General features: G+C 36.4%; 3 protein-coding genes across 9 annotated transcripts in view; 1 reads left to right on the forward strand and 2 right to left on the reverse strand.

Moving 5' to 3' along the window:
- The first annotated feature begins 703 nt into the window (after positions 1–703).
- Positions 704–29387, forward strand: LOC110467201 (ubiquitin carboxyl-terminal hydrolase 15-like). 6 transcript variants are annotated; one of them, XM_021524194.1, is made up of 9 exons: positions 704–783; positions 7338–7822; positions 8154–8252; positions 8662–8898; positions 9930–9952; positions 10338–10507; positions 10886–10920; positions 14004–14305; positions 17090–17900. In XM_021524194.1, the coding sequence occupies exons 2-9, from the start codon at positions 7811–7813 to the stop codon at positions 17178–17180; spliced, it is 969 nt and encodes a 322-aa protein (XP_021379869.1). In that variant the 5' UTR covers positions 704–783; positions 7338–7810; the 3' UTR covers positions 17181–17900. The 6 variants fall into 6 exon arrangements, with proteins under 6 accessions (XP_021379869.1, XP_021379866.1, XP_021379864.1 ...); XM_021524191.1 differs by lacking the exons at positions 10886–10920; positions 14004–14305; positions 17090–17900 and adding exons at positions 27095–27129; positions 27850–29387 and having other exon boundaries at positions 8124–8252; XM_021524189.1 differs by lacking the exons at positions 10886–10920; positions 14004–14305; positions 17090–17900 and adding exons at positions 27095–27129; positions 27850–29387.
- Positions 29388–33093: 3706 nt separating this feature from the next.
- On the reverse strand, positions 33094–52214 carry LOC110467192 (tripartite motif-containing protein 59-like). 2 transcript variants are annotated; one of them, XM_021524175.1, is made up of 11 exons: positions 52132–52214; positions 49993–50494; positions 47004–47102; positions 46166–46396; positions 45216–45238; positions 44456–44637; positions 42458–42528; positions 40599–40811; positions 36329–36400; positions 34195–34211; positions 33094–34154 (listed from the first exon to the last, which is right to left on the reverse strand). In XM_021524175.1, the coding sequence occupies exons 2-11, from the start codon at positions 50476–50478 to the stop codon at positions 34103–34105; spliced, it is 1446 nt and encodes a 481-aa protein (XP_021379850.1). In that variant the 5' UTR covers positions 50479–50494; positions 52132–52214; the 3' UTR covers positions 33094–34102. The 2 variants fall into 2 exon arrangements, with proteins under 2 accessions (XP_021379850.1, XP_021379851.1); XM_021524176.1 differs by having other exon boundaries at positions 33094–34211.
- Positions 52215–62627: 10413 nt separating this feature from the next.
- Positions 62628–72089, reverse strand: part of LOC110467210 (39S ribosomal protein L19, mitochondrial-like) — a 10422-nt gene continuing 960 nt past the window's right edge. Inside the window, exons 2-6 of the mRNA XM_021524217.1 lie at positions 70494–70644; positions 68832–68959; positions 68204–68338; positions 67560–67747; positions 62628–62916 (exon numbers count right to left, since the gene is read on the reverse strand). Coding sequence (XP_021379892.1) covers positions 62686–62916; positions 67560–67747; positions 68204–68338; positions 68832–68959; positions 70494–70644 — 833 coding nt within the window. The 3' untranslated portion in view covers positions 62628–62685. The remainder of the gene's footprint in view (positions 62917–67559; positions 67748–68203; positions 68339–68831; positions 68960–70493; positions 70645–72089) is intronic.

The following is a 72089-nucleotide window of genomic DNA, read 5'->3' on the forward strand; positions in this document are numbered from 1 at the left end:
TACATATTTGAAACACATTATTGAGTGTAACTAAATACATGTACTGTATCAATTGCTTGTCTTGCCACTTTACATCCAATGTTCGAACCTGTAGTGAAAAAGGGCTGCAGTGAACGTTGTTGACTTGCATTATGACCAATACGACAACTGTTGCCCACCCTCGCCGGACCACTTTGAATTATTTGTTGTCTTTCATGGTATATAACTGAACTGAAATTGGAAAACATAATTAAACTGAAATTTGAACGTCGATGTTTGGCTGGCAGAGATTTAACAAATAAGCATATTTTTTAAGCAACTTCTGTCATTACGAAACATTCCAATACCTCGAGAGCCCCTGCTATCAGCTGTTCAGCCATATCTTTCTCTGTATTCTGTGTTGTTTTTTATACAGCTTCGTTGACAAAATGTGCGATTTCCCGCTAGGCCTATTTCAAAATGTTTATATGTGCTACAAGTGACTTCCGGTTGCCAAATATCTGATAAACTCGATAAAGGCTCAAAAAAACTGGAAGGTATGGTTTTTTTTATAATTGATAAAGGGTTTGAATAATCGATTTTGGAAGGACTGGTTGATCATTTTGATTAGAAGCTACTAGGAACATACGAAAACAAAATCAAAACAAAAATAAGTTGTAACAAAACTGCATTCTTTCCGCCTGGGCCTACTTTCGCTTTCCCTGTTTCCAGTTTCCTGTAAGTCCACGGGCTTAGATAAGTACTTCCGTACCAAGGACAGGTGCCCTAGGCCTATGAACATGCACTCACAAGAACTACCGAGAGGTTCGTCCTAAATAGCTACTGATTTGAATGATTTTACCTGTTATACTGCTTTAATTATCGTTAATTGACGTTTATATGCAGATTTGTATAACAAGGCGTTCGGACAACACTTGGTCTAGGAGTGTATCTGAAAGAATTCTAGACATTTTGATCCCTTCTTCACACACACACACACACACATTAATATATCCCGCCCGCTACATACATTTATATATACATGTATGATAATTTTTGTTCGATATGATATGGAAAAAAATGAAAAAGATTGGAAAAAATGGGCAAAATTTACCGAAATGTAATTTTATAGCCTAGCTCTTTTTGGTTCCGGGTTGTTTCGCCCCAAATCCCGTTCGCCTTAGATTGTTTCGCCCTAGGTTGTTTCGCCCTAAAACAAACTTTTTAGGGCGAAACATTGTTTTGTATTTTCTTTTCATTTGTATTTGTTTTAAGTCACAAATTAAGTCTTCTTAGTCTTCCATATATTTAAAATCAGTTTTATTAAAAAGATGTGTTTGTGTTGAAATAGATAAGAATAGTGAAATGAAACAAAAACGGTGTAATTTTAATTACATTGCGGGGTATACAACAATATTATTTTTCCATGTTAACATATTTAGTCTAGTGTACACATAATCGTCGCCGTGTGACAATGTTTTCTTTACTTGATTTCTAGATCTGTGCACATCTGTGTTGTTTTTTGCTAATTGGAGATCATTTTGAGATGTTTTGATAGTACCGACCAATACAAATTTATATTTCAATTTCAATTCAATTTATTACCAAATGCACATCGCATATAGGCGTACAGAAATGTACATATTGATAAATACTTTACAAATATCTTGTACTTTGGCGGAGAACATATGCAATATATTCAATTCCATACATAATAATTACAAATTCATGAAATAATCATAAGTTGGGGAAAACTTTAAGCCTTTCCTAAGGTAACTTAGCGGACTCTTATGAAGCATAATTTTGTTGTTTATGAAATATTACAAATAAATCTTTAAGCTAACCAAATTTCTAGGAAACAACAAAACTTCATATCCATATTTGAGTAGATAATTTTGAGTAGGTAACTTGTCATAAATAGGGCATTTCTCAATACTGTGTTATAATTCAACATTACGTTATGTCCATATCTTATCTATATATAAGTATTGCACTTAGAGAAAGTATTAATTTATTTTCATTCTTATACGCAATTTGTACCTAATCTATGTCCATTTCGTATACGTATCTATGTACTTAGAGAAATTAATTTAGTTTCATTATATGTCCATACCTAATTTATATATTATAAGTATTGTACTTAGAGAAATTAATTTAGTTTCATTATATGTCCATATAATTAAGGTAATGATATGAAAATGATCATATGCAGTATATATATTCCTGATATTAGTATGTCCGGTGTCGGCTTCGGTGATGAATATACAGGTTCGTTCTTCATCTTCCGGCACGTCATTTTATCTTGACTCAAGAGAAAGATAAGTTTTTAAAGTTTTAACATGATATTTATGACTTACGAATTTATTTATTTTTTAGGGCGAACGGGATTTGGGGCGAAACAACCCGTTCTCTTCAATGCTGTTATATTTACTGCCTCAATCTTGCCAGAGACGTATAGTACTAATAAATTGAACTTTAGATATGAAATAGTGCCATAGTCCGTATTATTCTGACGTTTTATTGACTTTTTTTATATCGGTCTGGCGTCGATAACAGTAAAACACACCCCTTTTTTTATATCGGTAGCTGGCGTCGATTAACGTCAGAACTGTGTGTGAAAGTGACAATTTGTTTCTAAAATATCAGTTTGAAGAGCGACACAATTGCGCGGGTCGCTTATTTCCCGCGTAATTGTGTCGCTCTTCAAACTGATATTTTAGAAACAAATTGTCACTGTCACACACAGTTCTGACGTTAATCGACGCCAGCTACCGATATAAAAAAAAGTCGACAAAACGTCAGAATAATACGGACTATGGCGTAGCATACATGTATACTTGTATGCTTAAATAAGGATGTAATCTTCAGAGGTTTCAATCACGTTCAAGTCTCGTGTTGATCTGGTGTAACGAGTTTCACCTTTTTTGACACTCGATTTCTCTTAAGTTGTCATTTTGTCGCCATTTTTAATTGTAGCAGGTTCAATTTTACTGTACAACTTTATAATGTTTAATATGATAAAAATAATATGCAACAAACTGGAAAATTATACATTATTGATATTTTTTTTTACATATTTAGTGTCACTGAAGCACTTTTGATTTTTGACCCCGAAAAAGGTAAAAAATCACACGAATGATAATGGGACAAAAAAAGAAGCACACTTACCACCCATTTTTGTGGATGTTTTAGAAAGAGAAACACGTTTTCTTTTAATTCAATAGATATTAAAAAAAAAAAAAAAAAAATTGCAGATCTTTTTATATCAAGCGTTTAATCTGCAAAAAATGGTAAAAAAATGTGTTTTTTTCATTCATTCTTTCTGAGTTAAAAGAATAAGATTAACAAATTTTACTACCATAATTTAAAAGAAAATAATATTGTCATCAATTCTACAAACATTCATACATATCTGATAACACGCTTGGAAGAAATTGTATGAATTTGTTCTGCAAATGGTCAAAACCCAAAAAATCATCTAAAATCACATGTTGTGTTAAATTGGTATCTTTGACAGATCATAGCACAAAAACGACCACACGGACATTTTTTATTTTTGCATTTTCTACTATGCCATTGGCTCCTTTTTCCAAAATCCATATAAGAAAAAAAGTTTAATAAAGGGATTTTTTGACTTCTCAGAGGTGTACATCCTTAAGCATACACTAAAAAAAATTATTTTCATTGACTTCTTTTTTTATGATTAATATTGACTGTCCGTATCAATCATAAAAATGGAAAGAAATAGAAAAAAATCTTGAAAATTTTAGTCCGACGGAACATATTAATATATCGTGTTGCCTTAGATAATCGTTTAATGTTCAACAAGCCTCCTAAAAGATGTAATAGTCACCCTAAATTTCAACCCCTGGTAAGTCATATTCAGAGACCCTTATTAAAAATAGTAATATATATATATGTAATTTTAGATATATTGGACTTTTACACAAGCTACTTAAAACATACAGCACCAGGTTAACGGAGTCAATAATAAAGCATCAAGGCTGATGTCTTCATAAAAATGGCTCACTCGACTTATAACATGTCAATCTCTGAAATGACATATTATTCAAAGTTCATTTATATACCTAGGACATGCAGACCTTAATTTCTCTTTAACTAGGTGTGGAGAGGCTTACCGGCCTCAAAAGTACATGAGTATTGCTATGGAAATGTTTTTATAAAAAATAGACATGTTATAACCATTATAGCACTTTTCAGCTTCAATATTTATAACATGCCTAGCGCATTTATAACATCACAGAATGTTATTAAATGGCACATCATCCAAAGTTCATTTATCTATTAAAGATACTTAGCCATTGTTTTCTTATTTATAATCTGTTAAAATATATTATTAGGGGATTTTACTATGATTTAAGTGGTTTCGCATGGCAACATCTATCATTATTTGAGGTAGGAATTGCTATCAACAGCTAGGAGAGAGAAGAGAAATAAAGCGCCGCGTGACCTAGGCATATAAATAAACTTTAGTTTGTGGGTCATTTCTTAGCACTCAGTTGGGTCGCAAAAGAGATTGACATGTTATAAATCCGCTGAGCTATTTTTATAATGATATCAGCTTTAATGCCTTATTTTTGACTATGTTAACATGGCTATGTATTTTTTAATAGCCAAGGCAAGGGTAGAGCCAACGCCGTGGTTTTCTTAATGGTGGAATAAGTTGGTCCTTTGCTCCTCGTCTGGATACCCGAAGTATGCAGGGGATTGAGTAAAAGTGAGAACATCATAAAATAGATTCAATCACAACAGGCGAAGGAGCAATACGTTATTCTTGTAGTTTATTAGAAGTGTCGACGGGTTTTTAATAGCCAATATACAAGTTCTATATATTCAAATTACATAATATAAGTTCCCATTTTTAATTGAGGTCATTGAATATGACTTATCAGCTAGGGGGTTGGAATTTTAGGTGACTACAGCATCTATTGAGGGCTTGTTGAACCTTAAGGGCCTTTCAGTCTTATCATTAGCAATTTAGTGAAACTTTTACTTGGTAATAATCAGATTAAAACATGTTCTCAGAACACGTGTGATTGCTTCTAGGGCCTGGTGGATTTTTTTTGTGTTTGAAAAATCTGAATACAATTTTTAAGTTACAAAAAAAAAATGACTGGCAGGTGGTCGTATTGAATTTGGAAGTAAACGTTTTTTAACCCTAGTGCTCAAAAAGTATTGGAGGGATCTTTCTCAAATTAACTTTTGAGGTTGAACAAAAGACTTATTAAGATTGCAGACAGGCAAACTGATCAAACAGATAAGAGAAAAGAAGAGAAAAGATTGCACTGACATAGAACTAACGAAGATGGTACAATGGTGGGCACCAAGATCCCTCTGGGATCTCTTGTTAATGTATAAAAACAACTAATGGGAAGTAAACTGAAATGCGTGTACCCTCTGTTAACAACTGGAAGACCTTGACTTGATGTATGAGTTCAGCATCACAGGAGTGGTCATAATAAACTTTTTTATTTATAAGACTTTGACCCAAATCCATCAACAGCTACACAAATTCTACCCCCAAAAACAGGCAATATTCTGTTACATGCATATCTCGGCTAACACTGAGTGCCTTAAGTGGAGTAATTAGTGCCCAGCAAGATACTATTTGTTCTGCTATGTTTTATTGGTGATATATTTAACACTTGTCCTTGGTTTAAATGGATTAACACTTTTGAGACCCAGTCCGCAGTTGTTTATTATGATCCATATGTTGAACTGGTTGGACCAGAGTTGTTCGTTCATGAAATAAGGTCTAACCTAACAATCTTATGCTGCTTTCAGGCGAGCCTTGACAAAGCCGTACAAGGCCTGCATAAACATTTGCAGGTCTGCTAGGATTTATACCAAAAAATGTTACATTTAAAAACAGACAAATCGATTGAACTAGATATGCAAAAGGGGGCCCTCAACATGTTGGCATAGCAGCATAACATATATACAGATATAGAAGGGTTGATACAAGAGCTTTAAACATAAATAAGTTCTAATGTATAAGATAATAAACCGCTTTACACCTGACTATCTTTATAATATTATTGTACCTTTTATTAATAATGCTAATTACCCATATGGATTAAGACATACTAGATTCTTTAATGTACCTTAAGCTCGGAACTCATATCTACAACACTAGTTTCTTTCCCGATACAATGAACTTATGGAACTTATTAGATTCTTCTATAACATCTGCTAATTCCCTTACTTCGTTCAAATATAGACTAAATAACTATTTTAATAATCAAGTAGATAATATTTCCCTGATCTTTAAACAGTGCAATCCTAGGAATCTTAATATAATACTTTGTCAAATCAGGCACAAAGCAAGTGACTTAAACTTCGATAAATTTACTGACCACCTTATTCAAGATGGCAGTTGTTCTTGTGGAGCACCCCGTGAAGATGCTGATAATTTTTTCTTTTTATGTCCAAATTATTCTGATTTCAGACGTGATTTTTATGAAGTATATAATGTAGTAGGATGTATTAGTCTCAAATTACTTACATCAGGAGATAATGAGCTATCACCAGAAACTAATACTTATATATTATCTAAAGTTGAGAAATTAATTAATTTAACTAATAGATTCATTTAACTCGAATATGATTAGTATATTTTTATTTAATACTTCCCGTTATATCAATCTGCTCCGAGTGTGTGCGTGTGTGTGCGTGTGGGTATAGAAGTATGTATGTTGCCAGTGGCGCAGTACTTGTACTATAACATCGAAAGTGACCTAGACATCTACGCATCTGGTAGAAGAGTGAGCCTTGATATTAGTGTGTGTAGTTCAATGTATATACATATTTTCCATATATTTGTCCATCTCCTTCAATAATCTCAATAAGTAATTAATTATCGATAATTTTGCAAATATACCTTATTATTCTTGTAAATGTATATATGTTGTACCGGTTCAGGAAAAGACTTATATAGGCACTGCCTGTTGTCTAATCCTTTTGTTAACACAATAAGATTTGTTGAAACAATACAAGAGCTTTCCATACCTCAGACCTTACCAAATCTTTAACAAATGGTCTTGATGGTCTGTTATACCCGGTTGATTTGATAAATGTAGAAAATATATGAATATTGTTATCCTGCGATTGAATGAATTGTTAAATATCCCTGTCTCCATTATCACTACAAAATAATAACAATGAGTGCATTGGAGTTTTTACATTTACATGATTTGCAATCTATGACCATACAGATAGAAAGTTGTTTAACATGATAGATCATTTAAGATTAACTTGGGAAGAAAACTGGAATATCAGGAATTAAATTTCCAGAAATAATCAATCTAATGTAAATATTCTAGTTTCCTGAATTTCATACATCTTGTATTTTGGTTCAGATTGATGGGGGAAGGCCTGTGTGATAGAGGAAATGGCAGACATGGGACTAGAAGAGGAACTATCCTGTCCTATCTGTCTGGAGTTGTACCAGGATCCAGTTAGTTTACCCTGTCAGCACAACTTCTGTCGGGAGTGTCTAAACATCCACATACAGCAACACATAGACACCTCCACAGCGAAGGGGACACAGTTCCACTGCCCCTCGTGTAGATGTGCCTTCAAACTAAAGGATCAACTCATTTCTAGACTACCAAAGAATCTTGTTTTAGCAAATATAATTAGTAGGTTTCAATCCCGCAAGCCTGAAACTACAGAAACAGAAGCTGGATCAAGACATGAAAATCAAGGTGTAGTGTGCCAGGTACATAGGAAATCCCTGAGTGTGTTTTGTAACACCTGTGACCGAGCGTTATGAACCAAATGCCTCGTTGATCACCAAGGCCATCACACCCAGGATTTAGAGGATAAAGTAATGTCTTGTAAGGTAAATCAATTCTCAAATGACATTGTATTGAATGTTCAAATGAAATGGAAGTTTTGACAACAAAAATTGAAACATCTTTTCTGGTGTAAATGTTTACCTGATCTTTACTTAGGAACTAATATCTTGTAAGCCTCGTTAATAAATATGATGGGAGTTAGCTGCCTGCAGCTTTTAGCATTCAGGTTATCCACTGAACATTTTTGTGTTAGTTTTGCTCAGTTTAATGTTAAAACATTTTCCTTCTTTAATAAATAGAGCTTTAATGTCAGTGATTTAAAGCACACACTTTGTATTCAACAAGCTATATCTAGGATTGATATCATTCTTCTAGGATGAAGTGAAGCAGTCAGTCTTGCCAAAGATAACTAAACTGAAGAATTGCCTTGACAGTGCTCAACAAGATCTTATTGTCTGTCAAAACAGTGCTGAGGCAAGTGAAATCCTGATAAATTTGACAATCACTTTGTTTTGTGGGTAAAATAAGATTTTTTTCTTGCGATACTGGATACTAAATGCTTCAACAGATTTTTTCGCCATTGATTCATGAAGATGATGTTGCTTGACTTTCACTGAACTATCAATGACTCTTTATTTTCAACGATATTAAGTAATGATGAATGAAATGTTTGTTTGATAATATTTGAGCATAGCCCCTGGAGTACCGCTGATGCACATGAGCTAGTAGAGCAAAAATCTGAGTTTGGGAAGTTTTTTGTGGTTGAATTTAGCGAAATATAATTTTAAAGATTTCATCTTTAAAAAGAATTTTCAATAGCAGCAAGATAGTACCCTAAGGTTCTCTTATTTGTTGTTTAGTTTCATCATTTCAATTTTTATAGGAAGAGATCAGAAATGACTGGCAAGTAGTGATGGACACTTTCAGTATGCTGAGATCAGCTTTGAACCAAAAAGAATCAGAGCTGAATTCAAACTTACAAACCAAGAAAGAAGATATCTGTTCTTATTTCAAAACAGAATTGCAGAAAATAGATAGTCAGCAGGATTCTCTCAAACAGCTTGAGAGTCAAGCGATGACTGTCGCAGGACAATATCCAGTTTCAGAAACATACAACCCAGTAAGTGGTGTCCAAAAATTTACAAAATCCACTTCATTGGATATTATTTTTTTATTTAACTTAATTTGGTCGGTCTGTCTACCTGTCTATCCACCTCTCACGCTTTTGTTTTCATTCAATAACACCCCTAAAAGTATCGGATCAAAACAAAATTTGGATTGCATATTCATCATGGCAAATAGGATCTAGGCTAAGTTTGGTCATCAATTTGATGTGTGCTTATTTAAACGTGATTAAAAAGACTGCTTGATTCTGATTGGTTAAATGGTTCCCAATTTGACTACCCTAAAACTGATTCATTTTTAACCATATTAGGTATGTACATCGTTAATACTACATACATAATGGTAAGTTTTAAGGTTAAGTTCAATCACCAATATGATGCATATTTACACACATCTAATGAGGCTACTATTTTCTGATGGGTTAATCTGAAACTGGTTCCATTTCAACCAAACTTAGTATGCAGATCCATATCCTAGTATGCACAACAGATAGGCTTTCATCATATTTCTCAGAATGACTACCCTAGCCTTGGGACGAGGAGAAACCCTATTCATTTTGAAGTCAAAAGGACATGGGTCAAAGTCAGCATTTATAGTGAAAAAATTGTTTTCATGACTGTAAGCTGAGTATCATTTCACCTAGAAACCCTGAAGCTTAATAGGATGCCTACTGATGGGTAGAGGAGGAGTTCTATTTAAGACCTCCAGAGGACAAAGTGACTCACCTGTTGTGTGAAAACGCTTCTTAAGTGTAATTAGAGAGTTAGAAACGGAAAACTTCATATATTGATTATAGTTTGGTTGAGGGGATTTTCTTCTGTTTGAGGAACCCAAAGGTTTTTGGTGTTGTGGAGTGAAGGTCATATTTAGCTATTTTGGTGTTGTTGAGTGAAGGTCATATTTAACTATTTTGTTCAGGTGGGACAATGATATTCATTCTGCCACATTAAGTCACATTACAAAATGGGTTATGGGGTTATAGTCGTACTGGCTTACATTTCTATATGATTTTCTTTATCTTTACAGGATTTCAACAAGTACAGAGAACTGTAAGTATATCACACTTTGTCTTCTCTATACAAATGATAGTGATCAGTCACTAGCAGTTTTGCATTCAAGGTGATGGCTGCTTTTAAGTACCTTTGTTTGTATACCATTCCTTCCATAAATACAATTTCAGTTGTGCTTAGTTTTATAGTTTTATATTAAAGGACTTGTTTGTGAAAAAATGAATAAGGATATAGGAGATAAGTCAGGCATGTTCCTGTTGTATCCAATTTCAATATTCTATGCCTTATTTAAAATGGAATATAGTGGAATGTAGTTCAGATGATGACTTTATGTGGAGTAATGAGAAGAAAGTTATGTGTTATAAGTTACTGGTGGTATTTACTTGGGAAACGAGTACAGTTGTTGTCCTGTTATATGTTACAGACATGAGGAGCTAGCACAACTCGAGTCTGAGCTTTACAAGCCAGGTCCTGTAGGTCCCTGGTACAAAGATGATCCACGAACTGCACGCTCAAAACAAGATATATGTGACACATTGTTGAGGATGACAAGTGATCTGGACAAGTTGGATGTCTCCGTTAACAAACAATCAGGTACAATAAACTGTCTCTATTATAGTCTCTTTATTGATAGATTGTAGAATGCCCTTGTAATTTGTGAAGGAATCTAGATTTATATAATAACATTGAACATTGTAGAGTTTGTTATAATTGTGTTTAAATGTAGTTTTACTTTCACTTTAACTTTAGGTGTGTAATGTTGGTTAAATATTACGAAATACTTTATATGTACAATGTTCATGGCTTTGCTGTTGATATACTTCTTTGGAGTTTGCCAACAAACCTTGCAGTGATGCAATTATTTTTAAGTAAAAGGTTCTATCTAGAGAAAGCTTGGGAAATACAATTAACACAAGGGAAAATATTCTTTTCATCAAATTTTTCAAATATGCCATCATTCTGTTTTCTCAGATAATCCGTTCGGCTTGGAAAATTCAGTGCAAGGTGTAAGTATGATTGTATTCAACCAAAGCAGAAATTCTCAGACATTCTGACATTTGAAGTTTTTGTGTTTTGATAATAACTGGTGTTAGTATGCAACCCCCACTCCCACCCACACAGAATTTGTTTGTGTAGGGTATAACTCATCCATCTGCCCATATCTACATCATGTAGGGGCAATCATTCTGATTTCCTGCAGATTTTTTCACAAAACTTTATAGATGTGTTTCATAACTATCAAAAGGTCAGTCAGTAACTCAAAGGTCAAGGTCATGGTAAGGGATCAAAGGTCAAAAGCTTGTCTGTATTAACTATCCAATTGGCAAAACATTTTCTTTTGAAACATCATAGGTTTATCTGTATCATATCTGGTAAAAAAAAGTTATGCATAACTTTAACGTTGTGTACTATAACTACATGACATGTAGCATGACTTTCTTAATTCTGCATCACAAAGGTCAAGATCAGTACAAGCAGGCAAATATGTCCAGACTGTAACTTCTGATCAACATTATTGCATTTTTATTAGCTCACCTGGTCCGTCCTTTTCCTTTAAAATGCTACTAGTCCTGAACGGCCAAATAGATTTTGACTAAATTTGGTCTGGAGTATCATTAGGCCAAGGGGACTCAATTTTGTATAAATGGTTAGTGTGGCCCTCCTGGTGGCAGAGGGGCGGGGCCAAATATGGGGAAATAGAGGGAAAACCTTTAAAATCCTTCCTCTACCATTGCGATTAAGGGATTTTATCCTAATTTAGTCTGGAGCATCTTTGGGCTAAGGGGACTCAATTTTGTATAAATGGTGGGTCTGGCCCCCCTGAGGGCTGAGGGGTAGGGCCCAATAGGGGAAATATAGCAAATCATTCTTTAAAATCCTTCTTTTTCTGTAGGAATGTTAGGATCTGTTCCATATTTGGCCAGAAGCATTCTTGGGGGAAGGGGAACAAATTTTGAATAAATTGTGGGTCTGGCCTCCTTGGGGGCTGAGGGGCGGGGCCCAATAGGGGAAACATAGCAAATTATTCTTTAAAATCCTTCTTCTTCTGTAGGAATGAAAGGATTTGGTCCATATTTGGTCTGAAGCATTCTTGGGTGAAGAGGAACCAATTTTGTATAAACGGTGGGTGTGGCCCCCCTGGGACCTGAGGTGTGGGGCCCAATAGGGGAAATAGAAGTAAAACCTTTAAAATCCTTCTTCTACCATAGGGATGAAGGGATTTTATCCATATTTGGTCTGAAGCATCATTGGGTGAAGGGGAACAAATTTTGTATAAACAGCGAGTGTGGCCCCCCTAGGGGCAGAAGGGAAGGGCCCAATAGGGGAAACATAGCAAATTCTTCAAATACCTTCTTCTTCTATACAAATGACAGGATTTTGTCAAAATTTGGTAAGAAGTATCCTTGGGTGAAGGGGAACCAATTTTGTATAAGCGATGTGTCTAATCCCCCTGAAGGTATAGGGGCGGGGCCCAATAGGGGAAATAGAGGTAAAACCTTTAAAATCCAATTTCCTTCGGACCAGGTGAGCTAATAATCAAACCACAAAAGTTTCAACGTATACAAAATGATGGACATCATAAAATGAATATCACTTGGTATTGAAACCCTAGTAATAATTTTACCTTTGTAAACAATAGTGATGGGCTGATCATGAGTGATGATCGATTATAATCGAACATTATAATAGAAAATTGACCGGTATGTCCTTTCCAATTCAAATTATCAATTACAAATTCCATTATCGATATCATTAAAATCAACATGTAAAACGTTTTCAATGTAAACAAGAGGCCCAGAGGGCCTTATCGCTCTGTGCTTATGTGCTGTAAGTACATATGAAATTTCAGAAAGATCCATCCAGTACTTGAGATATAGCGAGAACAAACTTCAAACAGAGCCCCACCTCTATGCCCCGAGGGGGGTCATACCCACCAATTATACAAAATTGAGACCCCTTGGCCCAAGGATGCTCCAGACTAAATAAGGAAAAAATCACTTAATCCTGATGGTCGAAGAAGGATTTTAAAGGTTTTATCTCTATTTCTCCTATTGGGCCCCGCCCTTCTACCCCCTGGGAGACCACATCCACTGCTAATACAAAATTGAGTCCCCTTGGCCCAAGGATGCTCCAGACTAAATTAGGATAAAATCGCTTAATCCCTATGGTAGAAATTGGATTTTAAAGAAGGAAAATGAAGAAATTTTAGCACACTGGCTCCTTTGGGCCCCGCCCTACAGCCATTGGGGGTAGGGCTGGCTCAAAATTTTCAAAGTATCAAACTGTCAACTCAGGGTTATAATGCCAATTTCCAATCAAGTTATCAACATGTAATATCCAAAGTATCATTTCCCTATATAAACTATAGTAAAGTTTATCCCCTCCCCAGGGGGAAACGTGAGACCCCAGGGTCATATAATTCACAGTGTTGATAAAGCACCTTCAGACCCTTCCATCTATGAAGAGTATTTGATTCTACCATATCTGGATCTTGAGAAGAAGATTTTTGAAATTTTAGTCAATTTGACTCTTTTTGGCCCCGCCCCTCAGACCCCTAGGGGCTGGGGACCATATAATTCACAATTTTGGTTGACCTTTGGCCATGGAAGGTTTCTGCAAAATTTCATTGAAATTGGTTCAGGGGTTTTGGAGAAGAAGTCAAAAATGTAAATTGTTCACGGATGCACGAAGCACGACGACGGACAAAAGGCGATCGTAATAGGTCACTTGAGACTTTGTCTCAGGTGACCTAAAAACTCATATAAATTCTATATGTATAAAGTCATGGAAGAAAATTACAATTTAAATATTTTACTTACGTATATTTACATTTATTGAAGAATTATTTATTTCAGATATAAAATTTACAAGTAAATACATGTTCTGTATACGTGATTATATTCACAGCAATTTTATTCAAAACAGCAATTAATATATTTGCAGAATCTTACTTTGGAACAAAATAAATGAGAGGACATTGAGTTTTGGACAAACCAGGAAATCCTTGTCTTACGTAATACACTATAATCAGTTTGCATGTGGAGGAGTAAGATTGTTGACTAAAACTTTTAAGTTGTTTTATGAACAGAATGAACCAGTATTCTATAACCAGCAAGGGCAGACAATAACACGTGAAGAGGCAGGTTACTATGACGACTACACAGACTACACATACTACATGCTGGAACAGGAAGCAGAAGCTTATGCCTACATGCAGGCTGGAGACACTGGAAATCAGGGCAATTATGGAAACAACATAAGCAATTATAACCCCAACCATAGTCGAAGTCATAATGGAAACAGCTACCATCAACAAAATCCAACAGACTACCAGACATGGTCATCAAATCCCGATGATCTAGCATATGAAGTGGACTATAGATATTTCAAGTGAGTGTGATGTGCCAAAAGATATTTAAATCCACAAAGCATATAGCATAGATGTACAAAGTGAGTACTTAGCTGAAATATTTCCATGGCCTAAGAATACTAGCACTACAGTAAGGTTGAAATATGCCCAATAGTTTAGATGGAAATGTCATTTACAGCAAATAAGCAAATATGACCACGTGTGACCCCAACCCTCAACCCCTAGGAGGGTTAGCCCCTGTCTTGATCCCCATGGCCTAAGGATAATACCATCAAACTTAAGTTGAATTCTACTCTGTTGTTTTGTAGATGTCATTTAATGCAAAAGTTGACTAACAACAGACGAAGCACCACCAGATAAGCTCCTACTGACCGTTTGGTTCAAATAACAAATATATCGGAAAAAATAGCAGCCTTGTTGACTTTATATACAATTTCTAGGCCTAAAGAGGTGAATCAATGGATTCACTCATGCTGCAATGATTATCTCTGGGGTCCATCCTTGCCCATGGAGACTTGATCCCTGTATCATATAATGGAATCTGTTGAGATCCCCACCCCATAGCCATGCATTGAATTGCTTGGCAGGAAGAGACAAACACAATCATGTACCAGAATTATTCCAAAGATCTGCCCCCACCTTTGATAATATATTCTCGATGCCATAGCTTGAAAACATATTCAGTTTCCACTGTATACACATATACAATTGCTGGACCCAAAGAGACGAATGCACGCATGCAACCATGATTACTGTAGGGGTTGTGCGATCCCCTTGGGACTTGGTCTTTGTGTCATAACTTTGGAAACAATTGAGCTCCCAACCCTATAACCATGTATGTACATGCACTTGATGGGCATGAAGAAGTGTGTGCACACATTCATGTCAAAAAGATGAGCTCATGGGTCTGGCCCTGCCACTTAATATTCAGTCTAAGGGTCATAGCATGGAAACATTTGAGATCCTCTCCATAATTACACATATAGACTGATCTTAACCAAATTTTCAATTAATTAACCTTAATCGTTGGGTCTTGAGTATCAGGAAACATAAGGCTACTTTTAGACTAGACCGTATTGTATGTTTAAGTATTTAAAAAAGCTATTCCTGCAGTTAAATAAAATGTAATACAAGGCAACTTAGTGACCATGGAATCAAATGTGTAAAGGAATGATGTTGTCTTGCTGGATGCTGAGAAACAGACAAAATTTGAAAATATTTGCAATGTCACATATTTCATGAAAATAATTTGTCATGACGGCTTAAAGATCCAGATGAGCGACACACACTCTCTTCGTTAGTTGTAACATCTATGTGATCTATGTAACAAGATCAATTTTTAAATCAGATTAACTCTACAGGAAAAATCTCTGGGCTACAAAAATTTGTTGAAGTTTTTATATACCACTTTATCACAACCTAGTTCATAGGTCGTCTCAAAGCAGTTCACAAATTATTATCCGTGGTTATAGGGCCTTTTCACCAGCTGATATCCTTCTCAACTCCCTGGGGAGTATACAGCCGGTGCTGCCAGCTATTATTCTACAATTCTAGCACTACCCAACCACATACTCATTTACAGCTGAGTAGACTGGAACAAGCGGAGTAAAGTATCTTGCTCAAAGATACAGAACAGTGCTGGGCTCATGACTCTTTGGCCAGAAGCATGCTGGGATGACGGCTACCAAGTTTGTTCAAATAAATGATCTTCATCTATTTTCAAGGTCACAGGGGTCAAATATGTTGAAATATTTAAACAACTTCTTCTTAATAACCAAGAGGTCTAGGGTGATGATATTTGGCCAGTAACATGACGGGATAAAGGACTACAAAGTTTGTTGAAATAAATGACCCTGACTTATATTCAAGGTCACAGGGGGCAATATATGTTTAAAACCTTTAAACAACTTCTTCTGAGTAACCGAGAGGCCTAGGGTGAGGATATTTGGCCAGTAACATGCTGGGATAAAGGACTACAAAGTTTGTTCAAATAAATGACCTTTATCCATTTTCAAGGTCACGGGTCAAATATGTTAAAATCTTTAAACAACTTCTTCTGAATAACCGAGAGGCCTAGGGTGATGATATTTGGCCAGTAACATGCTAGGATGAAGGGCTACCAAGTTTGTTCAAATAGATGACCTTGATTTACATTCAAGGTCACAGGGGTCAAATATGTTAACATTTTTAAACAACTTCTTCTGAAAAACCAAGACGCCTAGGGTGATGATATTTGGCAAGTAACATGCTTGGATGAAGGGCTACCAAGTTTGTTTAAATAAATGACCTTGACTTATATTCAAGGTCACAGGGGTCAAATATGTCGAAAACATTTAAACAACTTCTTCTGAATCACCAAGAGGCCTAGGGTGATGACATTGCCCATTAATATGCTGGGATGAAGGGCTACCAAGTTTGTTCAAATGAATGACCTTCGCCCATATTCAAGGTCACAGTGGTCAATATATGTTTAAATCTTTAACTGATTTGTTCTGTATAACCAAAAAGTCCAGGGTAATGATATTTTGCTAGAAGCATGCTGGGTTGGAAGACTATAAACTCTGTTCAACCTAATGTCCTTGTTCGACATTCAAGGTCACGTGCGTCATATGTTTAAATCTTAAAATAGGTTCTTATTAATCAAACACTGATATTCTGCCTGTAGTTGTATTTTAGTCCACTTTTAAGATTACAAGTGTGAGATTAATACCAGGTGAGCGATTCAGGCCCATTGGGCCTCTTGTTTAGAATAATGTTGATGCCTCTTTGCTTTTGATTATTACATGTTGTGTTTTCATCTTCAGAGTGGCAAACTGTAACGAAAATTACATGGATGATGAGATGGAGGCAGCTTATGAGGAGTTCTTGCGTGGCCAGAATCAAGGTCACCAATGACATCCAAAGGACATTTCTATTTAATTATAATAGGAACAATACAATGGTACTGTGTGCTAGTCGGACATCATTCTTGTAAAGAGCAGCAGTCCATTCTTGTAAAGAGCAGCAGTGTTGTGATAGAATCCAAGCATGGGTCAGAACAGGACATAATAAATTGGAGCAGCTCCTTTTACGTCTGAATGACTCCGCACTCGATTTCAAAGAAACAGATTTGAGTATGGGAAAGAAAGACTTCATTATAAGATTTAGATTTACACTAAAAAAAAATGTGTATACTTTTTGTGTTGTGACTACAATAGAATGAGCAAGTAATTATGACTTCGGTATCTGTCCTGTATCAGTTTTTATAAAGGCAGCAATTTCAGTTAACAAGGTATATGAGGTTGCCATACTTCCTGATGTCAGGATATCCAGTAAATACAAATTGGTTGGATGAAAAATGACTTCCCATCAATAATATTGGATATTCTTTAAAGTGTTCTGACAGTAAGTAAATTGTTAACCTATGTGCCAACTTATTCTGTAATGTGATAGAAAAGTTTGTACATTTTTTTTTAAAAGAAAAGATAAACATGTACTTTGTTTTTTTGGTACAGTTAAGAATAATTACTGAAGCAGTTCACATGTATTATCTAGTACTTTTTGCTATTATTGTGTCGGACTGTCACACATAGCACATTTGTGAATATTTATACAATTGGTAAACTGAACCATTTAATATCCTCATATATATACATATATCTGATACATTTGATAATTATTCATACTTTCAAGAATGAATATTATTCAAAAATGTTGATGAATATTCAATCATTTGTCTGTCAGACTGCATGGATACACCATGATGGAATGGATGTTGTGTCAATTAAAAAAAATAAGAGAGTCTGGGAAAAATGGTGTGAAAGGGAGAAAAATGACTTCCATTTGATCCTGTTGCTAAAAATTTATACTTAAAACTATTTTTGTATAATTTGTGTCTGGCATGTAACATCACTTGCTATGTGCATATTGCTTATTTGGTTACCATGTGAACTGTAAATGAACGTCCTGAGTTGACTGAAACCAGAACAAGATAGGGGTATTATAATCCTGTTACCTCAAAAGAGGTCATCCCTTAACACTTCTAAAAATAGTAACAGAATTTCGATGAAGTCCATGACTCATATTTTTCAGAAAGGCAAGTTGTCGACGGCCAGGTTCCGTCTGTTTTTCAGATGATGAGGTACACTGAAACATTTCACTAACAAGAAAAATCAGATTTTTAAAGTGTTAACAGAACTGAATCAAACTTTTGTAACTTAAAAATAAAAATATGAAAAGGAAACCAAATCGGCTTTTAGAGTAATCTGTACATGATTGTGACGTGTCATACAGCTACAGCATTGTTGACTGTTTTAAGTAAATAGAAGGATTTGACAACCCTTAAGTTTTGATATTCCCCAAGTGGGAAGCTGAGGGAAATATCACTTTTCTTGACTAGACAAGTCCTTCTGTTAATCCAAAGCAGTCAACAATTGTATCATGGTGTATTGTAACAATGAATTGTAGTGTACTGTAACAGTGTACCATAGTTTATTGGAATGATAAATTACAATGTTCTACAACATAGAACTATATACTGGTGATATAATACACCGTATAACAGTGTACTGTAATGGTTTGCTGTATTGTACTTTAGTGCATCCTTAATACTCCAGGGTAACATTCACTTTCACTCTTCTGCACCCCTGGAATATGTCATAGCAAAATTGAAGGCAGCCAGCTAGCTACTTGATTGGTCTTCGGTAAAAAAAAAAAGATCAATGGCTAGGCTGATTCTAACCCAAGTTTCCTCTGGCCCTGGCACCAGACTTGTACATTTTGTCTGGTGTGACATCTATCAGTCAAAATGTCTTGGTCTGGTATCGGGGCTAAAGGAAACTCAGGGTAGGCTGATATCTTGGCCTTTGAAGTATACGGAGGAGTGACTCCTGACTTCAAAGGCAGACGATTAGACCATTATGCGACCGAGAGATTCTTTTGATGTACATCATAGGATCAAACTAATAAGTAGTCTTCTCGTCTCATCCAAAATGTGGTGCACATTGAGCCTTCTTTTTTGTCATGACCTATTCCAAGGGTACAGTAAGCGAAGGTAAGCGTAATCCCCGGAGTATCGAAGATAATAAATAATAGATAGAAGTAGTGTAACAGTGTCATTTTTGACAATGTATTGTTCATATTATTTAGTTGTTTTTATCAATACTTAATAAGTGCAACTTATATACGAGCACTTGTCATATTTATATATATATATGACAGTGATCTATTTTTTAGTTTAGATGTCCACCTGTTCGACTGGGGTCAGGGGTTAATGTAATTTTAAAACTCTTTGTTGCGGCCAGTTAGTGGTCAGTGCGTGGCTGCACCTCGGAGGTCTTGTCGACAGAGACAACAGCTCACAGCAGACATCTTTGCCTCCTTTGACCTCCAATTGGCTGGAAAAGGCTAGATTTTTACTGGATGTGGCATCAAGTGATGCATTTCGGAACATGCCGGATATGGCCTGTGATGCATATTTACAAATTTTAAAATCTTGACAAAGTATAGTTAGTTGCATATATAGACTTCTAACTCGAGCATTCTATTGCTGAAATACAACTTTTTTCATATATTTTTTAAAGTATACTGTGATTATACACTTAGGGTTGTATATAGTGTTTTAATATTCTTTGTAATACTACTTGTTACCTTTTTTTAGGAGACGTGGAAATCTTCTTTGTAAGGAAGGGAGAAGTGGTTAGAGTTGTTGTAATCTTAAATGGTATAATATTTTTTTTGCGCGGTATATTTTTTGTCATGCTTATATTTATATATATATATGACAGTGATCTATTTTTGGATGCTGTGTACAGCATTCATAGTGGTCCTTGCCAAGCCTGGGCAAATCAAAACCAAACAACATACTTTCTTCTTCCGCGGAAGTTCTTTTAATATTGTGTTAATTATTTCATGGTATGATTAATGCTATAAAATGAATAAATACATATGAAAACGATCAATAAATCAAAGAAAAAATATTCAAGTTTTACGAAAAGGCGAGTTTTTTAAGTGAGAATCATGAACTATATCAATCTATACCAAATAAATTTTTCATAAAAAAAAGAAGAAGATCTTTAGATAATGTGTTCATTTTTTCATGATATGATCAATGCTATGATATGGTAAAATATATCTGTATAAGACAAAAAAATCACAGAAAATATGTAAAGATCATTAACAGTGGCATTTTTAATCAGTGAAAGTTCCGAACTATATTTGGTTCAAATTACTACGCCTCGTATTCCAATACTCTAAAGTGTGTGTGTAAGAGTTTCCTCCCCTTGTCCATCATTGCGTAGTTTCATGCTCGCGACTTGTTGAATGACTGTTTGATGACTGTCCTTGATAAAGTAAGCTTCGTGTTTTCTTTGTCTCCAAGTGAAAGAGAATGTTGACTTATACTAAAGTAACCAGAAACTGAATAATTATTTTTGTATAATGATAATAACAAATTGTAATAATAATATCATAATTTTTATTAGCTCACCCGCCCGAAGGGCAGCTGAGCTTATGCCATGGTGCGGCGTCCATCTTCCGTCCGTCCGTCCGGCATCCGGCGTCTGTCCGGCGTCCGTCAACTTTCCTTTAAACGACTTCTTCTAAAGAACCAGAAGGTATAGAGTCATGATATTTGGCTAGTAGCTTCCTTATATGGAGCCCGACAAAGTTTGAGAAAAAAACAGTAGTTGACCTACTTTCAAGGTCACAGGGGTCAAATATGTAAAAACCTTCAATCAACTTCTTCTGAAATACCAAAAGGTGTAGAGGCATGACAATTGGTAGGTAGCTTACATGGAATAAGCCGAACAAAGTTTGCGAATAAAAATGGCCTTGACCTACTATCAAGGTCACAGGGGGTGAAATATGTCAAAATTTTCAAACAACTTATCATCTGAAATACAGAAAAGCCTAGAGATATGAGAATTACCTGGTAGCTTCCTTGGTAAAAGCCAAACAAAGTTTGCGAATAAAAATGACCTTGACCTACTTTAAAGGTCATAGAGGTCAAATATCTCAAAACTTTCAAACGACTTCTTCTGAAATACTGAAATGCCTAGTGACATTGTATTTAACTGGTGGCTTCCTTGGAATTAGCCAAACAAAGTTTGCGAATAAACATGACCTTGACCGACTTTCAAGGTCACAGGGGTCAAATGTGTTAAAATCTATAAACAACTTTTTTCCCAATAACGAACAGACATAGGGTGAAGATATATGGCCAATAGCATGCTGGGATAAAGGGGTACCAAGTTTGTTCATATGAATGACCTTGACCTACTTTCAAGGTCACAGGGGTCAAATATGTAAAACAAAACTTCAAACAACTACTTCTGAAATACCGAATGGTTTAGAGACATGACAATTGGTACGTAGCTTCCATGGAATAAGCCGAACAAAGTTTGCGAATAAAAATGGCCTTGACCTACTGTCAAGGTCACAGGGGACAAATATGTCAAAACTTTCAAACGACTTCTTCTGAAATACCCAAACGCCTTGTGACATCATTTTTGGCTGGTGGCTTCCTTGGAATTAGCCAAACAAAGTTTGCGAATAAAAATGATGTTGACCGACCTTTAATGTCACAGGTGTCAAATGTGTTAAAATCTTCTTAAACTTTTCCTCAATAACCAACAGACATAGGGTGATGATATTTGGCCAGCAGCATGCTGGGATAAAGAGGTACCAAGTTTGTTCGTATGAATGACTTTGACCGACTAAAATATTTTGTAATATCAAATTGATATATTTTTCCTTGAATTACAATGTAAACTTTGGTTTAGAAGTAGTTAAATGCTAGAAGTGTTTTTTAAGCAACTGTTATTTTATTTTGTTACCAATAAAACCTACTCACCTAAATTTTCTGTAACTCTAAACCTTTTTTTTAGCTCACCTGCCCGTCGGGCAGGTGAGCTTATGTCATGGTGAGTCGTCTGGCGTCCGGCGTCCGTCGTCCGTCCTCGTCCGTCAACTTTTCCTTTAAACAACTTCTTCTGAAGAATGAACAGGCTTAGAGTCATGATATTTGGCTGAAAGCTTTGTTGGTAGGAGCCCGACGAAGTTTAAGAACTAAAATGACCTTGACCTACTTTCAAGGTCACAGGAGTCAAATATGTCAAAAACTTCAAACGACTTCTTCTGAAGAATTAAAAGGTATAGAATCTTCATATTTGGCTGATTGCTTCCTGGGATGAAGCCTAACAAAGTTCAAGAATAAAAAATGACCTTGACCTACTTTCAAGGTCACAGTGGTCAAATGTGTCAAACACTTCAAACGACTTCTTCTGAGGAACTGAAAGGCATAGAATCTTTATATTTGGCTGGTGGCTTCCTGGGATAGAGCCCAACAAAGTTTGAGAATGAAAATGACCTTGACCTTCTTTCAATGTCACAGGGGTCAAATGTGTCAAACACTTCAAACAACTTCTTCTGAAGAACTGAAAGGTATAGAATCTTTATATTTGGCTGGTGGCTTCCTGGGAAAGAGCCCGACAAAGTTTGAATACGAAAATGACCTTGACTTACTTTCAAGGTCACTGGAGTCAGATATGTCTAATTCTTAAAACGACTTCTTCTGAAGACCTAAAAGTTATAGAACCTAAATATTTGGCTGTTGACTTCCTGGGAAAGAAAGAGCCCAACAAAGTTTGAGAATGAAAATGACCTTGACTTACTTTTAAGGTCACATGAGGCAGATATGTCAAACACTTCAAACGACTTCTTCTGAAGAACTGGAAGGTATAGAACCTTAATATTTGGCTTGTAGCTTCCTGGGAAAGAGCCCAACAAAGTTTGAGAATGAAAATGACCTTGATCTACTTTCAAGGTCACAGGAGTCAGATATGTCTAATGCTTAGAACAACTTCTTCTGAAGAACTGGAAGGTATAGAACCTTAATATTTGGCTGGTTATTTCCAGGGAAAGAGCCAAACAAAGTTTGCGAATGAAAATGACATTGACTTACTTTCAAGTTCACAGCATTCAAATATGTCAAACGGTTCAAACTACTTCTGATGAAGAATTAAAAGGCATACATTTATAATATTTGGCTGGTGACTTCCTGGGATAGAGCTCACCAAAGTTCTTAAGTACTAAAAGAAATGGATTCAATAGATTTGGCTGGTAGCTTTTTGGAATAGAGCTAACCAATTTGAGTAGGAAAATGACATTGACCTACTTACAAGGTCGCAGGAAAAATATGTCAAGCAACTTATGAAGAAGAATAAAAAAGCATAGAATCTTATAATAATATTTTGCTGATAATTTCAACAGATGGAGCCAACAAAGTTTGCGATGGAAATATTTTTAGTGCAATATAATATTTAATGAGAATATTTTGCTATGATTGCTTAAATATTCAGGTGAGCGATTCAGGCCCTCTTGGGCCTCTTGTTTATATATAGGTATTATCATTTTTGTTTGATATGATATGGTTATTATAGAATAAAAGAGGCTAAAAGGGACGAATTAAGGGATGGGCTATTATGACCCTTACTCAACAACATGTTCTTTATTATTTACTGCCGTTCTTTACTGATATACCACTTCCTTTATTCAATTATTTGAATCCTTCATACACAGCATCCCTGAGTGCTCTCGGCACTTTGATTAGTTCAGATGTACACCTGTCCAACTGGGGTCAGGGGTTAATGTATTTTTAAAACTCTTTGTAGTGGCCAGTTAGTGGTCAGTGCGCGGCTGCACAGTGAGTAGCGCTTGTGTTAAATTTTATTCACACCTGTACAAGTTTTCAGCCTGTGTGGACGGAATTCTAAACTTGCATTGTTTTGATCTTTTTGGCTACAGACCACAATAATTGCGAGTACATTATATTTTCTATGGTTTTCATATATGACTATATTATCGGTAATGTACATTTATATGTACATGTAAAACACATTCAGTAAATTAACTGAATGTTTCAATTAATTCAAATTTGAATTTTCCCGCCATTTTGTTCCAAGTCTTTGTACAGTTTGGTAACGATGATTTTGATCGACCAGTTTGTAGTTGCTGTTATAAATGTCTTCATTTGACCCCAAAGTCCACATACGCTGTACATGTTGTCTCCCTTGGACCAAGACCCTCTTCCCTTTGAAGAGGTAGGTCGTATTTTGTGATCCTGTTTATTTGATATTTCTAACTGATGTGATAGATTTGTAAGTGTAATTGTAAATTACATCAGTCGCTGGTAATTCATATACATATCTGTTGTAGTTACAGATGTAGGTTTTGTATAACTTCCTATCACAAGTGTTACGCACATGTGTATTGTATCTCAGATGATTGCGACTGTGTTGTTCAGTCTTTTGATTTAGTAATAATTATATAGCGAAGCGTAAAGTTATCAAGTGCGTGAATCTGTTACATAAGCGCAAGTTAGCCTGTTCTATTATGTAAATTTCTAGGGTAGGAAAGGTTAACATTTATTGTTATTAATTGCTGTTTTAAGGTCTTCTGACTGGGGAATAAATGATATTGAAATGAAAGAAGGTGTTGATCATTGTTGGACAAGAACGAACCTTTAAGCCACGACCGGCTACAGTAGACTTACATTGCACTCTTAATTAAAGGTACATGTAAAATACAGTGTAACGATGAAATATTATTGTTACGGTGAACTAGAGTTACTGTTATGGTGAACAACAGTTTATTGTTTTATTGTGCAATCTGTTAAAAAATGGACATTATATGCATTCAATTTTTTCTAATTCTTTCTTTTATTGCATTTAGAAGCATGAATCACCTGGAATCTCAGAGACGTGTTTTGATTAGGGCTTACCGCTTTTGATTATACAATAGCAGAAATGTCCATAGTGCCAGTAGTTGATGCGTTAAAATTGTGAATATGGTTAACACATTTAAACGTATTGAGGGATGTAAACATCTCTTAGCATTTGAAAGAAAAGCATCTTTATAATATGCAGCATTGAAAATATTAGTGCTAAAACAAAATCCCTGTTTCAGAACTGTTATCTGAGTATCATTTCACCTAGAAACCCTGAAGCTTAAAAGGATGCCTACTGATGGGTAGAGGAGGAATTCTACTCAAGACCTCCAGAGGACAAAGTGACTCACCTGTTGTGTGAAAAACACTTCTTAACTGTAATTAGAGAGTTAGAAACGGAAAACTTCATAGATTGATTATAGTTTGGTTGAGGGGATTTTCTACTGTTTGAGGAACCCACACGTTTTGGTGTTGTTGAGTGAAGGTCATATTTAGCTATTTTGGTGTTGTGGAGTGAAGGTCATATTGAGCTATTTTGGTGTGGTGGAGTGAAGGTCATATTTAGTTATTTTGGTGTTGTGGAGTGAAGGTCATATTTAGCTATTTTGGTGTTGTGGAGTGAAGGTCATATTTAGCTATTTTGGTGTTGTGGAGTGAAGGTCATATTTAGCTATTTTGGTGTTGTGGAGTGAAGGTCATATTTAGCTATTTTGGTGTTGTGGAGTGAAGGTCATATTTAGCTATTTTGGTGTTGTGGAGTGAAGGTCATATTTAGCTATTTTGGTGTTGTGGAGTGAAGGTCATATTTAGCTATTTTGGTGTTGTGGAGTGAAGGTCATATTTAGCTATTTTGGTGTTGTGGAGTGAAGGTCATATTTAGCTATTTTGGTGTTGTGGAGTGAAGGTCATATTTAGCTATTTTGGTGTTGTGGAGTGAAGGTCATATTTAGCTATTTTGTTGTTGTTGAGTGAAGGTCATATTTAGCTATTTTGTTCAGGTGGGACAATGATATTCATTCTGCCACATTAAGTCACATTACAAAAAGGGTTGTGGGGTCATGGACGTACTGGCTTACATTTCTATATAATTTCTTTATCTTTACAGGATTTTAACAAGTACAGAGAACTGTAAGTATATCCCACTTTGTCTTCTCTATAAATGATTGTGATCAGTCACTAGCAGTTTTGCATTCGAAGTGATGGCTGTTTTTAAGTACCTTTATTTGTATACCATTCCTTCTAAAAATAAAATTTCAGTTGTGCTTAGTTTTATAGTTTTATATTACAGGACTTGTTTGTGAAAAATTGAATAAGGATATAGGAGATATGTCAGTCTCATGTCTTTATTTTACAAGGCATATTCCTGTTGTAACCAATTTCCAATATTTGTATTCTATGCCTTTAATATTTGAAATGGAATAAAGTGGAATGTAGTTCAGATGATCGCTATATGTGGAGTAATGAGAAGAAAGTTACGTGTTATAAGTTACTGGTGGTATTTACTTGGGAAACAAGTACAGTTGGTGTCCTGTTATATGTTACAGACATGAGGAGCTAGCACAACTCGAGTCCGAGCTTTACAAGACAGGTCCTGTATGTCCCTGGTACAAAGATGATCCACGAACTGCACGCTCAAAACAAGATATATGTGACACATTGTTGAGGATGACAAGTGATCTTGACAAGTTGGATGTCTCCGTTAACAAACAATCGGGTACAATAACTGTCTCTATTATAGTCTCTTTATTGATAGATTGTAGAATGCCCTTGTAATTTGCATGTGAAGGGATCTAGATTTATGTAATAACATTGAACATTGTTGAGTTTGTTATAATTATGTTTAAATGTAGTTTTACTTTAACTTTAGGTATATAATGTTGGTTAAATAATATCATTATGAAATACTTTATATGTACAATGTTCATGGCTTTGCTGTTGATATACTTCTTTGGAGTTTGCCAACAAACCTTGCAGTGATGAAATTATTTTTAAGTAAAAGGTTCTAGCTAGAGAAAGCTTGGGAAATACATATAACTAAATTAACACAAGGGAAAAGATTCTTTTCATCAAATTTTCCAAATTTGTCATCATTCTGTTTTCTCAGATAATCCATTCGGCTTGGAAAGTGCAGTGCAAGGTGTAAGTATGGTTGTATTTTACCAAAGCAGAAATTCTCAGATATTCTGGCATTTGTAGTTTTTTGTGTTTCGATAATAACTGGTGTTAGTATGCAACCCCCACTCCTACCAACAAAGAATTTGTTTGTGTAGGATATAACTCATCCATCTGCCCATATCTACATCATGTAGGGGAAATCATTCTGATTTCCTGAAGATTTTTTCACAAAACTTTATAGATGTGTTTCATAACTAGATAATCAAAAGGTCGGTAACTCAAAGGTCAAGGTCATGGTAAGGGATCAAAGGTCAAAAGCTTGTCTGTATTAACTACCCTGACTGTCCAGACTGTAACTTCTGATCAACATTATTGCATATTTTTTTTTAAATATTTTACAGAATATCTTGATAAGACAGTATGCCACATAATACTCACAGGTCCATAGCCCAATCAAAAGGTCAAGGCAGTGGAAAAGGTTCAGTAACCGTAACATGGATCAGCAAACATTTTGTTCATTGGAAATTTTGCTTTCTTGATGCTTAATCCACTGGAAGACTTATGCTCTCTTATAATAATTAGTTATTGTCAACCAGTGATGTTGGATCGTTTCCCTTCACTAACTTATTTCTATTTCTAAGTTTGAAGATCCGATAAATGTTTTCAAAAGATATTTTACTGATTAATTACATGTACATTTAGAATCCTATAAATGCTTTACAGAAATTTCTCTTTGTGTTTTAGCTTAAGTTGCACTCGAAGTCTAAAATGATACCAAATACAACAGGAAAACTGCAGCATTCCAATCCTTTAACCAGTAACGCTACTGATCCTATGAAACGAAACACAGAGGGTCCAAAACTGATTCATGCAGCAGATGAGAATTATAGGCGAGCTGAAGACACTGATATCCCCATACCCAGGAGTGAATCGACAGTAAAACAGCCCGACAAGAAGACGCAGCGAGATTTTTTAAAGAAAATGTTGTGCAAATCATTGAAAAAACATTTAGAAGTTTACATAGTTTCAAAAAGTTGGTTAGAAAAACATCAGACTTTCTTAAATAAGAGGGAAGGAGATGGCATTAATCCGGGCCCGGTAGACAATTCTTCCATCATGGAAACTGGTGATAATTTGAGTTCAAATTTGTTGGAGAGATATGATTTTGTTGCTCTTAATGAATCTGGATGGTCAAGGATTGTGAAGTGGTACGGGCTCAAAGAAGGACAAAAGCCAATCAAACGCAAGGTCATATCTGAAGGACTGCTGTCTGGAGCTCTTAGTGTAGAGATCTATCCAATGAAAGTTGTTCTTGCATGTGCTGGTCAAAGGTCATGTCCGCATTATAGTAAATCAGATTCACTTGGATTCTTGAAGCAGGAATTTCACAGAATTTTCAAGATTTTTGATAACAAAAATTTGCAAATGAAAATCAAAGTAGGAGGTACCAGTACGAACTTTTGGATAAACCTATTCAGTGAGTCCGATACCTGCTCACTAAAGGATGCTGGGATAACCCAGGGAACCGAAATACACTGTGATGTTGAATGAACTGAACAAGAAAATTTTCCTTCTACTGTTAGGAGGCATGTCTTAGTACTAATACATTTTTAGCTGGTGTCTACCTGGAATGGAGCCCGATATAGTTTGCAAACAGAAATGGCCTTGACATTATTTTCATGGTCACGGGTGAAATATATCAAAATTTTCAAACAACTTTTCCTGAAGAACCAAAAGGCCTAGAGTCATTTTTTTGGCTGGTAGTATCCTTGAAGGGAGTCTGTCAAAGTTTGCAAATGAAAATGACCTTAATCTACTTTCACGGTCACAGGGGTCAGATACTCTGTCAAAAACTTTAAATGATTTGATCTGAAGAACATAAACGCCTAGGGTGATAACATTAAGCCAGTAGCATGCAGAGGGGAAGGGCTATCAGGTTTGTTGAAGTGAACTTGAATGATTTTAATCCACTTTAAGGGTCGCGGGGTCAAATGTGTCAAAACCTTTAAATGACTTCCGACTAACCAAAAGTCAGAGAGAGATGATATTTTGCAAGTACTTGTATTGTGCTAAAATGAAAGGCTATCAGTTTGTTCAAATGAATGGCCTACCCAGATATTCAAGGTCACAGGGGTAAAATGTACCTGTGTTTGGGTGGTTGGGTTGCACAGTGGATAACACACCAGCCTTTCGCCATGGACGTGAAAAGTTATGGGTTCACCTGCCCGACCACATGGGTTTTCTCCGGGTACTCTGGTTTCCTCCCACATTAAGATTCCTGCTTGCTAGCATCTGGGTCAACAAGAGTGATTAATATAAGTTGTAATACCAGTAACTTGTTCTAAAATTGTTGTAAAATAACACAAGTCAGAGGGTGATGATATTTGGTCAGTAGCATTCAAGAGTGATGTACTTTCAATTTTGTTCAAATAATTGGCCTACCCCGATGTTCAAGGTCAAAAGGGTCAAATGTGATAAAATCTTTAAACAACTTCTCAATAACAAAAAGGTCACAGGGTGATGATATTTGGTCAGTAGCTTGCTGGTATTAAGGACTACGAAGTCAGACTTTCAAGGTCACTGGGGTCAAACCTTGTAACAGGTTCTCTTGAATAACTAAGGGTCATAGGTAAAGATAATTAGACTGTAGCTTTATTTAGTCCATTTAGATATATTTGACTTTGGTCCACTTTTAAGGTTAAAAGTGTGAGATTAATAGCAAATGAGTGATGTTGGCCCATTTGGTAAGGTTACACCTGTACAAAATGTTTCAGTGTTTTTATTTTGATTACAAATATTTGGTGAGGTTACACCTGTACAAAATGTTTCAGTGTTTTTATTTTGATTATAAATATTTGGTGAGGTTACACCTGTACAAAATGTTCCAGTGTTTTATTTTGATTATTAATATTTGGTGAGGTTACACCTGTACAAAATGTTTCAGTGTTTTTATTTTGATTATAAATATTTGGTGAGGTTACACCTGTACAAAATATTTCGGTGTTTTTATTTTGATTATAAATATTTGGTGAGGTTACACCTGTACAAAATGTTTCAGTGTTTTTATTTGATTATAAATATTTGGTGAGGTTACACCTGTACAAAATGTTTCAGTGTTTTTATTTTGATTACAAATATTTGGTGAGGTTACACCTGTACGTTTTTATTTTGATGATAAATTTTTGGTGAGGTTACACCTGTACGTTTTTATTTTGATGATAAATATTTGGTGAGGTTACACCTGTACGTTCTTATTTTGATTACAAATATTTGGTGAGGTTACACCTGTACAAAATGTTTTATTTTGATTATAAATAATTGGTGAGGTTACACCGGTACGTTTTTAATTTGCACTTCTTCATTTACTGTATACCTTGTAATTTTTGCAAGTGTTACATTTGCGCTTTTTGCAGAATAATTCAACTGTGAATTAAACAAGGCATTATGGTAAGATCTAGTTTGAAAATTAAAAAAATATAGAAATAAAACAGTTTGCTGCAATGAAAATTATCCTGATTAATTCAAAGGTTCCTGTCAGCTTAAAATTGCATTCTGTTCAAGCTATAATCACAGTTTACTGTTGAAATTTTGATACAGACATACATTAAAATTTCATAATTTCAAAATGCCACTGTGCTATTTCAACATATTAAAAATATCACAAGATAACTCGAGGAAGAAGAGCACATTAAAAAGTTTAAATGCTTAATTGTTAAGATAACACAGACCAAGTCTGTGAATTCAACACAAAAATAAACCTGCACAAATTAAAAAGCTGGATACAGTAATGCAGTTATTAATTAGAAAATGCTGGGTGGGTATTGGTGTCTTACATACATGTGTTTCTGCAATGAAATGACACAAACATCTCAAGATAATGAATTAATTTAATGAAAATAAATGTAGTCTAAAAAGTCAAAGGTACAATTAAATAAATAAATTCAACCAAAACTTGTGGTGGAGATAATTTACTTAAAACTTATATTATGTTTACAAACAACCTACTCTAATATATATTAAAATGAACTGTTAAGTTATAATAAACAGTAAACTGTCAGAGAACGCCTTGGGAACTGATATACATGTATCAAAAACAATAAGGTGTATATGCTGATGTAAATTCTCTTCACATTTAAAAACATGCTTTTTTTTTAAGTAGAAAAATACAAATCTTTGCTAAAATTGTACATTTGCAAAAGCATAAAATTGTGAAAGCATAAAAATAATTACATAATAATATTTCATAATACAATTCAAATTGAAAATATCCTACTTTTAAGGAATGGGCTTGAGGTTTTGGTTCCCCAGACTGGATCTATTACCTGTTGTAAAGTAGAGGAGAAGGAACTTGTTCTATCTGGAAACCTGTTTTATCATATTGACACAAAATGTACAGGCACTTTTAATAGCAATATTCCAACCATAATTTGCAAAAAAACAATCTAAAGCCATATCTGCTCTTTTAATATTGTTTACACTCTTGCCTCTTTATTGATACATATAAATAGGTTGTGATGAAAGCACAAAGCTGTCGAAGGAGTTAGTCTTCACACCCAGGTGATCCCTCTCCCTTAAAGTTCAAATTGAGTTAATCGACGGGCATTTTGGTTTTCAAACTAACACTGTCAGATAGAGGACCTACAACACTGTCAGATAGAGGACCTACTTACTCCCTGGTCAAAAAAATATAGTGGATTTTTATATGGAGTAAATGAAGTAGAGTAATGTTAAAGACAACAATATTGCATGTAATGTTTCATATGTACCGTGGAAAAACAACATGTTAATATTTTATATGTACAGTAGATTAATACCATAAAACAAGAGGCCCATTGGCCTTAACGGTCACCTGATATATTTATACAGAGAGTTGATTTTTGTTTTTAACATGAACAGAAATATTATTCAAAGTGACAAAAAACAATAAAACCACCTTATTCAATATCTAGCATGCAGATTTAAGACTGAAAAGTATTTGAAACTAGCACCTCTGATTCTAAACAAGGAAAATGAAGAAATTTTATTTTAGCACACAGACTCCATTGGGCCCCACCCTACAGCCCTTGGGGGTAGGGATGGCTCAAAATTTACAAAGTATCAAACTGTCAACTTAGGGTTATAATTCCAATCAAGTTATCAACATGTAATATTCAAAGTATCATTTGCCATTATAAACCATAACAAATTTTGCCCCCCCCCCCCTTCCCCAGGGGGAAACGTGAGACCCCAGGGTCATGAAATTCACAATTTTGGTAAAGCACCTTAAGACCCTTCCATCTATGAAGAGTATTTGATTCTACCATATCTGGGTCTTGAGAAGAAGATTTTTGAAATTTCAGTCAATTCAACCCTTTTTGGCCCCACCCATCAGCCCCTGGGGGTCAGTCAGGGCTCATAGGTGCATACTATCAAACTGCTACCTAATACTGATAATGCTAACCCAAATTGAATTACTTCCAATGGAAATTAAACAAATGTTGGTCCAAAATGTGATTTCCCTATATAAACTATAGTAAAGTTTACCCCCTCCCCAGGGGGAAACGTGAGACCCCAGGGTCATGAAATTCACAATTTTGGTAAAGCACCTTAAGACCCTTCCATCTATGAAGAGTATTTGATTCTACCATATCTGGGTCTTGAGAAGAAGATTTTTGAAATTTCAGTCAGTTCAACCCTTTTTGGCCCCACCCATCAGCCCCGGGGGGTCAGTCTGGGCTGATATATGTATACCATCAAACTGCTATCCAATACTGATAATGCTTACTCAAATTGAATTACTTCCAATGGCAATTAAACAAATGTTAGTCTAAAATGTGATTTCCCAATGTAAACTATAGTAAAGTTTACCCCCTCCCCAGGGGAAAACGTGAGACCCCAGGGTCATGATATTCACAAATTTGGTAAAGCACCTTAAGAACCTTCCATCTATGAAGAGTATTTCATTCTACCATATCTGGGTCTTGAGAAGAAGATTTTTGAAATTTTAGTCAATTTTACCCTTTTTGGCCCCGCCCCTCAGGCCCCTGGGGGCTGGGGACCAATGTAAATTGTTTACGGACGCGCGACGGAGTTCAGATGAGTTTCCTTTTCTTTTCTAAACATTTCATTGACAATGGCAGGGCAAAGTCCTTCCCTTTGTTTTCTAAAGATAATTCTTCTGTTCTTTTGCAAGCCTGTATCTCTTTCTTTAGGACTTTTGTTCTTTTGTAAAATCTTCAAAAGTTTCTTAAAGCTTCTTAAAAGGAAATTGTAGTATGCGGAGTCCGTATCACATGGGGTAGGTTCCGTGTTGGTAGCGTTAAAGTATTTGAAAAACATATTTTCGTGTGATGAAATTGTTTAAAGTGCATGCATGGGGTTAGATTTAAACAGGATACAGTGCCTCAAGAACGAGAAAAAAAACTGAAAACTCTTCCCGCGTGCCTCCTCCCTCCACAAGTTGCTATAAATATATCACCCATATATCACTATTGAAATACAAGCGCACAGATACAGTTCGTTTTCCGACACACATGCTAGCCCAGAGAAACATTCAAGTTATAGAAGTCTAAAGCTTTGGAAATAAAAGTTGAATAACACCGACATGATCTGGGCCCAGTTATTCAAAAGGTGATTAGCATAAATTTTAATTTTTGTGTATCTTTAAAACAAAAGTTACAACTTTCCAGATAGCAAATATTTAGTTGAGTGATTTTACATGCAAAATTGTGAGATTTTACCTTGTATATTGACTAAATTATTAAAGGTTGAAAAATGTCGTTAAACAGTGATTAAGCTAATCACCTTTTGAACAACAGGTCATTAAATGACAGTCGTTTGTAATGAATTAGATTCATAGTATAAACATATTAAGAAGAACATATATTTACTGATATATTAATTCAAATATGAAAAACATTACATTTTCATTTCTGTACATTAAATAAAATTCTATAATTGATATTGATTTACAGTTTACATTTTGTAAAAAATCACTGCTATGCATTTTGCTAGTTGATCATCGGATTTCAGGTATTTTATTAGTAAGCACTCGCAGTGATTTTCTAGTCGATATAGTCCAAGTCCATATCAAACCCTGAAAGGGTAGTCTTCTTTTCTTTTCTTTGCTGAAAGCACAATGATATATATACACAATTGATTTGTTTGCAATACACAAATGCACACTGTCACATGAACACAAACACACGCACACAATAACAATGAGAAGTCATTGAATATCAATTCATAACAAAATTATGATTTGATATTTTTTTATCTAAAATTGTAAACGTTTTATTTGTAAAAATTTGTACTGAATTTTAAAGTCAAATATATATAATATGTTATCGTAAATAAGTGTATGATATATATATTTAAGTATAACGAAGATTATGTTGAAATCACTTTAACCTGTAGTCATAGGAGTTTGAAGATTGATTATATCACCCTTGGTAGGCCAAACCTTTTATTTATGTAACGCTGAGTCCCAAATGATACTTGAGACCAATTTAGATTAAAACAAGCCAATTTGTGGAATTTATATCTCCTGCTTGCAGTACAAATTGTAGGTTAACATTATTGAGGTTAGGTTTAAACATGTGAGTATCGTGCTGTTGAGACATAATCTAAAGCTTGAAACTCGAAGAAAAAAAAGCCTTATACCTCATTTTTTATCTTTAAATAGCACAAATCACATCGGTTGGCAAACTTAGCATGATTCGGATGTGCATACGGAATTTGGTTGAAATATCTGCACAATATCTACAGCAATTATCACACGAAAACCAAAGAGTGCCAAAGATGGGTGGAAAGACAGAGGAACACAAACATTGTTATCAAGTCTGAAGGAATTTGGCTAATTTTTGTTGAGTTATTTAGCGGAAACTGCAGATAATGATGTTTTTCGTTAATCAAGGGGCCATAACTCCGCAATAAGGAGTCCGATTAAAGTGGTTGTCAAACTTGGTCGAGCATTTAAGGCATTTAACCCTGGTACCAAGTTTAAAGAAATACACTGAAACAGCAGATAATGACGTTTTTCGTCATTCAAGGGGCCATACCCGGTAACTCCGCTGCTGAAAGTGGTCATTGAACTTGGCCGAGCCCTAAGGCATTTAAACCTGTTACCAAGTTTGAAGAAAATCGGTTAACATTTGTTGCAGTTATTAAACGGAAACGAAGCGTGACAGACAGACGGACAAACCCAAATTAATATGCCCCGTTTCGGTGAAAGCGGCGGATAAAAAAAAACTTTACCAATACTCAAGGAGTAAGATTTTACAAATTTACTTAAATTTCCATTGTTTGTCCCCGCCCCTATTCCCCAAGAGGGACCACATCCTTCATTGAACAATGTTGAGTCTTATTGGCCCAAGGGCACTTTAGAACTAAAATCCATTTATCAATAGTCCAGGAGTAGGATTTTAAATATTTACCTTAATTTCCTCTATTGGGCCCCACTCAATTTCCCTAGAGGGAGCACACCCTTCAATTATACAATGTCAATTCCCCTTGACCCAAGGACAATTAAGAACAATTTTGATTACAATCTTTTAACCGATACCTAATAAAAGGAGTAGGATCTTTAAAAATTACCGAACGATTTCCTTATTGGGGCCCTGCCCCTCTTCCCCAATTGGGTTACACCGTTCATTTATACAAAGTTGAATCACTTTCTTGGCCCAAAGGGATTATAATCCCTTTACCAATATTCCAGGAGTAAGATTTTATAAAGAAACCTTATTTTCCCGTATCGGGCCACACCCTCTTCCCCCAGGGTGACCACACCCTGATTGTAACATTGAATCATATTGGCCCAAGGTTACTTTAACTCATTCACCCCTGAAATTTTATAATGAACTTTTCCAACCTTTTAAACCAATTAATATTAAAAACCTTTGGCCAATAGTCAGGAAGTCGGATTTAAACTAGAAAATGTCTGTTAGACATAAATGGCCCCGCTCATGGATGGGACGCGACGGAATGGACATGGGCAGCACTATACACACACACACCCTTTTATAGTGGGGGAATAACAATACCTAAATTTCCCCTTTTGGGCCCCACTCCTCCTTCATTTATACAACATTGAGTTTTGTTTTGCTCCACACCAAATTTAGTAAAATTCATGCAGCCATTCTGGACTGGTAGAATTTTTAGTGAAAAATTATAGACGGACGACGGACATCGGCACACTACGGCTTAAGCTCACTTGCCTGAGGAAGTACAAGTGATAATTTCATACCTGTTTTCTTGACCTTCTGGGTGGTTGTCTTTCCTTGTCAATCAACAAAGACAGGAAACCTGATTGTGGTTGCTGAAAAATAACACTGCCCCATTGAAAAATCATTTTCTTTCTAAATATATCTAAACATAATGAATTCCTATATAAATCAGTATATTAAATTAATGAAATGTCAGATAACAAAAAATGGGTTATTCCTTTTAGGACCCTCAGTAAACACAACTGTTTGAAATAATCTTTAAATCACTGTGTCATGAGGAAAGCCAGGACAGGATTGGAACCTCACCCAATGACGTGCCTTTAAATATATAAAGGATCCCCGTTACCACTGCCAAAAATGTATCCATATTTTGGAGACTGTTTTTCCTGTCAAGACTATAGCTTTGATAAATCATTTATGGAAAGAAATTTATGTCTGATGGAACTCGATGAAAAAAGTAAAAAAAGCAAAAAATAATCAACCAAAGTATTCGAATTCAAAGAAAATTTGAACCAACTCTAACTGACTGAGCCGACTGGTCCATGAACCATTGACATACAATCGCTCTAACTGACTGAGCCACCTGGTCAATGAACCATTGACATACAATCGCTCCGACTGACTGAGCCACCTGGTCCATGAACCATTGACATACAATCGCTCTAACTGACTGAGCCACCTGGTCAATGAACCATTGACATACAATGGCTCTAACTGAAGAAGCCAACTGGTCAATGAACCATTCATTGCCATACAATCGCTCTAACTGACTGACCCACCTGGTCAATGAACCATTGACATACAATGGCTCTAACTGAAGAAGCCAACTGGTCAATGAACCATTCATTGCCATACAATCGCTCTAACTGACTGAGCCACCTGGTCAATAAACCATTGACATACAATGGCTCTAACTGAAGAAGCCAACTGGTCAATGAACCATTCATTGCCATACAATCGCTCTAACTGACTGACCCACCTGGTCAATGAACCATTGACATACAATGGCTCTAACTGAAGAAGCCAACTGGTCAATGAACCATTCATTGCCATACAATCGCTCTAACTGACTGACCCACCTGGTCAATGAACCATTGACATACAATTGCTCTAACTGAAGAAGCCAACTGGTCAATGAACCATTGACATACAATCGCTCTAACTGACTGAGCAATCTGGTCAATGAACCATTGACATACAATCACTCTAACTGACTGAGCCACCTGGTCAATGAACCATTGACATACAATGGCTCTAACTGAAGAAGCCAACTGGTCAATGAACCATTGGCATACAATCGCTCTAACTGACTGAGCCACCTGGCCAATGAACCATTGACATACAACCGCTCTAGCTGACGAAGCCACATGGTCAATGAACCATCGACATACAATCCCTCTTACTGACTGAGCCACCTGGTCAATGAACCATTGTCATACAATTGCTCTAACTGAAGAAGCCAACTGGTCAATGAACCATTCATTGGCATACAATCGCTCTAACTGACTGAGCCACCTGGTCAATGAACCATTGACATACAATCGCTCTAACTGACGAAGCCACCTGGTCAATGAACCATTGACATACGATCGCTCTAACTTACTGAGCCACCTGGTACATGAACCATTGACATACAATCGCTCTAACTGACTGAGCCACCTGGTCAATGAACCAGTGACATACAATCGCTCTAACTGACTGAGCCACCTGGTCAATGAACCATTGGCATACAATCGCTTTAGCTGACTGAGCCACCTGGTCAATGAACCTTTGACATACAATCCCTCTAACTGACGAAGCCACATGGTCAATGAACAATTGACATACAATCGCTCTAACTGACTGAGCCACCTGGCCAATGAACCATTGACATAAAATCGCTCTAACTGACAAAGCCAACTGGTCAATGAACAATTGGCATACAATCGCTTTAACTGACTGAGCCACCTGGTCAATGAACCATTGACATAAAATCGCTCTAACTGACAAAGCAAACTGGTCTATGAACCATTGGCATACAATCGCTTTAACTGACTGAGCCACATGGTCAATGAACCATTGGCATACAATCGCTTTAACTGACTGAGCCACCTGGTCAATGAACAATTGACATACAATCGCTCTAACTGACTGAGCCACCTGGTCAATGAACCATTGACATAAAATCGCTCTAACTGACAAAGCCAACTGGTCAATGAACCATTGACATACAATCGCTTTAACTGACTGAGCCACCTGGTCAATGAACAATTGACATACAATCGCTCTAACTGACTGAGCCACCTGGCCAATGAACCATTGACATACAATCGCTCTAACTGACTGAGCCACCTAGTTAATTAACCATTGACATACAATCGCTTTAACTGACTGAGCCACCTGGTCAATGAACCATTGACATACAATCGCTCTAATTTACTGAGCCACCTGGTCAATAAACCATTGACATACAATCGCTCTAACTGACGGAGCCACCTGGACAATGTCCTACAGCTATATACAAAAGAAATAAAAGGGAAGTTACTGTATTTTATGAAAAACTACAGTGTAAAGACTACTTAAGTAGTTTTGAGGATCGAGAGACTGGCAGACAGCTGGAGTGGTTCAAATGAGTGCTTCATACTGAAGGTACTTCAGCCCATTGACGACCAAGTAAATAAAACAAACTCTCATTCTTTTGTTAGAGATAAAATTGTTATAATGACATAGCAAACGCATTAAGAATTAATCGGACTTTTGTTTGAATCAATGGAGCAATGGGCAACATGAAAGTGGAATATGTGCATTAAAACAATAGAGCGGTGGTGAAAGCTAAAAGTGAAAGTGATGAACTGAAAGCGGTGGTAATCGACTTGCAATTCTGTTCAATGAAGGCAAATCGTGTGTTCAAATGGCTTAGTGAGAATGTCAGAAAAGACTGGTTAAGTTGATCCTCTATAAACAAAGAACTAGACTTTTTATAAAGTCCTCTCGAGTTCAGTGAGGTATACAGAATTGGCAAGAGGAAAAGAGGAAAGCCTAGTCTTGTTAAGATTCAGTTTCTTTATCATAACGTTGACTTGTGTTGTTTTTTTACATAAATTCTACAAGAAACGAATTACGATGTGAGATGCAGTTCGCCTGGGCACTTCCTGACAACGGAGGGAGATAGCCTGAATATAAAGGGCAGTGTGACCGTGGCAACGGCGGCCAGGCACAGCAAACACCATGCACCTCCCACATCGCTCAAGTCTGATGAGACTTACGTCAAATCAGTCAAGTAGCGGTTGTCGGAGGACTATACAATTTTTCGAATTTATAGCTTGGACATTTGGAGGGGATTTAAAAGGATGATTGTTGATAGTGTGATACATTCATTAAGGTATACAAGGTCGGAATGTTGGTTAGACAATGCGGATGGCTTTGCGGTGAACATTTTGAGTGCTTTCAACAGTCCTTGGATCCAGGTGCAAAGGAGGTAGTCTGATGTGTTAATTCAAACCATTATTGCCCCGATTTAATTCTTCAGAATCGATAGAATTGGATAGAATATATATGTGTTTTACCAAGTCTGCGATATACCATGTATTACTGAGTGATTTTCAATGCCATGTGCGAGCATGAATGCGTGAATTATTTCCAACAGACCAAGCACGCTCAACGCTTCTAAAAGTCTCTACCATAATTTTCAAATGTAAGCAAGCGATTTGTAGAAATGGTTCCGTTTGTCGATTGAGGATGCAAGCAGTTATTTTTGTATAGATTTTATGACAGACAAACATTTTTTTTTAAATTTTATTTCTAGATCAACAGTCAGGACAACTGACGACAGCGTCAAAATTTATACTGATAAACGCACAGCACAGTGAAATGGAAACATAGGCATCCAGTGACAAATCTTGCACACGCAAAAACAGCCTATTTCAAATAACTTGACATAATACAGTCTCCCGGACAAGGAGGTAGACACGATAACACCCATTCATCACATTTTACTAGATAGAATAGATATGATCTAGCGGCTTTCGTTAATTATTTTTTCAACATTTTCTTAACCTCGTTATATCTTCAACCATTCTACATGCACATTACGCTGATTCTTTCTAACATACATACGGTAATTGTTGCACTGCAGATAATTAGGTATTCTACAGTACCTAGCTTAGTATACTTCGATGAAGCTAGAAGCAATGAAACAAGCCATGCTTACGATAGTGAGGTTTTTATTTAAAGTTCAGTCGATAAACTTGCTTACACAAAAACATTGAAAAATGATTGGAAAAATTAATGTACTTGAATCACATTACATACCATATCATTCTCTAGGTAGCTTTCCCGTGGGTAGTCCACCTGATCTGGTCGTTCAGGAGTTCCCTTCATGGTCAAACCCCTAACAAATGGGGTTCCTTCTTCTTCGTTATAAGGTAACGGTGCAGGTCGTCGTGTATTGTATATTTCACTTGAGATATCTTTGCCAGTATTGGGGTCAACAATCTTGATCCACTTTCTCTCTTCTTGTCTTCTCTGATATCGAAACGTAAATGTTTCTTTTTATACAAGCAAATATACATAACCTATACCTACACAAACATTCCTTCAATAAACTTGCATCATAAGTCATTACGATAGTGATTTTAGCTTTCAAACATCTTCATCTTAGGATCATTTTATGAAATGTAAATATTTTAATCGTAACTTTCAGATGAGATGTCGTTTGTATTTTGCAATGAGTCTGATCCTTTCCATCTCAAGATAATTTCATGGATGATGGTGCAAATTCAGTAATAAGTTTCAGGTTGCACAAGTCATGATGAACGAAGAAAGGCAATCAAAATAGCTAGGTCATCTGAGTGGTTCAGGTGACCTCTGTCCATTTTGTCAATGGACTGGTTTGCCAACTCAGAATTATTTATGATAAGCCAACGTAGCACTTATTGCAGGAACATTATTTTTTCAATATCGAAAAGATAGCTACTGAAAATCAATGTATCGCCTAAAAATCAAGATTAAAAAATGAAGTATGATTTTTTAACTATATAACAAATATGAGATCTTCATTAGTTCTATGTCAGTTTAGTATTGTGCTTTCATTTCTCTTCTTTCTCTGTTTGATTGATAATCTTGTCAACAATGAATGTATCTTGCAGTAACTTTTAGTCAATGTCTTAGATCTTAAATAGATGTCATGGCCATAACTCTGTATTGCAGGAATGGATCTGATCATACCTCACTGATTTCTTGTTCATGGCCGTGGGATTTGTGACAACTTCGATCCAATGTCAAGGTCATTCGGCATGTTAAAAAGTCTATCCGTGCAATTCTACCAGCTTTGGCTGAATCTTGACTTCTCTTCCAAGGTCATATCTCAGTAGTAGAGCTTTATAAATTCTTCGAATAGAGGAGCTTTTCTATTTAAGCTCTTATTATGTGTTGTTATACCAGTACGCTACGTATAAAGATATCTGAACTCTCCTTTCTTACAGTTCTTTTGGGATCATAGTTATCACTAGCGCACTTACGTTCCGAGATTATGGGTCTTGATGTAACTGAAGTCCCAACAGAACTGGATGGACCTTCATATTTTGCAACTAAGGGGATAAATGTCGTCCAACCATGTAATTTCTTATTTGTAACCAAATAAGTTTTTCAATAGAATCAATAAAATTTCATATTTCATATTTCAGATATTATTTTTGTACTCAGCATTTTGGAACAAATGTAAATCTTGCAGCATCATGATGCTTACATATAACTCGTTTTCCAGATATCTGTGAACTTTTAAAATATCTAATATGCTTTTCAATTTGAGCTGTTATAAACTTTTCTGACAAATATAATATCTTTATCGGTCTGAAAAGCATAACGGATATCAGTTTATAAGTCAACTTGTAAATTCTTATAAAGTGTTGTACCACTTTCGTTCTCGTTAAATTGGCTTGACATCTAAATGTTGAAAGGTCAAACGTCAAGGTCACAAGGTAACTTAATGATTTGACCATTTCACACTGCACAATTAATGGATTGTCATTCTAAGGAAGTAAATATTGTCTATTTCACATAATTGTGAAACAATATTTTGGCAATTACTCAATGAATTTTAAGGTTAAGAATAAAAATGTAATATAATAGTCTGATATTTAAATGTCTGAGGTAATGAATTGTCAACATACCGTATCAATTGTTGTTGAATAAGCTGCTGCTGAAATTTCTTTCCTTGAAAGTTGAAAGTTTGCTGTAGATTCTGAAAATTTCATAGGTAAATTATGTCTGAATTTTTGCTGACAGACTTGACAATCTCACTTTATACATTCGTAGGTTAGTCAGAACATTGGTCATTCTTTTAATATCGGATGATAGTATGCACAATACCTGCTATCAACTAAACATTCCTTTTCAATATTAAACTATATAGGTATCAGACTAAACGTGACCGAGTGGAAAATCAGACATTGATGTGTAAGGTACCTCTTTTACCAGTTTTACTTTAAGTGTGCTGGCAATTAAATGTACCTCTTTTCTGGTTGCCCCCTAACTATGTGGAAAATTGATTTTACCACTTATAAGTGTTAGCCCATTAAATATACATTTACCCTCCACCTTCCCCCAACTAACAGGAAAATTAGCTGTACCTTTTTCACGTGTTGGTACCCTAAACAAGTGGACAATTAAGCGTGCCACATTTATAGTTGACCCCTAACTAAGACTGCTGTTTATCTTCACAATATATCCACCTACTGCTGTATATCTTCACAATATATCCACCTACTGCTTTATACCTTCACAATTTATCCACCTACTGCTATATATCTTCACAATATATCCACCTACTGCTGTATATCTTCACAATGTATCCACCTACTGCTGTATATCTTCACAATATATCCACCTACTGCTATATCTTCACAATTTATCCATCTACTGCTTATATACCTTCACAATTTATCCACCTACTGCTGTATACCTTCACAATGTATCCACCTACTGCTGTATATCTTCACAATGTATCCACCTACTGCCGTATACCTTCACAATATATCCAACTACTCCTTTATATCTTCACAATATATCCACCTACTGCTGTATATCTTCACAATATATCCACCTACTGCTATATATCTTCACAATGTATCCACCTACTGCTGTATATCTTCACAATATATCCACCTACTGCTGTATATCTTCACAATGTATCCACCTACTGCTATATACCTTCACAATGTATCCACCTACTGCTATATATCTTCACAATATATCCACCTACTGCTGTTTATCTTCACAATATATCCACCTACTGCTATATATCTTCACAATATATCCACCTTCTGCTATATATCTTCACAATATATCCACCTACTGCTTTATACCTTCACAATGTATCCGACTACTGCTTTATACCTTCACAATGTATCCACCTACTGCTATATATCTTCACAATATATAGCAGAAGGAGGATACATTGTGAAGATATATAGCAGAAGGAGGATACATTGTGAAGGTTTACAGCAGTAGGTGGCTACAGTGTGAAGATATATAGAAGTAGGTGGATACATCGTGAAGATATACAGCAGTGGGTGGATATATTGTGAAGGGATATAGCAGTAGGGGGATACATTGTGAAGGTAGAAAGCAGTAGGTGGATACATCGTGAAGATATATTGCAGTCATTGGGTACATTGTGAAGATATAAAGCAGTAGGAGGATACATTGTTAAGGTATACAGCAGTAGGGGGATACATTGTGAAGGTATAAAGCAGTAGGGGGATACATTGTGAAGGTATAAAGCAGTAGGGGGATACATTGTGAAGATATAAAGCAGTAGGAGGATATATTGTGAAGGAATATAGCCGTAGGCGGATACATTGTGAAGGTATAAAGCAGTAGGGGGATATATTGTGAAGGTATACAACAGTAGGTGGATACATCGTGAAGATATACAGCAGTCGGTGGATACATTGTGGGATATACAGCTGTAGGTGGATATCTTCACAATGTACCCACCTACTGCTATACATCTTCACAATATATCCAACTACTCCTTTATATCTTCACAATGTATCCACCTACTGCTGTATACCTTAACAATGTATCCACCTACTGCTATATATCTTCACAATATATCCACCTTCTCCTGTACACCTTCACCTACCTAATGTACCCATCCATATTACCTGCTTCTGCTCTGGTGTCTCCAGTTGTTCCAATCTCCATGTTGTTGATATCAGACATGATTCTCTTTAGATCATCATTCAATCCATGTATTTGTTTTGAAACATCCAGCTCCTTTACATCACCAAGAAGTCGTTTGATGTTTTCAGACGTCATAGATTCGTCCCGTGATGCCTTTTCACATCTGGAATAAATGTCTCACTGAACATGTTTACTAAACGCAAAGCTCGGGGTAAACCTGATTAAGGTTTTCCGAATTACTAATGAATATCACAATAAAATATACACTGTCCTATATTTCATCTAGTTTGAACTTTCCCATCATGCAAAGCAAATAACCATCCAGACAGTATTTCTTTTTGTAAGATTATACAACTAGTATTTCAGCTTTATTGCTGTTATAATTAAAGGCCTTACAATCCTCTCTCACACATTCGGCAGATGAGTTGTCCAGACTAGATGTTTTATTATATAATGCTTGATTGCAGTTTTACTGATTTAACTGGTTAGAATATTGACAATTTACCTGTAGTTTTACAAAAAGATTAAGCATGAAATGTGTTTTAAACCATTGTTTTCTGCTAAATTTTTAACTTGATATTTTTAAATCAGAGAGATAATATGTAAGAGAGTTCTAGAAGTCTGTTGACTATGATGAAATAAAGGCCTTAGTTGCTGTCTGGACAAAGTGAGCAACTTTTTGTTATAACAAATTTGTAACTTGTAATTGATGTTTGATATTAAGCTTTCTGTCATAGTTACCGTTCTTTGTCGGATTTAATTTCCTGTTAAAAAAAAGTAAACAAAATTCATTAGTGCAAGATCCTGTAAAAAAAAACACACTATTCCCTGCTAATATTAATACATAGATGTAGTGAGAGAGATTTATCTGAACATTTAAAATAAACAAATGTTTTTAGATTTCAAAGAAATTTAAAATTGGTAATATGAGTCAAACCTGTATAAGGCAATCAGCATGCAATCAGAGTTACCAAGGAAACATAATTATGTAAGTCTTAGTAGAGTTATCATCGTGATCATGGAAATATATGCAAGCCAATGTAAACATTTATACTTTAATAAATAGTTTTGAAGTCACCATAGAACCAGATACAAGTCAATTATATTATGAAAGTGTCATGATATGTAGCCCCTTGCCCCTCAAATCATAAGAAGACAGGCTTGGATGTTTTATATTGTTTATTCCCGTAGGAAAAACCTGTAATATTAACAAACGAATACAATAGATACATTTGATAACACATTGACCTGAACTTACATACATCGACATGAATACAAAGACGCGAGTATACAAGACGGTAAATTACAAACGTACAATGACAATGTGAACATTACAGACAGACTTACCAGGGCTGATACTGATGGATGTTGACTCCTACGAGTCCTGGAGAGGAATGGCTGGAGAGAGTTGGGTTGGGACGTGACAGGCCTCCGGTCTGCCCGTGCATTCCGTTTATACTACTCAGCCCATTCAACCAATCATACGCACGCACGTACATACTGACATGTATTTACTTATGTAAGAATGACAATGTTATGCACGTGATTGATGATGTGTTAGTGCAGTGAACCTAGTACACATGGGGTACAGGGTTACATGGGTTACACACATATTGTCACTACTTGACACATTACAACTACATTAACATTATGTACGATAATAAGAATGGTTTAATGAAATAACATATTACCCGAATAGTTTTCGCAGGATCTTGAAAACTAATTGTGGACAATTTGGTGTTGAGATTCTCCAAAGTGTCCAACTGTTCATCCAAACTGTCAGTATGACTTTTATATCGCGAGTCGGTCTCCTCTTTCTTTGACTCAAACACGGACATTAATTCGGATTCTTTTTGATTCACGGCTGATCTTAGTTCCTGGAAACTTTCAGTCACATCTTCCATATTAACCTGAAGTAGTTCCTGCAAGACCAAGTGGGCAGGTGATCACCCAGAGAAACATCGTCTCTAGAGAATTCATGTTATAGAACAGTTGTTTGATAGTAAAAGTGGAAGTATTTATATGAATTGTCCATTCGATTTATGATTTCGTTGAGAAGTAAAACAAGCTTTGCCTAATTCGACACTCCTTGACTGCAGAGTTTAGTAAATAATGTACAGTGAACACTGTGTTCAAACACATTAAATGGGACTAGATGTGTTAGTCATAGTTATAGACACAGAAACGTTTGCTACAATAAAATTGTGTCAGGTTTATTGTCCTTAAATTAATAATAATAATAATTTGAGATTCTTATATACCGCTTTATCACAACCTAGTTTGTAGGTTGTCTCAAAGCAGTTAATAATTATTATTATTAGTTATATTCTGGTGTCGGTAATATTATGTACTGCAAAACGCGTATAAAAATGCGAAATTCAAATGTGATTTGACATTCAATAATAGAAAAGTTGACAAAACAACAAAAAATCGAAAATTAATCCTGATATGATTGTCCTTTTATTTCTTAAACACATTAACTGGACCAAATAATTGTTATCATACTGCCACATATAATAGATAGTATACCTGTGTTTCTTGACGGATACCGGTTAGTCTTCTCTTCATTTCCTTTAGAGATTCTTGCAAATGGATAATCTGAGGTAAAATTGTCTGTTCGACATCTTCCTGCAAAGAATGACTATCAGGTGAATGTTGCAGAAACTGCTTCAGAATTGAGCATTTTCCTTAGATATATTCATAAAATTAACAACAGTTAGGCAAATAAGTTTTTTTTCTATTTAAAAACATTGACTTATAAACACTTGTTCCGTGAAGTGTATACATGTTTGTCTGTCATAACATTTGTTCACCTCTGGGCAAGTTTGAAATCCACTTGCCTGACGAAATCGTTTCTTGCTTTGTTCACTTTGAATAATTTTTTGCCTTGTATACAGTCATATAGTGATTCAACAGTCTTAAACTATCAACACAATAGGGTCATCCAGGGCCACCAGAAGTCTTAACAACCAATCAGCACAATAGGGTTATACGGGGCCATCAGTAGTCTTAACAATCACTCAACACCTTAGGGTCATACCGGGCCATCAGTAGTCTTAACAATCACTCATCACAATAGGGTCATACAGGGCCACCAGTAGTCTTAACAATCACTCAACAAGTTAGGGTCATATCGGGCCATCAGTAGTCTTAACAATCACTCAACACAATAGGGTCATACAGGGCCATCAGTAGCCTTAACAACCTATCAACACCATAGGGTCATATGGGGCCATCAATAGTCTTAACAACCTATCAACACTATAGGGTCATATGAATAAGTAGTCTTAACAACATATCAACACCATAGGGTCATATGGGGCCATAAGAAGTCTTAACAACCTATCAACACCATAGGGTCATATGGGGCCATCAATAGTCTTAACAACCTATCAACACTATAGGGTCATATGAATAAGTAGTCTTAACAACATATCAACACCATAGGGTCATATGGGGCCATAAGTAGTCTTAACAACATATCAACACCATAGGGTTATACGGGGCCATAAGTAGTCTTAACAACCTATCAACACCATAGGGTCATATGGGGCCACAAGTAGTCTTAACAACATATCAACTCTATAGGGTCATATGGGGCCATAAGGAGTCTTAACAACATATCAACACTATAGGGTCATATGAATAAGAAGTCTTAACAACATATCAACACTATAGGGTCATATGAATAAGTAGTCTTAACAACATATAAACACAATAGGGTCATATGGGGAAATAAGTAGTATTAACAACATATCAACACTATAGGGTCATATGAATAAGTAGTCTTAACAACATATCAACTCTATAGGGTCATATGGGGCCATAAGTAGTCTCAACAACCTATCAGTACAATAGGTCATACAAGGCCATCAGTAGCCTTAACAACCTAACAAATCCATAGGGTCATATGAGGCCATAAGTAGTCTGAACAACATATCAACACCATAGGGTCATATGAGGCCATAAGTAGTCTGAACAACATATCAACACCATAGGGTCATACAGGGCCACCAGTAGTCTTAATTATCACTCAACACCTTAGGGTCATATCGGGCCATAAGTAGTCTTAACAACCACTCAACACCTTAGGGTCATATCGGGCCATAAGTAGTCTTAACAACCACTCAACACCTTAGGGTCATATCGGGCCATAAGTAGTCTTAACAACATATCAACTCCATAGGGTCATATGGGGCCATAAGGAGTCTTAACAACATATCAACACCATAGGGTTATACGGGGCCATACGTAGTCTTAACAACCTATCAACACTATAGGGTCATATGAATAAGTAGTCTTAACAACATATAAACACAATAGGGTCATATGGGGAAATAAGTAGTATTAACAACATATCAACACTATAGGGTCATATGAATAAGTAGTCTTAACAACATATAAACACAATAGGGTCATATGGGGAAATAAGTAGTATTAACAACATATCAACACTATAGGGTCATATCAATAAGTAGTCTTAACAACCTATCAACCCCATAGGGTCATACAGGGCCATCAGTAGCCTTAACAACCTATCAACACTATAGGGTCATATGAATAAGGAGGCTTAACAACATATCAACACCATAGGGTTATACGGGCCCATAAGTAGTCTTAACAACCTATCAATACCATAGGGTCATATGAGGCCATAAGTAGTCTGAACAACCTATCAACACCATAGGGCCATACAGGGCCATCAGTAGCCTTAACATCCTATCAACACCATAGGGTCATACGGGGCCATCAGTAGCCTTAACACTATCAACACCATAGGGTCATATGAGGCCATAAGTAGTCTGAACAACATATCAACACCATAGGGTCATACGGGGCCATCAGTAGCCTTAACACTATCAACACCATAGGGTCATATAGGGCCATAAGTAGCCTTAACAACCTATCAACACTATAGGGTCATATGAATAAGTAGTCTTAACAACATATCAACTCTATAGGGTCATATGGGGCCATAAGTAGTCTCAACAACCTATCAGTACAATAGGTCATACAGGGCCATCAGTAGCCTTAACAACCTATCAAAACCATAGGGTCATATGAGGCCATAAGTAGTCTGAACAACCTATCAACACCATAGGGTCATACAGGGCCATCAGTAGCCTTAACAACCTATCAACACCATAGGGTCATATGGGGCCATAAGTAGTCTTAACAACATATCAACACTATAGGGTCATATGGGGCCATAAGTAGTCTTAACAACCTATCAGTACAATAGGGCATACAGGGCCATCAGTAGCCTTAACAACCTATCAACACCATAGGGTCATACAGGGCCATCAGTAGACTTAACAACCTATCAACACCTTAGGGTCATACGGGGCCATCAGTAGTCTTAACAACCTATCAACACCATAGGGTCATATGGGGCCATCAGTTGTCAATAACTATTTAGGTTTCTAAACAGAGGATAAACCTTGACACTGTATGTTACCCACACCAATCATCTTATACAACGAATGCAAGAGGAAACAGCATGCCGATTATTTCATACCTGGTACATCTTCACTTTGTCCTTAAAATGGACAACATTGTGATTTTCATGACTCCGTTTTGGGAAACACTCGATACACAAGGCCTCGTCACATGTATCGCAGTACACCATTAAAGGTTTATTGTGATACATGCAGTCAGTTTCCACTAATCCAGTATCTTTGGTCTCATTTTCCAATTTCAATGATTGAAATTTATGAACAATGTTTTGCAAAGCGAAATTCTTTGGCAACTTCTTGATGTCTGTTTCTGTGAGCTCAACATAATCCCGACAGTTTGGACATGGGAATCGTCCATGCTCTGCTCCAAGGACATGAACATGAATATCCGACTTCTGGTGCAAGTGTGAGTGTATACATTTTCGACAGAAGTTGTGTTGACACGGCAGAGAGACAGGGTCGTTGTACAACTCCAGACATATGGAACAGGTAAGATCTTCTTCTAAATCCAGCTGGTTTGTCAATATCTGATCTTTGGAACAGGCCATTGTCTAAATAGAAAGTCTGAAAATATAGAATGAAGAAAATTTATTATTCATTCAAGTTAATTCCTCATTTCGTGTGTATAACTGTATCTCTTGGATGAAAATATATAAGGATAAGTATATATGGCTAAATGAGTAAATCTCACGTACACATGTTATACATATTTGTGACTGCATGGCTTTACATGGTGATTTGAATTCACAGAATGATTATTTTCATGAATATAAAAACGACCTTGGGTAAGCAACACCCATTTTCCTTTACAAAATTATACCATTTTATCAAAACGGTGTTCATTCCATATTAGCTTAATGTATGCCGAAAAAGTTCTGAGAAGTAGTGAGATGTACACAACAGGCTTTTCCACTTCGCCTTAAGGTGTAAGTGGGATTACCAAATGATACTATTATATGGGATTTCATCCCATCGACTCCTTGATGCTATATACCAGTGATTTATATCAAATTAAACCATGCTGAAGGAGTCCAGTTTTACATTATTAATAAAGTCATTTTACTCAAACTACTTGTGTCTTACTTAACCTTTAACCTTCAAATATGGCCTTAAAAATATGTGTGTTTCAGGTATCCCGACCTTCCCTAAATTTTCCTACCAACCCTTCGAAATGTTATTACCTACGTGTACTTGTATCTCAGATTAATTTATTAACCAGGCAAAGTTCAGTACAGCCTGTCACTGAAATATACTTTCTTTCTGTTTTGTAAGTCTGACCCTATTCAAATTAATAGTCATTACAATGTGTGGAAATGGCATTGTAAAATTTGATATAAAGCAAAATATTGATCCATGAAAAATAAAAATAAAATTACATGCCTACCGACCTACCCTATTTTTGGACATGTTACTTGAAACACACATTATTTTTTGGCACAAGGAAGCCACCATCTTTATTTAAACATAATCATATTACCCATATTAAACCTGATATAATTAAAGATACAAAACTAACACTGAGGATTAACCAGCTAAGGCAGTTCTAATGGGTAATAGATACAGTATGTCAAAAGGAATAACTGATTGTTCAGCTAACCCCAAACAAGATGCAGCTTATGGTAATTATACAGCTTAGACAGTTTGATAGGAAGGTAGGAGGAGAGGCATTTGTACTGGGAATCACATGGAGTATATAATTGTCGATATCATCCAATTTGTTTTTATTACTTCTGTTGAAATGAATACCTAGCCTGTTATGTCGTTTCAGTTATATATTATGTAATGAGAATAGATATATCAAATAGATGAAAGATGAATGACTCTGTCTCAAAACAAAATATGTACAACTCACAGGAAAGAGGTGTTTTGCAAAGGAAATCAATCACTAACAGGGTTGTGCGCTTGGCTGTCGTCATGCCCTCTTCCCCGATAATTACTGAATAAGAGAGACTCGTCTGCGTGTGTTTATCTGTCTTTTAAATACTATTTGTTATATACGTCAAAAATGACAGTAAATAAAGAACACTTTGAACAGCTCTTTGATTGATTGTCTTTTGCCTTTTGGCAAACTTTATCTATTAACATTTTTATGGTACAATCACCTCTTTTGTGTGTTACATTTACCTTACATTCAACTAACAACAAATGCAACTCCTAATTAACTCCAATGTCTACCAAATATCATTAGTGTCTGTACTTACTCAATGTAATTTCTCCGTTATTTGGCAAAAAGGTTTATCCACACATAAATTAGATTGTCAATATGGCTGCACTACAGATGGGGTTTTCCAAATAAAAACGAAAGTGAAAGTAAATCGGGAGTTGCGCCCGTGAGTGTCCCAAATGTCACAGTTTCCATGGTTAAGTAAATAAAAACAATTAACAAGACAATACCGAGGTGTCAATAAAGTAAACCGATAGTAATTGCACATAATTCGAACTCAAAATCGATAAACTATGGCAAAATGAGCACAAAGGAATTCGAAAAGACTTACCCGGAGAACATTGGAAAAGTACAAGAATTTCACCAGGTGTTCCGGAAGGGTATTAAGCGTTAATCTTTTAAAAGTCACTATTTTTCCTCAGTGTTACTTTGAAATATCAGAATTTATTATAAAAAACACAATCCCAACATATGCAGCTGTTTGTTATTCTGTCTCAAATAGTTGGCTGTCACCCAAACTCAAAATAATTTCACCAGTTTCCCGTCAGTCACTGGACCACCGCTCAAAGTGCATCAATGCATCAGGCAATGCATGATAAAGCGGTGGCCCGAACAGAATAGATATGAAAACGCCAGTTTGTTAAAGTAATCAACTTTAAAAATATATATTTCAATGACATCGGTTCGAATAGAGGCATTCCCTAGTCAAATGGCCTTTGACCTCATAACTGTACTTGAGAAAAATATTTGCACTGCTGGTTTACAAAACATACCCAAGTATCATGAATATCGTTCAAATAGTTCTTAGGATATTGTTGTTTGAAATTTTTAACATATTTGACCGCTGTGACCTTGAAAGTAGGTCAAGGTCATTTTAATGAGAAAACTATATAGCACTCCATCCTAGGTACCTACTGGCCAAATATCATGACCCTAGGTCTAACAGCACTTCAGAAGAAGTCGTTCAAAAGAAAAAGTTGACGGACGGACGACGGACGCCGCAGTACGGCATAAGATCACATGGCCCTTCGGGCCAGGTGAGCTAAAAATGATAAATCACCTGGTGTTGATGGATACACTGTTGAATTCTACAAATTATAGCAGATATACATATTTTTTTAATTCGCTCGCTGAATCAAGCACATCTAGATGGTCAATTCTCAATTTCGCAACGACGTGGTATGATAACTTATATCCCTAAAGAATGAAAAATCTAAAGTATATATGAAGAACTGGAGACCTATAACGCTTTTAAACGTGGATTATAAAATTGCTTCATCCGTTATTTCAAACAGACTAAAGAAAGTATTAGACATCCTCATTAGCGATACACAGAAAGGTTTTTTAAAAGGAAGATATATTGGGGAATGTACCAGATTAATTGATTTAATAGAAAAAAAATCAGAAAAAAATAATATTCCAGGCCTTCTTTTATTGATTGACTTCGAATTAATTTTATCTTCGACTCTCTACAATTTTTTGGTTTCGGGCCATCCATTATCCAATGTATTAAATCCCTAAACAAAAATAGTTCATGTTGTATTATAAATAATGGACACTGTTCTGATGTTTTTTTGATGTGCAACGTGGAGTACGACAGGGGGACCCTGTAAGTCCCTATATATTCATATTATGTGTAGAACTACTTAGTTCAGCTATAAAATTTAACCCAAATATAAATGGCATTACTATCAATAATTCAGAATATTTAATTAACCAATTTGCAGATGACAGATCTTTCACATTATCTGATGATCCAGTTTCCCTTGCAGCAACTTTAGACATTTTGGACAATTTTGCGAAAGCATCAGGTCTCAAAATAAATGTTGAAAAAGCACATGCAGTTTGGATTGGGGCGAGACGGGGTTGTGGGTTGGAACTTCTACCAGAAAGAAATTTATTTAAGGATTAACTTGAATATATTTTTCATGTTATGGAGATATAACACATAACGCGAAGCGGTTTATGATGAGAGTACACTCCGTTTTTTTGTGTTATAGCTCCATAACATGAAAAATATATTCAAGTTAATCCTTATAATTTAATCTACTATACACAATCCCTGTGGAAATCCACTTTTATTGTTGGACTCTTTTCTCTTAGAAATTATTGCGCCGCTGTATCAACCAATCGAAAGCGACGTTACAAATGGCGACGTCATTTTTTTACGTGATGGGATGATAACATAATTTTTTAAGCCAATGGAAATGCTTGTTACAAGCAAGATTAAATTATTATGGAATCACCAGGAAATTTTTAAACTTTTGGGAATAAAATACAATTTTCAAAAAACAAATATATTTGAAGACAATTACAATGAAAAATTAAAATCAGTCAAAAATTTATTGAAAGATTGGTCTTTCCGAAATCTCTCATACATAGGAAGAGTAACTGTTTAACGAACTTAAGCATTACCTAACCCTATCCAGACATTAACTGTTCTTTCAGACCCACCTTCATATATCATAATAGAATTGCAAAACTGTTTTTTCATTTTTGTGTGGGACGGAAAGCCTGACAAAATCAAGAGAAATATAATGTATAGCGATTATCGTAATGGGGGACTACGTCTCCCACATGTTTTAACGTTTTGTCATGCTCTCAAGATGTCTTGGACTAATTTTTTTATTAACCCCTCAAATCATGCAGCATGGAAACACTATCATAAGTGCGCCAGTGGATGAAGAAGATCCACAAGTCGGGACTTCCTGGAAAGTACAAAGCATGGATATACCAACCTGGCATGCTACCAAGGCTCACATGGCTGCTGCTACTGTATGAAATACCAACCTCAACAGTAGAAGGGTTAGAGAAGATGGTGAATGGTACCTGCTGAAATGGCTTGGGGTCCCACCAAGTTTCACATCAGTTGGGCTGTACAGTTGTTTGGCAGAACTACAACTACCATTCAAATCGGTCGTTGAAGAGTTCAAGGTAGCAAAATGCAGGCTGGGGATGACTCTGAGGGACTCCAAAGACGTGAAAATCAGCGAGGCAGGGATACAGAAAGAACAGGGAGAAAGTGTTCAGCAAGCAGTGCAGTTGGTGAAGCAGAGAGTATGCTCGAGTTGAAGGATATCATCGGGAACACCTGCGTCGGAAGACAAGGAGTTGGCTTCTCTCATTTCCAGCAGTGGGAGAAAGCAAATACCCAAGAAAGACGGCAAATGGTGCAGAAAGAAAACAGAAGGATTAAGGAGGAAAGGAGGAGAGGGAAATCTGTGAAACTCAGCAAACAGGGAGCGTGGACCAGATGGAATCTCCCAGAGAGGAAGATGACGTGGGCTGAAATATGGAGAATGGAGCCTTTTCCGGATATCATTTCTGCTACGATTCGTGTATAACACGCTACCATCTCCTGTTAACCTGCATCAGTGGGGATTGACGGAGGATCCTTACTGCAAGCTATGCAGAGGAAGAGGAACAATGGCTTATATCTTGTCTGGTTGCAAAGAAGCACTACGACAGGGTAGATACCGATGGAGGCACGACAACGTCTTGCGGGTCCTAGCAGATATCCTCGAAGTGGAGAGAAAGAGGAAAAGAACTGTTGTAAGAACAAACCAGGCTGGTGTCAAGTTTGTGAAACCAGGGGAGGAAGCCACAGTGAAGCCTCGAAGCACCTCATCCATCTTGGAACGGGCGCCAACATGGAAGATGAAGGTTGACCATGACAGGAAGCTTGTGTTTCCAGGAATAGGGGAAACAACACTGAGGCCTGACATGGCAATATGGACAGAGCAATCCAGACACCTCATCGCCATAGAGCTCACCGTACCATGGGAGAAAGGCTGCGAGGAAGCTCACGAGAGGAGGAGGCCAAGTATGATGAGCTGATGGAAAAGTGCAGGAGCAGAGGATGGACAGTATGGCTCTTTCCAGTGGAGGTTGGCTGTAGAGGTTTCCCCGCACAGTCAGTGTGGAGGACACTACAGTCGATAGGACTCACTGGGAGGGCAAGAGCTACCGCCATCAGACGATTGGGAGAAGCTGCAGAGAGAGCATCGTGCTGGCTATGGCACAAACGAGAAGAGCCGATGTGGAAGCCGACATAGACAGTAGTTTGGCCACCACTACTGACCCACCAGCCGGAGGATGTAGTGATTAAGGGTCGAAACATCTGAAGAGGGCTGGCCATCACCTGATGACGTCAAATGAGGCTTCGCGACTAGAATGACAGCAGTGACGGACTACAAGTCAAGGATGTCACAAGATGCAGAATTACCATCATCTGTAAGCAATCATAGACAAACTAGAGTGTTTTGGAGACGACAAAATTTTCAAAATGACAAAAGACGGATTAACGTTATTAGCCAAAAAATGTAATACCTTTTGGATGAAAGTGTTTACGGCTTGGGCCTCTATGCAAGAAAATGTATCCCCCACAACCCCAGAGAATGTGGTCTCGCAACCAATTTGGTATAATTATTTAATTAAAAGAGGCAATAATTGCATTCTTTATGAAAACTGGTGTAACAAACATGTGAATAGCGAAGATAAAATCAGATAAAATGGTTCATTTTAAAAGCATTCGCATTGTATGTGTAGATAATAAAAAAATAAAATAAAAAAGGGGTTAAAATAATAAAAGAGATAACGAATAGATGATATGGAATATGCGATATATATATAACGTCAAAAATGATAAGGTGGGTTAAAAGACATCAGAGTTTATAAAATAGACCGATGTCTTTCAAATAGTTAAATAATGCCTTCGAATCCACGGAACTGAAAAGTGTTTTCATATCCGGGACTCGGAAGTAGTTATCACGAATGTGTTTAAAATCGGAACATTCTATTAAAAAATGTTCCACTGTAAATGGAGTGTCACATGCGTGGCATGAAGGTATATCTTCTCGTTTTAAAAGGTACGAATGAGTAGGATATGTGTGCCCAGTGCGGAGCCGAGCGAGGACAACTTCCTCTCTACGATCTTTCCGACTGGGAATAGATGTTTTAAGTTTCGGTTGTATCTTAAAAAGTTTGTTGTTGGTCTCCAGAGACCAGCGTTTCTGCCATTCATTTTGAATGGCTGTACGAATAGTAGGTTTAAAATCTGTGTATGGTAGTTTGATATTTGTTTGTTCGAGATTCAATGCATTTTTTGCTTCCCTGTCAGCAAATTCGTTGCCTTTTATTCCGACATGGCTCGGAATCCATAGTAAAGTTATTTTAGACTTTTTTAATATACGAGATATTCGAAGAGCAAGGTTTTGTACGATTGTGTTTTTAGGATCTCGTAACTGTAAACTCTGTAGGACAGATAGAGAGTCTGAACAAATAATTGCCTTTTTAATGCGGTGTTCATCGATATGGTCGAGGGCCAAACCAATGGCGCATGCTTCAGCAGAAAAGATGGAGGCGCCGTCTGGTAGTCGGACTGAAGTGCAAGTATTGGCAGTACAGCAGGCTGCTGCCACTTTCTCACCTTCTTTGGAGCCATCGGTGTAAAGTTGTGTATGAGAAGGGTAATTCGAAATGCATTCCCGAAAGGAGGATTTGTGTTCTTCGGGCATAACACTTGATTTCCCTCGCTCATGTAATGTAAAGTTAAAATCGGGGGTTTGAATGGTCCACGGAGGAACATCAGATATGTTAAATTCAGCTATGTCCGTCAATTTTATGTTGAGTTCTTGCAGGAAATTCAAAATTCGGATACCAAATGTTGGCAGAAGTTTTTGGTTTTGCGTAAATATGTTTTGGTATTTGGGGTTGAATACTTGGTTGAAAGCAGGATTTTTAGGGTTTGATTTTAATTGAGTTGCAAATTGTAATGAAAGTTTTATTCTTCTGTCATAAAGGGATGGTTCATTTGCTTCCACGTACAGGCTTTTTACAGGTGTTGTTCGAAAAGCTCCCAGGGCAAGACGTAGCCCTTGGTTATGGATTGGATCTAGCATCTGAAGGTACGAACTGCGCGCTGACCCGTATACCATAGAACCATAATCCAGTTTTGTTCGAATAAGTGATCTGTATAGGCGCAAAAGCATTTCACGATCCGCTCCCCAATCAGTATGAGAAAGGACTCGTATAATGTTTAACGCCTTGGAACACTTATCCTTCAGATACTTTATATGTGGTATGAAAGAGAGTTTCGAATCAAAAATGAGGCCGAGAAATTTAGTCTGTTCAACAACAGGAATTCTAGTGCCATCGAGTGTTAGATTTGGGTCATTGTGTGCTTTTCGTTTTTGACAGAAATGCATGCACACAGTTTTGGATTTAGAGAATTTGAAGCCGTTTTCGTCTGCCCAATTTTGTAGTTTGTTTAAACTCTGTTGAAGTTGTCGTTCTATCGTGTGCATGTTCTTAGATCTGTAACAGATCAAGAAGTCATCCACAAATAGCGACCCTTCTGTTGATTGACCAAGACATTTGACTATATCATTGATTTTAAGTCCAAACAGTGTGACTGATAGGATTCCACCCTGTGGGACTCCCATTTCCTGTTTAGACGTTTCAGAAAAAGTTGAACCAACACGGACTTTGAAGTGTCTATCTGATAGGTAATTAGATATAAAATTGGGAAGGTTTCCACGTACGCCAAGGTCGTGAAGATCTTTCATGATGCCATACTGCCATGTAGTATCATAGGCCTTCTCAATATCAAAGAACACGGCGACAAGGAGTTCTTTCTTGGCGAAAGCCTCTCGAATGAACGTCTCTAATCTGATGAGATGGTCATACCAACACAAAATTAATGAGATAGAAATTAGCTGAAACTAAAAGATGCACCTTTTGTACACATGAGAGAGAAACTATTATGCATCTTTTTTGGGAATACAGTATAATAAAAACATTTTTGTTATGGCTGATAGATACGCTAGAAAATAAGTACCAAATTACCTTGCCCAGACACCCAACAACTTTTATTTTTGGTGTAATAGAAAAAGAACACAGAGACGAGATTATTTTTTATTGCTCATTATGAGATACTATATATATATTCATGTAAGTTAAAAAACACAGCTCCTACCATTCTGGAAGGGAAAACATACCTTAAGTTTTATAATAAAATAGAAGATATGGGTCTGTATGCCTATCACAACAAAATGCAAGAAAAAATCAAATGCAAATAGATTTTTATCAATCATTTTCTTATTTAACTGAGCTGACATTGTTGATATATTTTTGGGTAAAGTCATTAGAGCCATATTATCCTGTCGGATAACTCCACGCCTAAATGTATTCAAAATAGAAATGATCTGTCTTACTTATAGATGTCATGGTACTCTGTACTTGTCTTTAAAAAACGTGAAATATCCAATGGGAAATATAATCTAAATTAATGTAAACTTTGTACATGCATGAGTAAACAGGTAAACTCATATATATATATACCGATTCTGATTGATATATAGTTACAGAACGAAAATAGTCATATGAAACAATTGTAATGTGCATGTAACTTAAGTAAAATGTGATTATGAAAAAAAGTTGAATAACAAAAAAAAAAAAATGTAAACAACGATATAAATACATAGTGGTAATTTTTTTAAAGCATGTTTTGTGAAAAATATGACAAAGGCCAGAATGAAATATACCAAGGATGACATTGTGAGAAGGACTGAGTTCCTTGATAACCATATCTTTGCTGAGTTCGGTGGCAATATTTTCCACCAGAATGAAGGCATCCCTATGGGAACAACCTATATGTCCCTCTTATAGACTAATTTTACTTTTCACATGAACCTGATTTTTTTGGTGAGTTTATCAGGAAATGTTTACAAAAACCTTGCCAAGTCTTTTTATTTTTTTTACTTTTTGTGCTCAGACATAGGCTCTTTTTCCCCTTTATAGTTCTCCAGATTTCATATATCACATTGTATGATATTATTAAGTAAATATATAGACACATCTATTGTCACAATGTTAATGCATTCACATCCCTTATGTTTTGTTACTTAACACATTTCACATTTTCCGATAAATATCCTTATAATCATAATCAAAGACCATTGTCTACAATGCTCCAGGTATACTTTGGTCACGCCCGAATGACTCTGTAGATGACGAAGCGATCTAATATGTACGCACGAGATTTGCTGTGTTACATCTTGCTCCGCAGTAGATTATCTTAAAAGCCTGTACTGGTTGACATTTTCTTTGTATAAACAATCATTTATTATGTGATTGTACCTATGAGAACGGTTAAGACGAACGCCAAAGCCATTATTTTCTCTAAGTTTCAACCATGATTGTAGGATACCAATATAAAATTGTGGTACATCATTTTTTTGGAAGGTTACGTATGTGTCCAGGGGACAAAAGAAACAGCATACTGGCGCCACCGAGCTTTTCTAAATAATAATTTGGAATAAATTACACTTCCAACAGGCGTCTACAGGAGATACTAACCTTTGAATCCAAGATACATTTAAAACATCTATATGGGATTCAACGTCACGTATAGATAGCCCGCCATCCAATTTATCGCCTATCATAACACTACGTTTTACAGGGTCTGGTTATTGTTCCAAGTGAAGTTAAAATTTTCCTACAACAAGACCAGCAAGTACTGTACGATAAGCGTGACACTTTCGGTTGTCCAATCATGAAGTGTCCCTTTCTTTATAGAAACATCCCTACTTCCCCATCCAAGAGCGTTTACATGTCCCAGTTCATTCGATATTCAATAGCTGGCTCCTAATGTCTTGATTTGGATATCGACAGCTGATGGCCAAACTTGCAACAAATGTTTTATGTTCGTCATCATGAACTCATTGGGAAATATTCTATTTCTGTGTCTAATATGAAGGTCGATGTGTCTTGTTCTGTTGTTGTCAGTACCCTGGTTCACTTAGAGGACCTGATAATCTTCGAAATTAACCTGGATTTACATGTTTGGTGTCATCGATGAAGCAGAAGACGCTTGTCATTTTTCATTCTTTTATATATGCCTGTTTAATAACATGTTTCCAAAAACAGAAATGGTATTATTTTGGTTGTTTTAGCTCATTTTGCAAGCAAATTACATTTGTGATTTACCCAACCCCGTTCGGTACCCCAATAACCCACTTTCGGTCAAACGTTTGCCTTAGTTTCTCCGGATATACTTGGGCCCCAAAAAGGGCCTTATAGACACTCATCATCTGCCAACAAGGGAAAAGATATCATTAACATTTGTAATATCCTACACGAGAAGTCTGCCAAAGCTAACATACCATCATACTTCAAACACTAAAACAGCTGATTTTTCTCAGCATTTTTTTCCATTACATCTTCCAACATGATATGGCCAAATTAACTGCTGGTCCAAATATTTTTCAAAATGTAACGCTACGGTAGCTTTTTTTTAATGAAGAGTCCAAAGTATAGGGAGTCTCCTGCTATCTATTGGAATGTGAATTTCAAGATAAGGGTAACCCGGGGTTGATTCTGTGGAAGACTTCACAATACAATGGGCAAAATGAGATAAAGCCAAATTAGATTCACTTTCAGAGTGGGTTAAATCTATCAGGTTCATTGTTCCAAAAACAATTATCAGCTTGAAATCAAGATGAGGGGACTGATAGACTCTCTCACATTTATGACCTGTGTTAAAATAAGCAAAGCCAAAAATGATTTGTAGGTTTGAATCACTATTTCCTACGCTTATAAATAGCAAAGCAGAATCAGCGTCATTTTTGTATTGCCAACTCACACGGCGTATATTTGACTCCTTTGAGTACATTCCTATGCTTCATTGGTCATTTGTCTGATGAACAGAAGGCGACAGATTACATACCATACTAGTCATCGAAATGTCACACGACAAACACTCGACTGGTTGTCATACAGGAACCTTTCTCCAATCCATAAATACGATTAACTTTGTTGAGAAAAATGGCGATCAGAAGACAGAATGAAGCTTTGAAGTCGAGAAACCGGTCAGATAGTAACGTCAAATGGTTCCACTTGGATGGCTGGAACGTTCAGTGATAAAAATTGTATGATTTTTGTAGTGTTTTGTTTATAATTGAGAAGTACACATATGACTTTAATTTTACAGACATAATATACCAAACTCTTTTTTTTATACTGTTCTGTAAACATTGTGTCAAATTTCCTGTTTCATCTCATTGCTTACTTTATCATATTGCCCGCAGAGGGCCGAGGGAAAAACACAGGACATAAAGTGGAGAAATCAAAAGTAGGACAAACTGATATATACATGAAATATGCCCAGCTTTAAACTTCATATTACTCAGTACACATTTGTCAATCACCTTTGTATTCAAATTGGATTACGGTGAGGAAAGAAGAAACTATTAATTAGCAAGATAACGGTATGTCCAGTGTTCAACATCATTAACCATTCCAGAAATTATCAGTGAAAACCTACGTACTATTAACTTACATACGTACTATTAATTGTTTATTTTGAAATCTTACCCATACAATAACTTACCCATATACTATTCTTTATGTAAAACGTGTTGGATTCAGATATCTTGTTTCTTAAAGCCAGTTTATTTATGACCTATTTACTATAATCTTCAAAGGTTTAATTCAACACAGAAACAAAATATCAGAAACAAGCAATTCCTGTCATTCTCTTTTTACAGTTTTATTTTCAAGCTATATTTGGTGACTGTTGTCCAGCACACATTTAGTCCTCCATCGTATTGCTTTTGTACATCTCTCTGCTGATCGATTCTCTTTCTCTTTTGCTTACTGATGTTCTATGCTTTTTCATCAAATCAAATTTGTCTATGCGAGGTTGTATTTGTGAAACATCAAACTTCTTCTGTTGTTTTGCACTTAAATTCACAGTAAATTCAGCTCCATTCAACTCCTGCCGTTCCCACTTTTCCAACCAAGGTTTGGGATTTAATGTTATCTAGAAACGTAATAGAGGTGGAATGTTAATTATGACATTAAACTCATGAGGAGAATTTCAAATACAAAGGTATTGTAAAAACTACATCCTAACTTTGGAGACAATTATATATTTTCTATGACAACTTGTAGGAGCAAAGACATTACTGTGGGTAAGAGACTATTACACTTTCTGTGGGTAAGAGACTATTACACTTTCTGGGGGTAAGAGACTATTACACTTTCTGGGGGTAACTGACTATTACACTTTCTGGGACAGAGGTGCGAGTCACTTTACTGGGGGTTAGAGATAGTGTTATACTTTCTAGGACAAAGGTGATAGCGATTTTACAGGGGGTAACAGACTATTACACTTTCTGGGACAGAGGTGATAGCGATTTTCCTGGGGGTAACTGACTATTACACTTTCTGTGGGTAAGAGACTATTACACTTTCTGGGGGTAAGAGACTATTACACTTTCTGGGGGTAACTGACTATTACACTTTCTGGGACAGAGGTGCGAGTGACTTTATTGGGGAACAGAGACTTATATTTTCTTGGACAATTGTGAGAGCAGCGTAACTGGGAGTAACAGAAACTATGATACTCTCTAGGATAGAGGTGATAGCGATTTTACTGGGGGTAAAAGAGACTTTTATACTTTTTGTGACAGATGTTAGAGTGATTTAACTGGGGGAACAGAGACTATTATACTTTCTAAGACAAAGGTATGAGCAATTTTACTGGGGGTAACAGTGACTTACATTTTCTTGGACAGATGTGAGAGCAACTTAAATGGGAGTAACAGAGACTATTGTACTTTCTAGGACAGAGCTGGTGAGAGCGATTTTACTGGGGGTTACAGAGAGTCAGGCTATTATACTTTCTGGGACAGAGGTGAGAGCGATTTTACGTGGGGTAACAATGACTATTATACTTTCTGTGACAGAAGTGGGAGTGACATTACTGGGGGTAACAGTAACTATTATACTTTCTGTGACAGAGGTGGGGGAGACATTACGGGGGGTTACAGAGACTATTATACTTTCTGTGACAGAGGTGGGAGTGACATTACGGGGGGTTACAGAGACTATTATACTTTCCGTGACAGAGGTGGGAGTGACATTACTGGGGGTAACAGAGACTATTATACTTTCTGTGACAGAGGTGGGAGTGACATTACGGGGGGTTACAGAGACTATTATACTTTCCGTGACAGAGGTGGGAGTGACATTACTGGGGGTAACAGTGACTATTATACTTTCTGTGACAGAAGTGGGAGTGACCTTACTGGGGGTAACAGTGACTATTATACTTTCTGTGACATTACTGGGAGTAACAGTGACTATTATACTTTCTGTGACAGAGGTGGGAGTGACATTACTGGGGGGAACAGTGACTATTATACTTTCTGTGACAGAGGTGGGAGTGACATTACGGGGGGTAACAGAGACTATTATACTTTCCGTGACAGAGGTGGGAGTGACATTACTGGGGGTAACAGTGACTATTATACTTTCTGTGGCAGAGGGGGGAGTGACATTACTGGGGGTAACAGAGACTAATATACTTTCTGTGACAGAAGTGGGAGTGACATTACTACTTTCCGTGACAGAGGTGGGAGTGACATTACTGGGGGTAACATTGACTATTATACTTTCTGTGACAGAGGTGGGAGTGATTTTACTGTGGGCAACAGTGACTATTATACTTTCTGTGGCAGAGGTGGGAGCGTCATTACTGGGGGGAACAGTGACTATTATACTTTCTGTGACAGAGGTGGGAGGGAGATTACTGGGGGTAACAATGACTATTATACTTTCTGTGACAGATGTGGGAGTGACATTACCGGGGGTAACAGTGACTATTATACTTTCTGTGACAGAAGTGAGAGTGACATTACTGGGTGTAACAGTGATTATTATACTTTCTGTGACAGAGGTGGGAGTGACATTACTGGGGGTAACATTGACTATTATACTTTCTGTGACAGAGGTGGGAGTGATTTTGCTGTGGGTAACAGTGACTATTATACTTTCTGTGACAGAGGTGGGAGGGAGATTACTGGGGGTAACAATGACTATTATACTTTCTGTGACAGATGTGGGAGTGACATTACCGGGGGTAACAGTGACTATTATACTTTCTGTGACATTACTGGGAGTAACAGTGACTATTATACTTTCTGTGACAGAGCTGGGAGTGATTTTACTGTGGGTAACAGTGACTATTATACTTTCTGTGGCAGAGGTGGGAGCGTCATTACTGGGGGGAACAGTGACTATTATACTTTCTGTGGCAGAGGTGGGAGGGACATTACTGGGAGTAACAGTGACTATTATACTTTCTGTGACAGAGGGGGGAGTGACATTACTGGGAGTAACAGTGACTATTATACTTTCTGTGGCAGAGGTGGGAGGGACATTACTGGGAGTAACAGTGACTATTATACTTTCTGTGACAGAGGTGGGAGTGACATTCCGGGGGGTAACAGAGACTATTATACTTTCCGTGACAGATGTGGGAGTGACATTACTGGTGGTAACAGTGACTATTATACTTTCTGTGACAGAGCTGGGAGTGATTTTACTGTGGGTAACAGTGACTATTATAGTTTCTGTGGCAGAGGTGGGAGCGACATTACTGGGGGTAACAGTGACTATTATACTATTACGGGGGGTAACAGAGACTATTATACTTTCCGTGACAGATGTGGGAGTGACATTACTGGTGGTAACAGTGACTATTATACTTTCTGTGACAGAGGTGGGAGTGATTTTACTGTGGGTAACAGTGACTATTATACTTTCTGTGGCAGAGGTGGGAGCGACATTACTGGGGGTAACAGTGACTATTATACTTTCTGTGACAGATGTTAGAGTGATATTACTGGGGGTAACAGTGACTATTCTACTTTCTGTGACAGATGTGGGAGTGATTTCACTGTGGGTAACAGTGACTATTATAGTTTCTGTGGCAGAGGTGGGAGCGACATTACTGGGGGTAACAGAGACTATTATACTTTCTGTGACAGAGGTGGGAGTTACATTACTGGGGGTAACAGTGACTATTATACTTTCTGTGACAGAGGTGGGAGTGCAATTACTGGGGGTAACAGAGACTATTATACTTTCTGTGACAGATGTGGGAGTGACATTACTGGTGGTAGCAGTGACTATTATACTTTCTGTGACAGATGTGGGAGTGACATTACTGGTGGTAGCAGTGACTATTATACTTTCTGTGACAGATGTGGGAGTGACATTACTGGGGGTAACAGTTACTATTATACTTTCTGTGACAGAGGTGGGAGTTACCTTACTGGGGGTAACAGTGACTATTATACTTTCTGGGACAGAGGTGGGAGTGACATTACTGGGGGAAACAGTGACTATTATACTTTCTGTGACAGATGTTAGAGTGACTTTACTGGGGGTAACAGAGACTATTATACTTTCTGTGACAGATGTGGGAGTGACATTACTGGTGGTAGCAGTGACTATTATACTTTCTGTGACAGATGTGGGAGTGACATTACTGGTGGTAGCAGTGACTATTATACTTTCTGTGACAGATGTTAGAGTGACATTACTGGGGGTAACAGTGAGTATTATACTTTCTGTGACAGAAGTGGGAGTGACATTACTGGGGGTAACAGTTACTATTATACTTTCTGTGACAGAGGTGGGAGTGCAAATACGGGGGGTAACAGAGACTAATATACTTTGTGTGACAGAGGTGGGAGTGACATTACTGGGGGAAACAGTGACTATTATACTTTCTGTGACAGAGGAGGGAGTGCAATTACGGGGGGTAACAGAGACTATTATACTTTCTGTGGCAGAGGTGGGAGTGACATTACTGGGAGTAACAGTGACTATTATACTTTCTGTGGCAGAGGTGGGAGTGACATTTCTTGGGGTAACAGTGACTATTATACTTTCTGTGACAGATGTTAGAGTGACTTTACTGGGGGTAACAGAGACTATTATACTTTCTGTGACAGATGTGGGAGTGACATTACTGGTGGTAGCAGTGACTATTATACTTTCTGTGACAGATGTGGGAGTGACATTACTGGTGGTAGCAGTGACTATTATACTTTCTGTGACAGATGTGGGAGTGACATTACCAGGGGTAACAGTGACTATTATACTTTCTGTGACAGAGGTGGGAGTGCAATTACGGGGGGTAACAGAGACTAATATACTTTCTGTGACAGAGGTGGGAGTGACATTACTGGGGGTAACAGTGACTATTATACTTTCTGTGACAGAGGTGGGAGTGATATTACTGGGGGTAACCGTGACCATAATACTTTCTGTGACAGATGTTAGAGTGATATTACTGGGGGTAACAGTGACTATTATACTTTCTGTGACAGATGTTAGAGTGACATTACTGGGGGTAACAGAGACTATTATACTTTCTGTGACAGAGGTGGGAGCGATATTACTGGGGGTAACCGTGACCATAATACTTTCTGTGCCAGATGTTAGAGTGATATTACTGGGGGTAACAGTGGCTATTATACTTTCGGTGACAGAGGCGGGAGTGACATTACTGGGAGTAACAGTGACTATTATACTTTCTGTGACAGAGCTGATAGCGATTTTACTGGGGGTAACAGAGACTTCTAGTGCTCAGTTATGACAGAAACATACCTTTATGTTGTTGACAGGTACAGGCTGACCCCTAGGGAGTAGGGTGGCCTTCAGGTCAAATGAAACTGTACTATATTCCTGTGGAGCATCTCTCAGGTAACGTAAGTGTTCGTCTGCTCGTTTTTCCAGTTTTAACACTTCTATTTTTTGTATTGTGGGATTATACAGGAAGTACTTAATCTCAACACCTGTACAAATACAAAAACAGTTAAAAAAGCATGAAATTAGAAACTCACCAATGCTATCTTGCCAACAAAGCCGTTCTTCTAAATACTTCTAATACATACAATATTTCTGAAGAAAATGTATCAACTATCCTTTCCTTCAAGATATTTTTACTTGTCACCATACACATGCGTGTAAAGGTATAGCAAGCAGTTTAAGACATTCACAGGGTCATAGTTTGTATCTCCATTGTGACCATAGGTTTACATCATCAACAATTATCTTCATTGTGACCATAGGTTTACATCATCAATAGAATCAATCCAGCTGTTCAATTCTATGGTTTTTATTGTTTATAAATTAAAGATGATGGCAAAATATTATATATATTTGCATATCAACCTTTGAGTAGTGTATCATATGATTTTTTTTTTTTTTTTTAACTTCACAAATACTTCATGTTTTATAGTATGTTTTACCTTGGCCATCAATAACGTTCCTCAGAATAAAGCAATGATTCAGTCCTTGCCCAAAACGATCAATACATATGCCTACAAATCTATTGGTTTTGTTTGGTGCAAAATGATCTGCAGCACTCACTGCTATTAAGCTACCTGTAAAAACAAGCACAAAGAACAACAGTAGTTTTCCCCTTTGTTTTTTAGTTTTAATGTCTAAGCTAGGAAAATGGAGTAACAACCCTTTATATTTGTAATGAGTGCAGGCTTCAGTCTTATTAGCCCAAGACTGTCATACTAGACTATTTTTCCAAAAAAATTGTGCAAATGTCAGATTATTATTTCTTTGAAATTTCATATTGCATCACTGAAATAAAACCTGTGTCTTATAAAAAAGAGATTGTACCAGGTATACTGTAAATGATTTATTGTTCACATCAGTGAAGTGTCAGGGGACCTCAATTAATTCCCATTATATCATACACATCTTCCACTGGAGCTAACCAGTGTACTGAAAATACAAGGCAAAAAACAAAACAATGCTGCCTCATTATTATGGGTATATTTATCATTATGAAAGATTTCAACAAAATTTATCTTCTATGTGTATACTAAAGAAAACATATCTATGTTAATTTTATCTTCTTACCAACATAAAACTCGGGTAGGTGTATCTGTCTCCTCCGATTCAACATATCCTTTCTTTCAAGAGCATCTCTCAAATTATCTGTAATCCATCCTTCAAACCGGTTTGGCAGAAACTCTGGATACATGGCTCTGTATTGATAGGATAATCTCATATCATTACACAAAGACAGATTAGTCATAAAATGTTATACAGTCTTAATTAATAACAACAGGCACATGGGACATGTAGTCAATGATATTTTGTTTTCAATCTGAATATAATTTCTTGCCTCAATCACAAGACCCCAGATCCTGATTGGTTTAGTTTGGTTTGGTTTAATAATGTTTAACATCCTATCAACAGCTATGGTCATTTAAGGATGGCACCAGATCATGAAACAATCCACACTGCAGTCAAAATTAGTTTGCTTCCTCATTTTCAGTGTCATATCGAAATCCATATTGTATAATTTCACTAAATTTGGATTGGATTCCAAAACATTTTTTTCTTTTATTGACACTTGATGATTAATGTTTTAGCTTATTTAGTTTTATGGACATCTAACATAGCAATAACCTCAACAATATATTATACTCTTCAGGCATTCAAAATCCTACCAATATTGTTGGAAAAAAGTCGCTACTGTTAGGTAGCTCATTCATGTCTAATGCTTCAATAGCCTGATTATAGGCGCTATATTCGGACCTTTGATAGAAATTTTATCTACTGTGTTCCAATGTTGCATGTCAGATCAATACACAAATCTGTAACTCCTTTAGATCCCAATACATCCCCCCCCCCCTGGTATATGTTAAACATTATGTTTAACAAAAGAAAGAAATGAAAGACATCTACCACATTTGCCAATTCTGGCCAAAAAGCATAATGCATTATGATATACGTGTATACCAGTACACAACAGGAAATGGAAATCTGTGCCACCTTGCTGCAAAGGATCTTACTTTTAACTCATCAAGAATAATAGGAGGTGAAACTTAAGGAAAAAAGCATTGGTGTTTGATTACACAATGCATGTTAGTATTGCATCTATTACTAATTAGGACATATCTGACCAAAGGACTTATTCGAAGTTTGAGATTAACAGGACAAGTTATTAATGTATTTTAATCCATTTTTATAAGAGTACTCTTAAAATAAAGCACATAACATCAATTTCCATATAATTTATACAGCACAAATGTTTAGCACCTTTGGACAGATAATTACATGTATAACAAAGAGGCCTACGTTGTTTTTTTCTTGTCTGTTACCTTCTATTATAATATCTGCTAGATTCTGTAGCCTCTTTCTGACTAGTGGTTCTCATATTATGTTTACCACAAAGTTTCGTAAAATCTGACAGACAATTTCTGAGAAGTCAAAAATATGATTTATTAAGAATGACACATGACAATAAATGAAAGGCAATAACAAAATGTAACCCAAGTGACTCTGGTGATCTAAAACAGAATATTTATAGGGTATACAGATAAAGTAATTAATTCAGTCATCTTTTATCTCGGTTACAGTGTCTGGATTGTGAACCAAGTAGGATAACTGAGACATGGAAAATCTGTCCCATAAAACACTAGCTGGTAGTGAAGCCACTAGATTAGCAGTAGACGGAATAACAAGACTTAATACAATGTACCTATTGCAGACAAATTCATCCTGAAATCTTACGTAAAATCTTTTGGAACTTTGACAGATTTATCAACATCCTCCTTTTTTATGTGAGCTGATGACAATGAAGATTCTCTCTGTCTTTCAACCAAACGCTGTGGTACTGTGTTCGACCATCTCTTTATAATGGATTGTGGAGACGTAGAATTTACTGGAATAGGAGAAGAAAAACATCATGGAGGTATTTATTTACAACAAAAAATAATCTTTCAATGAGATTAAAGGTAACATGTGCAATCATTAGACAATTATCATTCATCATTATTAACTTATTGTTGACTGTAGATAATTTACCACATAGCATGTTGACTGTAGATAATACACCACATAGCATGTTGACTGATAATATACCACAAAAATTATTATTTTGATTAAAAATTACATTGTCAAAGGCATTTAGTTTTGTTTTCCTCTCTTGAATTCCTTCACATGAAATTTTAAACATTTCTTATAAACACGAGTATGTCAAATATAAATTGACCTGAAATCTGCCCATTGGAAAAAAACAGAAAAGAGAAGCTGCAGCAGAATTCCGATTTGCATCAGCATTTTTTTCCATAAGCAAATTTTAGCCACTCATGTCTTATCATCTTCGACATAAGACACAAAAAAGGGTTAAGAAAGTAAATCTGAAGGAAATATTGAATCAGAAAATAAACACTTGTTTATTAGCCTTTTTATTCTATTTTCAAGGTAAATCCGACCTCCCTTATGGCCTACCCATGGAATTCATTTGGCAAGGGCCGACACCTTGACAGTGTGTTGGTTATGATTTTTGATTTTTAATATATTGGACCAATTTAACCTTAATAAGAGTAAATTAAAATTCATTTGAAGACCCTGACCTTAAAGCCCATTTCTCAGATACAGACCTACAGTTATATTGTACTGCTCACTGAAACAGTTCAAGTTACAGAATTATCACCCCTCCCTAAATTTGTTTAATATGCACCATTAATTCGAGACACTGTTCAGAATCAATGAATAGGAATACTGCAAATAATCAAAATATTGTAGTTCTGGGTTTCAAGCCAGTGAAATTATCTAATTATGACAGCTTGTAGACAAGCTTCCTTGCATTGGAAGCTAACATTTACTTCTAATAAATTTGGTAAGCACATGCAAGTACAGCTCACTAAAACTACCACAGGAGACTGACAGGATGAGTTTATGCCATGGAAATATGTTGTGCCACACCAAGCTGTTAACAATGCATTTACTTATTCTCGTATCTATTCTATAAATATGAGCATTATGTAGGATTGCACAAGTTTGATGAAAAAATATGTACTTTGCGAGAAGACCTTGTATGCTATGTATTGTTATTTAAAGGTGTGTGTGTGTGTGTGACTGTGGTGGTTTGATACCACAGATCACACTTCTATCAAAATGGCTGGTAGATTGCACCTTCAATCTGGTATATAGCATATACAGTACATGTCCTAAATCCCGAGTTATGAGCGGGCACCACAATTTACCCTTAAAGACCCAAAACAACCCCAAAAACACACACAAAACCCAGAACACATCAAAAACCAAATTGGATGTAAATGTAAACTTTTCACAAATGTTTAATTAATCATTTCCAGTAGCCTT

Source organism: Mizuhopecten yessoensis, unplaced genomic scaffold (assembly GCF_002113885.1).
Source record: "Mizuhopecten yessoensis strain PY_sf001 unplaced genomic scaffold, ASM211388v2 scaffold11165, whole genome shotgun sequence".
In the NCBI taxonomy this organism is placed as follows: Eukaryota; Metazoa; Mollusca; class Bivalvia; order Pectinida; family Pectinidae; genus Mizuhopecten; species Mizuhopecten yessoensis.

Excerpts from the sequence above, each read along its gene's own strand:
- LOC110467192 (XM_021524175.1), bottom strand. The coding sequence starts at position 50,478 with ATGGCCTGTTCCAAAGATCAGATATTGACAAACCAGCTGGATTTAGAA. Across the intron at positions 45,239-46,165 it reads ATCCTGCGAAAACTATTCGG|GAAATTAAATCCGACAAAGA; the intron begins GTAATATGTTAT and ends TTTTTTTAACAG. Across the intron at positions 42,529-44,455 it reads AGACACCAGAGCAGAAGCAG|AATCTACAGCAAACTTTCAA; the intron begins GTAATATGGATG and ends TGAAATTTTCAG.
- LOC110467201 (XM_021524189.1), top strand. Across the intron at positions 8,899-9,929 it reads TTTCAGAAACATACAACCCA|GATTTCAACAAGTACAGAGA; the intron begins GTAAGTGGTGTC and ends TTATCTTTACAG. Across the intron at positions 9,953-10,337 it reads TTCAACAAGTACAGAGAACT|ACATGAGGAGCTAGCACAAC; the intron begins GTAAGTATATCA and ends TATATGTTACAG.